Here is a 72,089-nt window from a genome sequence, read left to right as displayed (position 1 = left end):
ATGCACATAATGATTGTGAGATTCCCTAACTGTTTATGCAGCAAAATTGGATCAACTGTGCATTGTGACACTGGGCCTAGCATAGCCCGGTGATGCCTTCATGATTGATGAATCACCAATCTGTTCCTCTATATTAACCCTCCTTTTGTGAGCCCTGTTTCTGCATCTCCATTATGCCCCAGCATGGGACTCCCCATCTGTGACCGAGAGTTTTTATGCTCATTCAAAACCATGGTTGAATCTACCCTCTCAGTCCCTGGAAGTGCTTACTGTTACTTAGGTAGATCCAAGCCACCTTTGACAGCTTTACTTTACATGATATTTGTGTCTTCTATATCCATATGCTGTTGGGGGGGGGGGGGGTCATAGGCTGCAGATTTTATCAGTCTGGCTATGTTTCCTTTTCCAAAAGCTATATCCTTTTCCCGTGTGTGTGTGTGGATAGGGCTCAGGCACCAAATGATGCTGCCCCCACTACAGTACACAGTGCTAACAGGCAGCACTGTAGAGCAGTGCACCGGTTTTAATCTAACTTGCTCATTTGTGCAGCTCCATGTATAACCTCTCCCTTCCTTGTGAATGACACAACGCATATGTGGATGAAGCCCTGTACATTTCTGCATGAAGATAGAAGGTTTCTCTGCAAAACTCTACTATTCAATGTGTAGACATTAATCAACACAATTCAGTTTATTTCAACATCTGTTCATTTTCCATACTTTGAAAAGAATCCTAAAAATGCAAATTTTGTACTGCTGCATTTCAAATAAACTCTGCATTGAGTTTTAAGGGCGCAATTTTAGCAAGGATGGTGAAGGGGGATTCAGACTGAGTTCTTTCCATCTCTGCAATTATTTCTGAAGTTCTAAAAACTTCTTTGTGAGCAAGCAATTATTTTATTAACCTAGTCAGATGTATCTTTGATCCCTCGTCTACAAGAGATATGTTGTCTAGTGCTAACACATGAAGAGATGCTACTAAATAAAATAATCAAATTCCTAAACACGTATATTGGATGTCTGTGTGTTAGTATTCAATAGTCAAACTTATTTGCATTGTAGGCAGCTACAAAGTGCTACAATACAGACAGTGTAGTATATAAGTAATAGTAATTAAAATGTAAAAAGATAACAAGCAGTGACTTGGAGGTTTTAATGTGTTTTCTTTTTTTAACATACAGCCCATTTCCAGAATTTCACTAGACCATGTGGACAGGCCAACTGTCATAGCTGTCTGTCAAGGCTGAATTAGACAAAGGCAGACAATACAGGCTTTGTGGTTAAACTGAAGCAACAGTCTCAAAAGTTTCCATTTCTCATCCAAGGGCACTGTGGGAGCATTGTCTACCCCCTCTCTGAAAAGAGAGTGGAACAATTATGTTACTGAAATTCCTCCACAGTGGGTCTGAAGGACTGTTTATGTCCTGCTAGGGGAAACAGCAGCAGGAGTTTAATGACAGCAGGTGGGGAGAGTTGCAGGATACATCCTTCAGTGAGATGATGGGCTGATACGCACTTAGACCAATGTAAATTGGAAGGAGCAAGATCAGAGCCATGCCTGCTATTTCTGTGTAAGCATTCCACAGAACTCACTGAAAAAAATTAATTCATTTGTTGAGGTGAATTTTATAGCAGTTACTTCTCTTCTGTTTCCTGGAGATGCTGAAACATTTAGTAGTGAAGGAAAGAAGTCTGTAAGAACATCTCAAGATGTTAAACATACTAATAAAACAGTACCATCATCATAACTTCAAACCAATCCTATTGCTGTACCAAGCAGTGAGTTGCCCAGTCAGAACAACCGGAAAACTGCTGTGAATGTGGATGATATGAATGGTAACTGAAGAAATAGCATGGATTCAGGGGCCAACTGTGTGAAGTCAGTCATGGTAATCATTGTATGTGTGTTGAGCATATTGTGTACTTTGCAGAAAATGATAAGCATGTTGCAGGCTGAAGTCCAATTTTCAGGTCTATCTAATAGGCCCTGGTCCACACTAGGATGTTATTTCAAAATAACCCACCTTATTCTGAAATAAGAAGTGGAACATCCACACTACCTATGCCATTATTCTGATATAATAGGCTGGTCATTTCAAAATAATAACTCTTGCTTTCTTTGGGGAATAAGTTTATTTTGAAATGGTTATTTTGGGAGTTATTTTGAAATAAGTTATTTAAAAATGACTTCCTAGTGTAGACATACCCTAGGAAAATAATATTAATTATTATTTCTTTCTCAGTCATGGATCAGAATTCTATCATGCTAGATTCTGTACAAACATAATCATTTCAATGAATTGACCTGTATGGCTCTTCAATTCACCTGTCCAGAAATGGCTGGTGTGAATGTAATGAACTATTTCATTGTCTCTCATAAATAATCTTACTTTGCTGTTAAGAATACCATAGCTAACTACATAAAGTGTGACTGTTCCTCTGAGAATGTATTGGCTTTTAGGCAGAGCTCCCCCCTCTCTGGAGAGCCTCCATGGCAGCTACACCCTGGCAGCATGATTATGATATGGCTGTCCTGCCAAGATGCTAATGGCACAAAGGCATCCATATACTGTCTTCATGCTTCCAGGCCATTCCCCAATATCCTCACAACTCTCAAAGGATTCATATAGTTTGGGGACAAACCCAGTGGAAGGATGTGAAGTGACAGCCCTGATGGCAGTCTCACAGAGCTTTCCCTTTCCTGGCTCCCACCACAGAATGTGTCTTAGAATTTAAGCTCAAGTATTTATTCAGCACTCAGAATAATAGTGGCACCCACATGGTACATTCCATTGATGGGGGCAGGGCTGCCTAGTGGGAAGGAGGAGGGGAAGGAAAAAGCAGTTTGCCCAGGTCCCCCATTTGAACATGTCCCCACAGCAAGTGATGTTGTGCCCTGGTGCATCAGGCCACAATACTACTCTGTAAAATTCGGCCTGGTATCCCCTCCATCATGACAGAGGGAGAGTTAGGCCAAACCTGAATGGTGCCATGCTAAATTAAAGTGAGAGTGATTCAGTTGTGTGTACTGTGTGAAAAAAGTCAGTGGGGGGATGTTGCAATGAATCCCCTCTCCTCATTGATATTGTTGGCATAGTTTTTGAGAGGTCATTGGGCAGTCAGAACATAATCTATATATCAATGAAGTGAAAAAATCAGTAAGCCTTAGTTTACAAGTTCTGGACCACAGTTCTCAAAAACATCTGGAAACTCAGATTTCTAAGGCTCTATATTGGTAAACCCACGTTATGACACACTGACATATTCTCAATCTCAATTAGCACTAAACTAATTAACAAAACTGTTCTATACACTAGAGTGAGTAGAATCTCTCTTCTTTCTTGGCTAATCCCTCATGTGATGTAAGGGTGATTGAGAATCTAATTACTCTTTAATTGAATGCACACATGATACATTTTTCACTATTTCAAGCTTAATGCTTTTGGTCCAGAAATCAAAGTCAGTGAAATTAAGTTGAATTGGGATTTAGGCAGCTACTGTATTAAAGGAGGATTGTGGTAAGGAGCCTAGTTATGAATAAATGTGAGGATTTTGTATTGTGTTTATTATGCAAATATATGTAAAGTATAATGTGACAAAATGTTAATTTTGTTGATTAATATTGTTACAAGTTTACCTTTTATTCTTGATTAAGAATAATGTTACCACCATAGTATTTAAAAAATAGTAATATTCTATTAGATAAATCTTGAACTGCAGATAAATATTGTACAAAGATTTGTTTATCAGCCAAAACAACAGCTTTTTTATGTGTGTGGGGGAAAATGGGTGGCTGTAAACTGAGAAAATTTCCCAAATGAAATGTTTGTTTTCAGTTTATGCCCCTGATCATGGAGGATGGTTTCTATCTGTAGGACCTCTACCCATATGGAGTCCCATTGGAGGTACTATGCAAGTAGGTTCATAGATAGCGTCTTGCAAGACTATAAACATTTCACTAGGGAAATTTTGGGGGCCTATTATTAGAATACAAAGGTTTAAAACAATTTTAAAAGATATAAATGTTAACCTATTTAAAGACCCATAAAGATTCACTGACAATTCATTCCAAGTTCTGGAAAGCATTTTGTTTCCAAGACAATTCTGCTGATCTCTTATTGCAAAGATAATATTTTCCATTAAAGAATTTATTGCTTTGGATATTACAGAATGTTGTTCTTCAAAACTTTTTGAAATCACAATGCTCCACCTTGCGGGTGGGTTTCTTGGGGTTAGTTTGGTTGGTTGGTTTTTGTTTTTGTTGCCTTTGAGTTTTAAATGGAGGAATGACAAGTCAAGTAGAGTCAAGAGCATGCTCATGCTAATCCAGATGAGAGTAAGAAAATTCTGCTCCGTGTCTCAAGTTTCTCCCCAAACAAGGAGAATGTTAGTAACACTGCCATGATTTTAAATGTCTGTCCAGTGGCAAAGTAAATCTATCTAGATATTTAACTACAAATGATTTTGGGCCTCTTTGAAGAGAGGACAACTCCAGTGCCATCCCTGGAATGTAGATTTAGCAATGAGCTGAAGAGAAGAGTTCACTGAATCATCAACATACTTTTCTGAAATATCTTGAATGTTTCTTCCTTGCAAATATAATGATCAGCTTTCTCAGGGCCAGATTCTGATACTAGTTCTTGAACAGAATACTGGCGTCAATGGAACCATTCATGAGATTAGATGCTCCCCAACATAACAAGACTCTGGTGTCTCTATCTGGCCCTGTAGATCTTTGACAACATCTTAATGAATAAATGTATCTCTGATTCTCTTGTGTGAGAAATACATGCAGATGTATTAAATAAACCGCAAATAAGTCCTGCATTTTATCCCCTATTTCCTATCTAAAAACAATATTTATGAAATATTAGCAATAGTAAATATGCATGGTATTTTATTACTCTGAGATAAAGACAGAACAATACATTTTACATATATTCAAACATGCCAACAATTGGTTTTTAATGAATAGCTCTTTGCTTGTCGTGGGTTTATTTTTCTAGATTCAAATTATGAACTAAAGTTATTTAAGTATGTGAACGTGCAGGGTTTGGTTCAAGTTCCAAAGAGGTAATTATATTCAGCCTACCTAAAATTCCTCCCTCTAGTTTCAGCTAGCTAAAGCAAAGTATACTTCACTTCTCTACTGTGGTGTTTAAAAATTGCTGAGTACCATCTGAGAGGTGACTGCACTTTGAAGGATTTCTTTTGGTTTTCTTTCAGATTTCTACATATATGTGTAGATGCTTATGTAATTCTATGTCCACTGTTTCTAAAAAATGTTGGATCCTTGAGAACTAAGGTGCTTCATAAATATAATTCATTGTTATGGTTACTATTTTAAAGTCTTTGAAGTCTTCTGCTTATTTTACAGAACAGACAGTTTTGTCAGTAGCAATTTAAGCTTTCTGCTACTCTGCCCCAATCCTATTCTGCCAAGACTTTATCTAGATGTGAAAGATTACTGCAGCACAGTCTCAATGTCCATTTAGATCTTGGCTTCTCTGCTGAAATTGGCAATATATGTGCCAATTACTGCTCTCTGCAATGATGCTTTTTTTATATGGATTCTTGTCTATATGGAACTAAGTAGAATATGAGCAGGAATAAATAATATGTACTAGTGATCTAATGGTAACCAATTCCTTAAGCCATCTCCTGATTTTGTTTAGCTTTAAAAAGCAAAATATTTTGTTGTTGTTAATAGCCTAAAAGATTTTGACATGCTATGTATCTCCCTATCTATCTCTATTTAGGTATTTATGAAGCAGTTCAAAAACAGGTTAAGCAAAGATAATTCCAATAACATTCATTCTAAGGCTATGTCTAGACTTACAGGGATTGTCTTAACTTTCAGGGATTTTACAACTACTTAAGTTACTGCCAGTGCTTAACTACCCATATTGTTAGAAAGATATTCCTAATATTTAACCTAAACCTTTGTTGCAGACTAAGCCGATTACTTTTTTCATGCTCCCAGGAGAGATCTTGGAGAACAACCAATCAGGTCATCTTTCTAAAAACCTTTTGAATGCTTAAAGGCTAACCAGCCCCAGTTCTCTTAATCTTTCTTAAAGTGTGACAAACAAAACTGGGCACCGTTATCCAGCTGAGGCCTCATCAGAGCCAAGCAGAGCAGAAGAACAATTACCCATGCTGTACATAGGACATTCCTGTTAATACATCCGAGATTGCTATTTGCTTTTTTCACAATAGCATCACATTGTTGACTCATGTTCAATTTGTGATCCATTGTCACTGCCAGATCCTTTTCTGTGGTTGTTCTGCCCAGCTACTTATTTCCCATTCTGTACTTGTACATTTGATTTTTCCTTTGTAAGTGTAGAACTTTGTATTTGTCTTAATTAAATTTCATCTTATTGATTTCAGACCAATCCTTCATTATACAATGATCATTTTGTCATAATCCTGTCCACCAAAGTGCATGCAATCCCCTCCAGTTTGTTGGAATCTACAAATTTTATATACTCTCTCTGCTTTTCTAAGTCATTGATTAAAATATTAAGTAGTATTGTATTTAAGACATACTTACGTACACATTGTAAGCAGGTAGATATCCTATTGACTTCAATGGGACTAGTGCTATGCTCAAAGGTAAACATATGTTCAAGTATTTGCTGAACTAGGGCCAGATGCAGTAGCCTTTACAAAAGGAGGAAATACAAAACTAGATTTTGGCAACATGCAGTACATGCAGCCTTTTTTAAAACCTGAAATGTAACAGTAAAACTTAACCCTTTTTTTTTAAATACGTTGAACCTTAAACAGTTTGATACACATAAGAGGAACTGAGATTTCTGTGATGAAAAGCCATTAGTGGAAAAACAGAACAAGAATTAAATGTACAAATGTTCCTATTTCTTTACTTCTAAGAAATCAATCTGTACATTTCGAACAAACCCCATGTTGATAGTGTTTCTTAAAACTAGGGAGAAGATCAGAATGATAATAATACCAGAATGATAAGTGGCTGATGAAAGCTTGTTCTAGCTACTGTATCAACATAACAGGGAAGGATGGAAATCACAGAGTTGGCATTTCCCCAGGGCAGCTTCTTGTGTGAGCCTCAAGAACCACAAAAGTTTCTAGTAACTAGGAAAAAAGATACTTATGGATTGGCAATGTCAACATCCATGAAATGTCAAGTTTGCAAAAATCTGCCTGAGCTGTTTGCTGAGAAACAACAAACTAACAAAACCATAGTTTCCTTAATTCAGTCTCATAATGGCACTGCATTGCTATGTCTGGCTTTGCCTGGCTTTCCATTCATGCTCCGTAGCATGGCATACTTTGCAAACATTATGTGAACTGTACAGATGCACATCTTTTTAGACAATGCACACTTCTATGACCTACACTAATTCTTTCCACTGTATGAGGAGGTGCCTAGTTGCACCTTCCCATGCTCAAGGGTATCATTTGTACCACTTGTTTACTGGGGACAGACTATTAGGGTATGTCCACACAGCAGGGCTAACGTCTAATTAAGCTACACAACTTCAGCTACGTCAACTGTGTAGCTTATGTCGAAATAGCTTAACTCGACTTTAGGCACTGTCTACACAACAGGAGGTCAAAGTAAGAACACTCTTCCTTCGACTTCCCTTACTCCTCATGAAATGAGAGTTGCCATGAGTCAGAGTAAGAAGTCCTCCAGCTTGACATTATTTCAAAATAAAGGCTTACAGTGTAGACATGCACTATGTTGTTTCAGAATAACGTTATTCCAAAATATCGCTGCTGCATAGACGTCCCCTTAATGTCTATTCTCCTCATCCTGCTAATTCTACTGGATAATATGCTAGGGGGTGGCCACAAGCCTCCACAACTCTCTGCCCCTCATCAGTGGGGGAAATACCAGGCATGCAGCTCCTGCTCCTTCCCATACCAACTTACTCCACCCACCTCCCCTGCTCTCCTGTGCAGCAATCACTAGGCCAGGCGCAATTTCACCCAATTATATTTTTAACACCGATTTTTTATTTTTTCTATTACTTCCATTCCAGAGTTTGGAGCACTAGTGATTTTATTGAAAAAATTATTTATCATCAGAGTTATTTTCTATTACCTCAACGAAGCCTGGTGTACATTGGACAAACATTCAGTTATTAACACATTTAGTATTAGTTAAGACTGAATACTTCAGCAGTTTATTGTAAATCATATGTTTTCAGAACTTTTCAATCAGTCATCAAAAACAGCATAGGCTTGGGAAGATATGTTTCACTGCAAAAATATTTTCATCTGCATATGTTTTTCCCCCCAACAATTTTTTAGCACATGAACTTAGGGCCTGATCTCATTGCAGTCAATGAAAAGATTCTCCTTGATTTCAATGGCCTTTAGATCAAGCCCTGCTAGCCCCATCCTACGTCATCCAGGTCTATGGATGATTAACTACAATGTGCACAGGATCATAGGCCCCAGTTCCGCAAGGTACTTAAAAATGTGTCTCACTTTTCACTGAATTCAAAAGTTTAAAGTTGGAAACATGCTTAAAGACCTTGCCGATTCTTTTCTAGAAGGTTTAGCACCTTCAGAATCGGCAAGGAGTCTTGTGGCACCTTATAGACTAACTGAAGTGTAGGAGCATAAGCTTTCGTGGGCAAAGACCCACTTCGTCAGATGCATGTCTTCATCTTCAGTTAGTCTATAAGGTGCCACAGGACTCCTTGCCGCTTTTGCAGATTCAAACTAACACGGCTACCCCTCTGATACTTGACACCTTCCAAATGAAGAACAAAGGGTATGTCTACCCTGTAGCCCATGGTGGCATAGCTGGCAGCTCAGCCTAGCTGCCCAAATATGTACTCAGAATTCCGTTATGGGTTTATACTCAGGCAACTAGCCTGAGCTGTGGCTAATGTGAACCTCAGTTACTCTGCTATTTTTAGCATACTAGCTTAAATATAGCTAGCACATGTCTATCAACCCAAGTTGGAAAGCATGCTCTCAGCTGGAGTATGGATGTAACCTTAGTGAGTATTCAAAAAGAATCCATTGATATTACAGAGCAAAAGGCATGTCTAGCAAGTCATTTGCTGACAAGCTATCAAAGATTATAATGAAAATAGAGGGTAATAGATCCACAGGAAATTATATATGCTGCAACTTCCAGTCAAAAATACACTATTGAAAAAGGTACCTATCTTCACTTCAGATAAATGTTAGCCTGTTTCTGTGTTAGACCATTTGTGTGTGACTTACACATTCAAAAATCTTGAGTCAGGCCCCAAATGATTTTACAAAATCATGAGTATTGAAAAATAATACATTTGAGGTTTTTTTTATTTGCCTTGTAGTATTGTAGCATTTAAGGTTCATGATTAGTAGCTTTCTCAGCACTTATGGAGGCTGGTAACATACTTTTTTCTAAAGACAGCTGAGATCATCAGGTAACGATTGCATTCCAGCAGACGAGACGCTAGGGAAAATATCAGATTATTCCAAGATTTGCAATATAGGTCATAAAGGTTCACAACCATGCTCCTGTTTTTAATTGCTCAGAACTTCCTGAAATTAATTGCTATGGAACCGAAAACTGCTTGTGTAGTATTTGCTCCAATGTGATTTTTTTAAATGAAAGTTTTAACAGAATCAGTAGAATTTCTGCATGCCTAAGGACAAGTATATTACGATGAGCTTTTCCTGTACTAGCTCTGTTGCAGTTGTTGGGGGTGGTTTGAGCATTACTGAAATGGAAATGGAAACAAGTCTTCTGGGAGATGTGTGTGGTGGGGGAGGGACTACCTTTAATCACCAGCTCTAGGAGAGACAGATATTGTTGTGTGAGGGGATCTGGCTGTATTATGATTGTGTTGACAATATGGTTTCACCTCCATTATTTGAAAACCCCATGAGATAACACAGTTTCTTCTAGGAAACGGCAGTTCAAAGGTGGGGACACGAGTTTCAGCAACATCAGGTTAAACCCCTATCTCAGATATTAACACTGTCAGGTACTGGTGTTAGCTCTGCTAGAACTGAAAGATAAACACTATCTGGATAATTTTCACTTTGTAGAACTGCTAGTGAATTGTTGCAGACAGAAGGCAACTGCAAAAGAAATGACTCATTTGTTTAAAATGTAATGAAAAAACCTACCCAGAAATATGTTCTCTGTGTCATCTCTTCCTTAATTTTTTGTAGTTCATCCACTACCATATATTGTCACCAATATATAACATATCATTTGATGATAATTGCATAAAGCTTTCCTTGGCTCTGTAAAAATTTCAGTCAATGTTGAGGAGCAGATGTTCTGTAAAATTTATGAATGTGGCATACACAGAGCCCAAATCTTGATTCTCTAGCAAACAATGAAACCTTTCAAACACCCTCTTCTCTTCCTTTCTGCACAATACATTTGCTCGAATTGGTTCCTCTTCCCCTGATAGACTGGTGAAGTCATGAGGAACTCTGATGTTACTGGAGGGGACCTCAGTACTCAATGGCAGCAAGATGGCCGCCAAACCATATAACTTGAATAATGGGAGAAAAATAGGTCAGTTCACCTACTCACAGGAACACTGATGACCCTGAGTGAACAGGATCTGCTACGCTTTATAGAGATAATAGATAAGGCATAGTAAAACCAGAAATTTATATGAGAGTGAAAGTGCCTCTCCAAAAAGTATCAGAGGGGTAGCCGTCTTAGTCTGAATCTGCAAAAGCATCTGACGAAGTGGGTCTTTGACTACAAACGCTTATGCTCCAATAAATCTGTTAAGTCTATAAGGTGCCACAGGACTCCTCATTGCTTCTCCAGAAAGTATCCTTCCCAGTGAATCATGCCTCTCCATTATGTGGATGTCACTCTGTGAACTGTGGGTAGAGCTGAGTCCAAGAACTGGTGCAATACAAGAGATGGTGCTATCACTGGACACATGCACTAGTGAGAATTCTGTGTCCACCACATCTACTATTTGAGTAGATCTTGTCCAAAGATTTTGGCAAAACACTCTTTGGTTTGGAAAAGCTTTTTTCTGCAAAACTGATTTTTTTTTTTGCCAAAATATTTTGCCATCCTATTCTGACATTTTCAGAATGAACACTTTCATTTTTTTATTTCAAAATGTCTTTTTGTTTAGAAATGTATTTTATTTTGCATAAAAAGAAATAGAATATAAATAAAAAAGAAATATTTTGATTGATTTGAATTTTGAAATTTTGTCTTTTCATCCATTGGGTGTTTTTTCCCCAAATCTCTGATTTTTTTCATTGAGACAGAAAATCCATTTTCTGACAGGCTTTAATAAAATTCACTGGGGGGACCCAGCTAGTGTCCATACAATTCCTATTGACACTATGCTGTCACTGGGGAGAAGATGGCTCCTGGTTCTACACAGAGTTGGGTAGGTGACTTCCCCATGAATTCCTGAGGCTGCAATCTCTCAATTCCTCCCACCAGTAAGGACATGCAAAGAGCACTCTACAAAATGAGCACTCTTCCTTCTCCCCTCTTCTCACTGTTTTCTCTAGTCAGGGGTGATTACTGCTGGACTGTGAAGAAACAGTTTTTAGCCTTCATAAATCACACTTTGAGTTCCTCAGAGACAAACTTGACAGTGAGGATATACTCGTCCCTTTTGATTAGCTAGATGCTATCTGGATTAATGCATCCAAAACTAAAAATAAGATTGCCCTTAGCAAAGTGAGTTTCTGATAAATAACTCAATTGGGTAGCCAAGAGCCATGTCTTCTGTAGATACATAAAATGCCTTGAGCCACACATCTTTCTTGGTATTGTAGGGTTTTAAGTAGCATAGCCCGATAGCAAATACTAACATTTTACATATTTAAATCCATCATTTGGAAATGGAAACTGCAAGTTATTTTGTGAAGCAAGGCCAAGACAAATCTGATTATTTAAAACCATTTTTTGTAGGTGTTGACTAATACAATAAAATTTCACACAGAAAAGCAAAGAGGGACATTTTCACATTTCAGTTCCAATAGTTATAAAAGAAAGATTTTCATGGTTAAAATTCAAAGGCAGCATGTAAAGTAATTTCACTGTTTCAGAAACCTGAATTACCTGCAATAGCCTTAGGGCATTATTCACTCACAAAAGAAAAAAATGTAGTTAAATATTGCTGTGATTTTCCTAAGTAATTTTTCTGAAGGAGACAAGTTGATTGGAATCATCCATTTCAAGATTAAAGTGGTGACATTTTGTGACTGCAGCCACACAGGTAATTGAGGTTTGAGTGGGCTTAGGAATGTGTCCAAAAATTAAATATGGGAGAGGGGAGCATTGCTGACAGAGGGACCAGCATTGCATTTTCACTGTTCAAATCTGTGTAACTGATGCTTGGCACGGGTATGAAATCCATACTAAGTATTTACATTAAAAATGTTTTAAAGGCTTAATTAAAGACCTCCAATAGAATGCTTAGACCACTGCACTAGTCTATTGGACAGTCTATCATTCATGTTATCTCTATATAAATATATCTATATCTCTATATAAAAGATTACTACAATAAGAATATTTATAATCCATTGATTTTTAATGGCTCCATTTTCTAATAGTTTCAAGTAACCAAACTACCTGAGAGACCATCTTCTACCTGATCACTTGCTTTGCCCCTCAGGATTGGAAGCTGGAACCAAAAGTATAATCTCATAAAGATGAGTGACAAAATCTGGGTCCCACTGAAGTCTACTGGGAGTTTTGCCATTGACTTAATCAGGCTATGGTTTCACACTCAGGCAGGATTTCAAATTACTTTCCCCTCAAATGATGGCATTCTTCCAAGTGAGGTACAAGATGTGCTTCTTTTTAACCAATGGGGCTAAGGAAATTGTTGCTTTCATGTATTTGGATTCCTCCTGCAGGTCTGAGTATTGTATTGGATAACTGTGGTCTAATTGCTCTTTTGGTACTTAATTGCTCTTTTTGTACTTAGTTATTTTAGTACAACAGCCAGAAACTTCAGGCTAGAGAAGTTTTATAGATGCTCTACTCACACATTTGCCCAGGGTGATAACTTTTCTTAGTGGTTGAGCAGAATATAATTATTTTTTAAATTTTGCTTGCAGTGTTGTTGTAGCCCTGTTGGTCCCAGAATATTAGGGTATGTCTACACTAACACCCTAGTTCGAACTAGGGTGGCTAATGTAGGCAACCGAAGTTGCAAATGAAGCCCAGGATTTGAATTTCCCGGGCTTCATTTGCATCTTGCTGGGCGCCGCCATTTTTAAATCCCCACTAGTTCGGACTACATGCCCGCGGCTACACACAGCACGGAGTAGGTAGTTCCGTTACTCCTCCGCGGGCACGGAGTCCGAACTAGCGGGGATTTAAAAATGGTGGCGCCCGGCAAGATGCAAATGATGCCTGGGAAATTCAAATCCCGGGCTTCATTTGCAACTTCAGTTGCCTGCACTAACCACCCTAGTTCGAACTAGGATGGTAGTGTAGACATACCCTTAGAGAGGTAAGATGGGTGAGGTAATATCTTTTAGGGAACCAACTTCTGTTGGTGAAAGAACCAACTTCTGTTGAGTTTACACAGTGCTCTGCTTCAGGTATTGAAAAAGGTACTCACACCAGGTCTACAGCAGACATGGGAAGTTAGGTTAAGGTACGCAACTCTGGCTATGTAAAATATGTAGCTTGAGTTGGCTTACTTTAAGCCAAGGTTGGTGCCATCTTCACAAAAGGAAGGTGACAGGAGCAAATATTTCCATTGGCTTCCCTTACTCTTCATGAGTGCCAGAAGAACCAATGCTGGCCTGAACTGCCTTCAGCATTCGACTTAGGGGTCTTAATTAGACTCACTAAATCGAATGCCAGAAGAGCGATCTCCAGCAGGTCAAGTGAAGATGTGGCCTAGAGTGTCACAGCTAAATACAATGTGAAACAGACTGTTAATTCCATATGCTTAACACATGTTTTAAGAGACCATTCAAAGTGAAGGGGGCAGTTAACACCTCTCCCATCATAGGAAAAAAGAAGGTTAGAGGATTACAGATTGGTATAATAAACCATAAATCTGTCTTTACTGAGGGCTTGTCTATACCACACTTTAGTGTGCTGTAACTTTCTTGTTCGAGGGCGTAAAAAAACAAGACTCACCTTCCTCTGAGCTACATCAGTATAAGTAAGTTATAGCAGTGTAAAGTGCCTGTGTAAACAGACTTCCAGGGCTGTCAGTTACTCCCGGCACAGAGGTGGTTTCCCTACTGGGCTGGGAGAGCTCTCTCCCAGCACTGGTGCCATCACCACACTGCCGCAGCAACACTTTAAACTTAGCAGTGTAGACAAAGTCTGACTCCATGATTTTTAGTGTTTGAAGAGTTACAAATGTAAGTATCCAGACTCATCTTTTGAAGGTGTTGTGGAGGTTTCCTATATCGATGAGGACTCAGAGGTCAAAGATAGAGTGATCACTTTGTAAAAAGCATTTGGCCATGGGTGAATTGGTGGTTTGGGCTTTTATCATTGATCTGTGTGAGTTCATTCAAGAAACATAATGATTGTCTCATTTCACCCACATACTTGGGCATTTGATGTATTGAATGGGGTACACCATACATTGTGACAGGCCTGTGTATGACCCATGAATCCTGGAATGTATGCTTTAGGTGGTGTCAACTGTAGCAGTTGAGCTGTCTGCATGTTTTGTATTATTAGTCATTACAGAAAGCAACTGCATCTGGAATGATCTATTTTCTTGATAATGTTGGAGGGTTTTTAAATATTGTTAGTTACCAAGTTTGGGCCATTTCCATTCCAGATTCAATAATAAAAATACTGCTGTGGCTGATCCGATCCTACCAAGGCAACTATTTGTCTGGACAGCAAGTCCTCTTTCATTCAGTGTTAGTATATCCAATCCCCAGGTTCCCAGCACTGTCAGCTATTCTCCTCATGGAAATGGCGAGTGTATTAATGATCTATGATAATGATGTTGAGGGATTTTTAAACGTAAGGTCCAGGGAACTTGACTGGGAGTTTTGATTAACTGGCATGTGAGTAGTAAAGATTCAGATGTGAATTTGTGCTGATGCACTGGACCCCAAATAATCTTTTATGTCTTGTTCCTCAAGCCAGAGGATGCTGAAAACATCACAAACAATCACAGCTACTCTGATTAACGGAACAACAGATTAGCAAGAGCAATGAGAGAGGCCAATTATTTATCATCCTCTTCTCCATACATTGGCTGTACCCAAATGTGGAGCATTTGGAGTAAATTAATGCAATTTTAATAGAGGAAATCCAAATGAAACAACCGTCCTTGAGATGAAGTCATTTGCTTCCATCTTTATCAGTCTCAAGGAGCAGAGCTCTGTAATACTAAAACAACTCGTTGATGACTGGAGTCCTAAAAATACAAAATGGAAAAATCAACTAGTGCATCTATATCACTAAGCAAATCTATCACTCATCCTCAAATTTAGCACACTTATCACAGAAAACCAAATTGCTTTGACAGAGCACAAGCCAATGTTCACTGAAATCAATGAAAATTTGCGTATATCCATGGATATACACAAATTTTCAGGGTTCTAGATACAAAATTTATAACCACACCCATATCTGCAAAAATGAGCTGCAGATATCCACGTCCACACACGCAGATATAAAGCTATATCTGTGGATTTGAAGTCTCTACCTATAGAGAATCTAATTATGATAAGGTGTTACAAGAGCAGATAAAGGCAAAACATATTGTGGTGTCAGATGAAAAATTTAAAAAATGCAAATTTCAAAGTACAGCATTTGTCTAAAAGCATTGCTTCCTGAAACACGTCTTCCATGAAAATTATTTCAATATGCTTACTTTCCGTTGTTTGTTTTTCTGCTGAATTTTCACTTGCCTGAATAAAGATTTTTTTTCCACTGTTGTTTTTTCTTCTGCTACTGGAATGCAGCCCTGATGATTCTATCACTAAGTGGCTGAGTTGGTCTAAAGTTATCTCCTAATATTCCATCACAGCCTTCAAAAAGTTCTGCACCTTTTACGTGTGTCCTCAGTCTTCGAAACTCTTCTATCTGAAAAGGCAAAGAAATGACACACAATATTTTAGATTGTTCACTGTGGGGCCCATGATCAGAAGCAGCCTGAGCTCTAGTTGAATGTTTGGTTTTCAGTGTCTAAACATATAAGTTCTCATCATCAAGTAACTGTGTGTAAATTAATGTGTACACAAACTGCATTTGCACAGGCAAAATTAGTAATACAGTAAACTTCTGATAATCCGGCACTTTTAGGACCCTGGGGGTGCCGGTATACCAGACCCCTCATAGCCCCCCCTTCCAATAGTCCGGCTCTGCCCCAGGTGTCCCCGAGTCAGCTGCTGCTGGTCAGTTTCAGCAGCGGCTGAATCAGGGACGCCTGCGGCAGAGCATCTGGGGTCCTGCCTGCCCATGGCTACACGCGGCTCGAACTAGGTAGTTCGGATTAGGCTTCCTATTCCGAACTACCATTACTCCTCGTGAAACATGGAACTACCTAGTCCGTGCCGCGTGTAGCCGCGCAGCCCGGAATCCGCACTAGCGGACATTTAAAAATGGCGGCGCCCGGCAATATGCAAATGAAGCCTGGGAAATTCAAATCCCGGGCTTCATTTGCAACTCCGGTTGCCTACATTACCACCCTAGTTCGAACTAGGGTGGTAGTGTAGACATACCCAGGGATTGGGAATTGGGGCAACTGCCAACATTCAGGGGTACCAAATGCCTGGTGTGTTAATTTTTGAAGTTTTTGTGCATTTTGGATTCATGAGGGGGCACAGAAAATGTTTTCTGCCAATGGTGACAAATCACCTAATGCCTGCCCTGCAGATATTTCCCTATCTTGCATTTCATTCTAGATCACCCCCTATGTATGCAATAATACTACAGACAGGGGGCTTCATTCTGGTCTCACTTAGATGAGGGTAAACCAGGAATAACTCCTTTGATAGCAGCATAAGGACTCTGTGAGATTAGGAACAGTGCCAGAGTGTGAGTTCATAATAACATATCTTTATTTGGTAGCCATGAGACAAAAGGTAAGCAGCATCAGCATTGCTGAAATCTGTGCCCCTTGCTTCAATAGCACACTCTTTTTGACAGCTTGTTTTTAAAATAGGATTTTAAGAGAATGAAAATCACATGTATTCTAAATAGAAAAGAACATAATAGTAGAAGGAAAGCAACATCTCAGAGTTATCTGTTATATAATTAAACGTTGTAGAAGAACTATAAAGTGTGGGGTGTATGGGCATATATGGGGTTGCATGGTAGTACTTCAAATGGGGTAGTACCTCTAAAGAAGTGGCCCATCCTCTATTGATCTTTACCAGCACCCAACTCTCACCTGTGGCTCCATGTAGTTGCTTTGCATGCGGCAACAGCCACACCCCGGGCAACAGCTTTGACAGGGCAGCTAAACCAGGTGAGGGTAGCTGATGGATCTGAAATCCTCGGTGAGTTAGGGACTTGCTCATCCCAGCATGCAAAGACTGCTTCAATGGATCAGGTGGAGGAAATCCTTATGATTCAACAGCTGAGAAGGCGTTGCAGCAGCGTACTACGGAGTGCGTGGGGTATGTCAGAGCATTTAAGGTGATATGGCCATCCAATACAGCTGAGGTAGTCTCCAGAAGTAACGATTTTTCATGCCACTGGATTCCAACTTCTGAGGCCGAGAGAATGGGATCATCTCTGTGCAAAGGTTTTCCCACTAAAATATTCTTCACGCACAGGTTATGTTGTGCAAAAAAAAAAAGAAGTTGGTAATGGGAGCATGGAACATCCATACGCTCATGGACAGTGAGGACACAATAAGACCACTTTGGAGAACAGCCTTAGTCACTAAAGAGCTTTCACACTATGGTATTGATATCTCTGCCTTGAGTGAAACCAGGCTTGCTGAAGAAGGATTTCTCACTGAACTAGCCAGTGATTATACCTTCTTCTGGAAAGAGAAAGCGCAGAATGAGGATAGGATCCACAGCATCGGCCTGGCCGTCAAGACTAGTCTGATGAAACAACTTTTGGACCTGCCTGTCAGTATTAATGAGAGGCTCATGAAGCTACACCTACCCCTCAGTTACAAGCGGTATGCAATAGTCATCAGTGCATACGCTCCCACCATGAACAGCACAGAGGAGACAATTGAGCAGTTCTACATCGACCTCAGTTCCGTTCTGTACTCAGTGCTGGTCAACGACAAGTTGATCTTGTTGGGAGACTTCAATGCCTGAGTTGGCTGCGACCACAGTTGATGGGAGGGAGTGTTAGGAAAACATGGCATTGGCAAGATGAACAGTAACAACCTATTGCTTCTGAGCAAATGTGCAGAACATGACCTCCTCATCACGAACACTGTGTTCGGAATGGCAAACAAATACAAGACTACCTGGATGCACCCTAGATCGAAACAATGGCACATGATAGATTATGTCATTGTTCGTCAACATGATATTCGGGATGTCCTTATCACCAGAGCCATGCGAGAAGCAGAGTGCTGGACTGACCATAGGCTTGTCTGCACCATTTTCAAAATACACATCGCTCAGCATCACCCAAAGCACCCAAAGCTCATCCGTACAGCCTTTAACATTACCAGACTCCAGCAGCCTTCTCATCTGCGCAAGTTCCAGTCAAGCCTTGATGAAAAGCTGACAGCCAATGGACCATTGATTGGAGGTCCAACTCAGAAGTGGAGCCAGTTTAGAGAAATAGTGATGGAGACAGCGAAGTCAGTGCTTGGTCCCAAGAAACGCAATCATCAAGACTGGTTTGATGAGAACAACAGTGCTATTGAGGACCTGCTTGCCAAGAAGAACAAGGCATTTATGGAGTAGCAGAATGATCCAGGCTCCATCTCTAAGAAAGACAGGTTTAAGTTCCCCCAGGCCCAGGCTCAGCAAGAAATCCGCAAAATGCACGACCAGTGGTGGGAGAAGAAAGCTGAAGAGGTGCAACACTATGCTGAATTAAACAATCCAAGGGAGTTTTTCAGCTCCATCAAGTCAGTCTTTGGTCCTTCTAAGTCTGGCTCTGTCCCCTTGCTGTCTGCAGACGGAACCACATTGATCAGGGATAAGGCTGGCATCAATAACTAATGGAAAGAGTATTTCAGTCAGCTCCTGAATTGTCCAACATCAGTCAGCACTGGAACAAATCCTTCAGATGCCAACCCTTGAAGACCTGGGAGATCCTCTATTTATTGACGAAGTTAGAAAGGCCATCAGGCAGATGAGTTGTGGCAAGGCATCCGGCAAGGATGGAATTCCCGCAAAATTGTACAAAGCATTTAATGAGGAGTCACTTCAGGTTTTAATAATGTCTTGACCAGTATTTGGGAAGAGGAAGAAATGCCATCTGACCTCCTGATGACATGATAGTTGCTCTGTATGGGTATGTCTACACAGCAAAGTTATTTCGAAGTAACAGCCCTTATTCTGAAATAACTTTCCTAGGCTGTGTCTACATTGTCATCCCTTTCCGGAAAAGGGATTCTAATGAGACACTTCGGAATTGCAAATCCGCGGGGGATTTAAATATCCCGCACGGCATTTGCATTTACATGGCTGCCGCTTTTTTCCGGCTCGGGATTTTTGCCGGAGAAAAGCGCCAGCATAAAGAAGCGAAAATAAGCCCTTATGCAAGTAGGAATAAGGGATCTCCCGGAAAAGGGCTTATTTTCCGGAAAATCGCATCTACACTGGCGCTTTTCTCCGGCAAAAACCCCGAGCCGGAAAAAAGCGGCAGCCGTGTAAATGCAAATGCCGCAGGGGATATTTAAATCCCCCGCGGATTTGCAATTCCGAAGTGTCTCATTAGCATCCCTTTTCCGGAAAGGGATGCCAATGTAGACACAGCCCTAGTGTCTACACAGCCAAACCGCTATTTTGAAATAAATTCGGAATAGCAGACCACTTATTTCGAATTTGGTAAACCTCATTCTATGAGGAATAATGCCAAATTCAAAATATCTATTTCTAAATAAGTGTTGTGTAGACACTTATTTCTAAATAGGGGGCCTCCAGCCTTCCCAGGGTGCCCTGGTGACCACTCCGACCTCAACCAAGAACACTCCTCTCCCTCCTCTCTCCCCAGAGCCCTTAAAGGGGTAGACTCTGGCCACAGTGCCTGTGCCAGCTCCAAGCCTGCCATCCCAGAGCCAGCAGTGGCCACCGGGGCCCCTGACCCAGTGGCCCTAAAGCATGAGCCAGCAAGCCACTGGCAGCCAGCCCTCCACCGCTCCCCAGGAGCAGTCTGCCAGCTCCCAAGAGCACTGCCAGGGCCCAGAGAAGGCAGGCACCTTCGTGGTCCAGGGTGGAGATCATGGACCTTATTCAGGTTTGGGGGGGGATGCCCCCAACGTCCATGATCTCCGCACTAGAAGAAGGAATGTGGCCATCAATGGCAGGATAGCTGCCAGTCTGGCCACCAAAGGCCACATGCGAACCCAGGAGCAGCTTCATATGAAAATCAAGTTGGTGCAGCGAGACCCCCACCCATGAGCCCTGAGCTTCCCCTCCCCCTTCTTCCCCTTGCTTCCCCCTTCCAGCTCCCTCCCCCCAGGTTTTCCCCTCCCCTCTTCCACCCTCTCTCTGCCCCTCTCCCACCTCCTTTTCCCAGTCTCACCAGAGTTTCATTCCCCCCTCCAGTTTTGTTAAATAAAGACAGTTTGTGTTTATGAAAAAATATGAAATTTATTTTACATCAGGAAAGGGAGCTGGGGGGTGGTAAGTGGAAGGACGTGAGGGAGGAATGAGGCACAAGCCTCCAGTGGGGCAGACCAGGGAGGCTCTCAGTGCTCCTCAGGGTGGAAGCTCTCCCGCAGGGATCCTGGATACTGACACCCCCCCGATACACCTCCCGGATGGCAGCCTGCAGAAAGTGCAGTCAGGCTCGCATCAACGTGTCCAAGAGCAGCACCAGAGTGCCTAGGGGCAGCTCTGGCTCCATGTTGCAGAGTGCTGTGGTGTCCTGACTGAGGGCAAGCAGAGCACACAGAGACAAAATGCTTTGCTGTCCCTCATCGAGGTAGGTAAACAGGCAGGGAAAGCTGAGAACCGACTGTCCGAGGGGGAGGGGAGCCTTTAAACATAGGCCTCAGATAGCCTCAGGCAGCAGCCACACAAAGTAACTCCTGAGCTGATGTCCAGCCAGACCTGGTTCCAGCCGGCTTTAAATGTGATTCAGCGTCCACTCAGTGTGAACACGCTATTTCGAAATGCATTTTGTGTGTAGACGCATTATTTCAAAATAAGCTATTTCGAATTAACTATTTTGAAATAGCTTATTTCTAAATAACACAGTAGTGTAGACATACCCTCTAAGAATAAGGGTGCAAAAGCCGACTGAAGGAACTACAGAGGTATCTTGCTGCTTTCCATTGCCAGGAAAATCTTCGCCCGCATCATCCTGAACGGGCTGATTTCGACAATTTCAGAAGTGAGTCTCCCCGAGTCACAATGGGGCTTCTGCCCTAATCGCAGTACTGTCGAAATGATCTTCATAATGAGACAGGTGCAAGAGAAGTGCCTTGAGCAGAATATGAACTTCTACTCTGTCTTCATTGATCTGACGAAGGCATTCGGCATGGTCAACAGAGATGCATTGTGGATCATCCTCAGGAAGCTGGGTTGCCCACCGAAGTTCATCTCATTCATCAAGCTGTTTCACGACCACATGACAGGAGAACTACTTTCGGATTGTGTGCCATCTGAGGGTATGTCTACACTACCACCCTCATTCGAACTAGGGTGGTTAATGTAGTCATATGAATTTGCAAATGGAGCCCGGGATTTGAATTTCCCGGGCTTCATTTGCATGTTGCTGGGCGCCGCCATTTTTAAATGTCCGCTAGTGCGGACTCCGTGCCCGCGGCTACACGCGGCATGAACTAGATAGTTCGGAATAGGAAGCCTAATCCGAACTATCTAGTTCGTGTCGCGTGTAGCCGTGGGCACGGAGTCCGCACTAGCGGACATTTAAAAATGGCGGCGCCCGGCAACATGCAAATGAAGCCCGGGAAATTCAAATCCCGGGCTCCAATTGCAAATTCGTATGACTACATTAACCACCCTAGTTCGAAATAGGGTGGTAGTGTAGACATACCCTGAGAAATTTAACGTTTCCAGGGCTATGTACTCGCCCCAGTGCTTTTTAACCCATTCCTCACTCAAGTTCTCATGCATGCTGTCAGAGGCCTAGATCTTGGTATTTACATCAGATACCATTTGGATGCTTCACTGTTTGATTTGAGATGCCTTACTGCAAAGACCAAGACACTAGACAAGATTATCACTGAAGTGTTGTTTGCCGATGACTGCACCCTTATGGCCAGGGCTCAACAAATAATGCAATCTACTCGCCCTGGCAAGTAGATTGCAACCCGGAAGAGCCGGGTTCCGGCGATCTGCGCATGCACAGAACAATCTGCGCATGCGCAGATCACCAGACAGTGTGGCTGGTGAGCAGGGCTCGCCACGGTTCGGCGAGCCCTGCTTATGGCACACCAAGAGAACCACCTGCAGACCATCATTGACAGGTTCTCTGAAGTACCCAAACTGTTCTGTCTCACAATTAGCCTTGGAAAGACAGAAGTCCTCTTCCAGCCCACACCAAATAGTCCTCCTCCACAGCCATGCATCACTATCGATGGCACACAACTGAAGGTAGTGTACAGCTTTAAGTACCTGGGCAGCACAAGTGATGGATCCCTTGACAAAGAGATTACAGCGAGGATCCAGAAAGCCAGTCAGGCACTTGGGAGATTGTATATTGAAGTTCTCCAGTCCAAAGATATTTGCCTTTCAACTAAACTCAAGATATATAATCCCATGGTCCTCACCTCTCTCCTGTATGGCCGTGAAACATGGACCCTGTACTGTAGGCACATCAAATGGATGGAGTAGTTTCACATGCGCTCTCTACAATCAATCATGCAGGTACGCTGGCAGGACTGAATTACTAACCAAGAAGTGCTTGGTAGAGCTAGTTCCACAAGCATTGAAGCCAAGATCCTCCAGACCCAGCTTCGATGGGCTGGCCATGTTCTCCGCATGGATGAAAGCAGGATCCTGAGGTAGCTGTTCTACGGGGAGCTAGTACGTGGTAGTCACAAACAGGGACACCCGAGGAAGAAGTATAAGGACAATCTGAAGACCAACTTGCAGTGGACAGGCCTTCAACCTCGACAGCTTGAATTAGCTGCTGCAGACAGGACTTACTGGCATTCCCTTATGAGGAAAGCAGTGACAAAGTTTGAGGACGACTGCCGCCAACACCTTGCAGCTGCACATGAAAGACGACATACAGCTATGTTCCCTCCTGTCCTGACAACCAGCGTCCCATGCCCTATCTGTAACCGCATGTGTACTTTGACCTTTGGGCTCCGGAGCCAAATGTGTTTCCACAAATGAAATGCACAACATGTCTTCCTCGGCTCCCGAGAGACAAACAACAACAACAAAAGAACTACATTTTTGGCATAGTAACAAAATATAGAGGGCAGATTCTCCCCACTCAGAGTACTACATACTCAAAGGGGATTTTTGCATGAAAACCTTTTAAAAAGAGACTCTGTTGTGTGTAGTCTTTGCCATTTTACATTGAACCTCTGTATCTCTGCCCAGGCACCCAACTCACCACCACCCGAACTACACTGCCTCCTAAGACTGGTGCTCCACAGAAATAGTGATGGAGCGTGTGACTATGCCATCATTTCCATGTAACTTCTGAGAGATCAGCAGGTGGGGGGGGAGGGAGGAGGAGGAACTGGATGATGCGTATCCCCTACCAAGTCCATCTATTCATCTTCCTGCATGACTGCTTCCATTTTTTTCTACAGTAAAGATCTCAAACTACACAGAAAGGGTTCTTCCAGCCCCGAGGGGCAAAGGGTATCACAGAGGCCCCCTGTATGCATAAATAATATAAAGTGAGGGGTATGAAAATCTAACCCCAGATATTTAGGAGAGTGGAGTTCTTCAAGATAGCCAGTGGTATTTTCTATTGTCTTAGTAGCTGCTTTATTGGCAGGGAACACCGTTTCCTCCTGTAATTCAGAAGATAAACATGATCTCAGTTATTTACTGTAAAGCACTACAGAGTCACTTCTTTCCAGATGTATGTGTTTGATTTAGCAGCTAGCTCTTCCCTGTAGCTGAGATTCTCTTTCCTCAGAGAGCAGCAGGTTCTGAAATCACTTGTGTGGTGCCTCTCACAGATGAGATGTAAGGAGACAGCTGGGACTGAAAAGATGAAAGGAGGGCAGAGCAGTGAGGCTTAAGAATGCTTTTAAAGGCAGAGCTGTTGTATTAATTGAGCTGGAGTACAGGTGCCTGTTCTTGAAGATATTTTCCTTTTTATTTTATGATTATTTAACTCAAACTGAAAAGAAACACAGTACAGGCCTGGGGGACTTCAGAAGCCAAGTGCTAGTAGAGTGGCTTTTCTGAAGGTTGCCTCTCCCACCAGAATTGAACTGAATCAATACTGAAACAATCTGAAACCAGTGTGGTTTGGGAAGAAGCATTTCACAAGAGTTCAGCCTTCGATTGATGTCTGGAGGCTTGGAGACTTCAAATAAAAACCAATCAAGCAGGAAAAAGTCTTTATGTAAAGCCCAAATTTTGGAAATATCCACAGCTGCAACTTCTAATGTTCTGCAGTGTACTCTGGGCTGAATCACTCACCTCCTGGCAGCTTTCCTTACAGAGCAGCTCCCACACCATTCAGTCAGGAAACCAGGTTTCACCCTAGTCCCACAGACTGAGTTCTGCAACCCTATCACAAATCTTTGATCTGTAGAGGGTCAGGGCCATCACGCTCCAGCGCACTGCTTCTGTATCAGCTTTGGAGCCCTTTTCTCTGCCTGTCTAGTTCCTGGCAGCATGGTTTGAGGCCACACACACTGCATGAACTCTGCAAGCCTTGGCTATGGTCATGAGGATAGTTCCCACTAAGGTGCGTGCCTGCGCAGCCACACACAAAAAAATTCTTCCCCCACCCACCTCTTCTGGAAAGCCGGGCTGCAGCACTTGCTCAGAAGGTGGCTTCTCAGTGGGGCCGGCTGAGATGGTGTGGTGAAAGAGCCACTGAAGCGGGGAGCCGGGAGGGCGGAACATACCGCAGCCATGTGGTGGGAGGCCTGCTCCAGTGGTCGGAGACACCACGTGGCAGGGGAGACCAGGACCTGTTCTGGCATGTTGTGCTGGAAATGGGACCTGCTACATGGCCAGAGAGGGGGCAGGGTATTCTCCAGCAGCCTGATGTGTACATTCATAAATTGTGTACCATGGTGGCAAACATCCAGATCAGCAGACATGACCTCAATATTGGTGCACAAGTCAAAATTCACTCCACTCATAGCTGGAAAATCTTAGAGGGAATGCTGCTCATGACAACTGAAGAAATGGTTCTGTGGGAAAGATAAAACAGGCCCAGCCTATATTACCTTTCCCAGATAACTTCCACAAAGGAGAAAAGGGAAACAGTTACTCTCTTGCCCTACCCCACCCAGTGAGGAGTATTTTGCCATCCTGTCCCCCTTTCTATGCCTCCCTCCCCTCACAGACACTAACATTGCCAAACACCTCCGGGTGTGGGAGCAGAAGGATGTTTCAATAGAAGTGGATCCCTCTCCCAGCACATACCTATTCCACCTGGGAGTCCATTCATATTCAGATCCAGAATGCAGGAGATGATCTTTGGAGTGGAATAAGAAGGACCAAACCTCTTCTCTCTAAAATCCATCCTAAAATTCCCTTGGAATTCTATTGAGAATCAGTTCAAGCCCACAAAGTGAACTAAGTAGAATACACCTAAGCCAGAGCAAAGCTTTTTTTTCTGTATTCTAAACACTGTGTAGAAACAGCTTGTCATTTGTATCATAGCTGGTGACAAAACCACTGTTAGTTTCTGCTTTTCAGAATTTTGTATAAACATTTCAGTCACTTTTCCTTATTTCAGCATCTAAATTTTGCTTTATTCATGTTTCAATTAAATAGCTATTTTCTTCATAGCACAACAAACCTGAGAATATTCAAATTTCCTCTATGAAAATCATCTTTGCTTGGAAAATGGACCCATTATCATGTAGGTAGTTTTTTGTTTCCAATTTTTCTTGAAATTTTCATGTACCTTAGATCCACTTGCTAGGAAAACAGGCACTGTTTTGGATGAACAAAATGCTATGAATTACACATTGTTTTTTATTTTGCCGAAAATATTTCCACATTACTCCAGCCACAGCCAGTGAAAATATATTTTTACATTTTCTTTGAAAATCATTTTGTACGAATGACCTATACAAAGGGGCTAGAGATCTAGCCACTCAATTCAGAACCAGCTAAGTCTCACAGTGAGTATAGTGGAATGACAGCTGCTCACTGTATCACTGTTAGAAAGACACATTCTGACTGACTCAGAGGATGCAATTGTTCTGTGCTTCAGTGAACCACAAAGTAAATTCTTCATAAGTGTTCAGTTAGAAAAACAAATTGTCCAGGGACGTCTGAAAAAGCTTTTCCCTATTTTTTCTTTCCAGTTGGGAGCATAATATGAGGGAGAATACTATTACAACATATTTCTCTAGTGCATAGGAATATGCTCAGTGTCTCCCAAAGCAAATTAAGACATTCTCTTGAAATAAAGGTAATGTGAGACAAAGGAGGGTCATAAAGGACACAAGGAAAGTGAAGAAGAAGAAGGAAGCTGACAATAGGAAGGAGCAGTTATCTAATAAACGTTTGATCCTTTTCCTACTGTTATTAGTGACAAATCTCCATTGGACAGACTGTGAACCCTTTGTTCCCACTGATAAATAGTGACTAGCGCAAGACATCCAGACATCAATAGTACCGCTTGTGAAAGCAATTGCACAATAGGGCACCAACTGACTGTCATGGGAGTAGGATCAGGCACTAACACCCTGATGGTTCTGTCCCTTGTTTGTTCTTTGTTACTGAGGTAGTTAATAAGTTCTGATCTCAGCTAACAACCTGACAATTACGTTCTGGACCCGATTCTCCTATTACAATAATGCAATCAGGAGTAACTCCACAATAGTCAGTGGAATACAGCAGTATAAAATTATTGTCAGTAAGGCCGTGTCCAGACTCAGGGGTTTTTTCGGAAAAAGTAGCCTTTTCCCGAAAAAACTTCCCCTGCGTCCAGACTCAAGCCGCGTTCTTTCGAAATTATTTCGAAAGAACGCGGCTTTTCTTTCGATGGCGGTAAACCTCGTTTCACGAGGAAGAACGCCTTCTTTCGAAAGTTCCTCTTTCGAAAGAAGGCGTTCTTCAATGTAAAGAGGCCGTCTTCGAAAGAGAGCATCCAGACTCACTGGGTGCTCTCTTTCAAAAAAGTGGATTTCTCTTTCGAAAGATCCGCCTGCAGTCTAGACGCGATCTTTTGAAAGAGGCTCTTTCGAAAGATGCTTTCGAAAGAGCCTCTTTCGAAAGAAGCCTGCAGTCTAGACATAGCCTAAGAGAATCAGGTCAATTGGTTGGATCCTTAGCAGCCAATCATAATGAAATCTAGATCTAATCGGTTTATACAATAACTTTTCTACTAGCTTTATGCTCATATTAAGCAAAAATAAAATGTGTTGGAATGTATAGGAATGAGAGTTCTAAATCTATGTTACATAAGCTTTATAATCTTTTCCCATTTTTCCTTCATCACCATATTATGGTAAAATTATCTGTATGGTCAGGTTAATCATAGAACATAGGAATTGTTAAATCAACACAAACCAATGGTCTATCCAGTCCAGTATTCTGTCCATTGCCAGTCACCAAAAGCATCAGAGGAAAGTAAAAAGACCTACCTGGTTTTGTAATATTGTACTATTGAGGGATTTTTCTTTTCAATCCCATCCAAATGATCTTCTTAATCCTGAAGCATGAAGATAGATAACCCTATAATTTGTCTCTACCCTGGCATAATTGCAGGTGCTATTATTACTATGCATGTAAATACCTGAACTTGTTATGAAAATGTAGGAAGCGATATTCTTCAATAACATCCTTTAGAAAAAAGGTTCTAGAGATTAATGATTTTTTTTTTTTTGAAAAAGTGGTTTCTTTCAATCCATTTAAAATTTTCCACTTTTGGTTTTCATTGAATGCCTGAAAGTGGACTTGGTAATCAAGGTGTAACGATGAAGCTGAACCATTGATTAATAAAATAGCAGCACAATATGTTCCTCATTAAACTCTATCCCCTTCACAATACAGCCTAGCACCTAGTTTGTTTTTTTCAGCCATTGCTGTGAATTTGTGCCGCTTCGCTGTTGTAGCTCCATGACCACTTGATCTTTTTTTCTGTGCATTATGTAACTTGGAATCATCAATATGTAGGTAGCTTAAACTGTGCCAGACACTGCACTAATCGCCTATCATACACTGAATTACTGTATTGCTAGCTAACAGGACTCAGATGACCTAGTACATCATGCAAAACTGTCCACCTATTGAGGGGAATAAGGGACTCCCTAGACTTTTTTATTGCATGATGTGCATAGCCTCCCTTATATGGCTAGCAATATTTTTCCTACAAAATACCAGAGTCTCCAGGAATTTCTGTGATGAAAAAGAGAGATTTAATAAATGTCTCTCCACAATAGTCCACAAAATATTTTGTGCTTTGTGTTAATGGCTTTATGTTTACATACTACATTATTTTATTTCACTATATCAGAAAATACAGGATATAAGCTAAAAATACCTAAGTAGTGTAAAGCAGAATGTCATTCAAGGACTTAATCTGAGAGCCTTAGTATTATTTAGTTTACATTCCTATTTATGACCTTTTAACAATATCATAATTGGATGGTTCTATTAGTTGACACAGAAATAGTACAAGTATATTTTAACAGTTATTCTGAATCTACTGCTACCAAGAGATGTATTTTCTTTCAGTCTTTGCTAAACTGTCATGAGACCTGTTCTTTCAGCTAGAAAATAAGTGTCAGATTCATGATTAGATGAGGACACTTAATTTAAAAATAAGTTTGCTGGGAGCTAGTCCTTTTATCTTATGATCAATTAATTATATTTTTGAATTTGTCATATTAAAACAAATACTATCAACTTAAAATAAGTTGTGAATGAAAGCTTTTCTTTACTTGTGTTACAAATAACACCTTAGATTATTAAAGTGAAAGAAATTGTATAGCTCCAGTTTGTCACTGTTTATGCTCTTTTGTCTCTATTGTTTTGCCTTCTCTCAGCATGGACAATGAAAAATCAATGCATTCACATTCTATGTCATAGTTAGGTTCACCTTGCTTATTGCTGATGTTCCTACGATTGGGTTTAAGATACTGCAGGGGAATATTTATTTGTTCAGCACCAACAGTTTCCTTTGGGATTTTTTATTTCTGTTGTGCAGAAAGGCTCATAAGTACTATAAAAGCATATTTTTAAAAATGGACTAAATTGAGTGTTCATTTGCCATCTCTTATTATGTAAGATCAAGAAAAAGGAGTAAGATGAGTTAAATATAGTCCAAAGCAATAGAATTAGCCTGCACTGTTAACAATTTTCATTCTCCAGGACAGTGTCTCCTTGAGTGTCTTTGTTCCTTTAACATAAAAAAGAAGTGATATTTGAAAGCTTTTGCTTACAAAGGACTGAATTTCTTTTATTCATTGATTTCTTCCTTTCACTTTAGTAAAGAATTATTTTGAATGCAGATGATAAATGATAATATTTGTTTTCCATCTTTGACCTTTCTATGCATTCACTGACTTAAAAGGTTTAACCTTTACTTGAAAAGCCATGTACAGATCTAATGGGATCTTCAAGGAAAACCAGGTATAGTGTCCTGCTATATAGTTGCACACTGTAATCTTTAGTTCAGAGCCATATTCTAAGGTCACTTTAAGCACAGTTATTACCTGCATTTGGGATACAGTCAATGGATATCGAAATAATATCCAGGTAACACTTTCACTGCAAGGTGGAATGGTAAGGGAACCCTCATATACCCAATAATCACGTAGAAGAGGATCTGAAATTAAAAGGATTATTTAATGTTAAAGTCGTATTTAGGAGTTTCTATGCACAGCTTTTATTATACTAATTTAAACCCTACTCTACTCTGCTCAAGAATCTAAGCCTGCTAAAATCTATAAAAATGGTTATAGTTATCCCTGTATTACTGATGCGAAAAAAAAAGTTCAGAGAGCATACCTCTTTAGTCACACAGCAAATGTATAACGGAGTGGAAAATCAATCAGGGCCAACTGGGTCACCAGCCACTGGCCCGGGAAGAGCCAGGACAGCCTCCCTCCACTCTAGGTCCTGCCTCTCTCTGTTTCACCCCCTCCTTATACTTTCTCTGCTCCTACCCCCCCCCCCCAACAGATATGGCCCAGAGGGAACAGGGGTCTGGTGCTGGGAACAATGATCCAGCTCCCCCTGCATTCGCCAGCAGCAGGGGGAAGCAGAGCAAGGAAACCCCAGCTCACGCTGCTCCCCCAACCACATCACAGAGTGTGGTGAGTATGGGGACAGTCCAGGCCCCTTCTCTGAGCGCCGCACCAGGAGAGTAGAGTGCACTGGGCCCATATTGCTTCACTTTTGCTGCCAGTGAGTGCACAGTGGGCACCAGTCCCCCCTCCCTCCCTGCTAGCACCCCCAGATGTCCAGGGACTCTTACCCCACCAGCTGCTGGCTGGCCTCTTGCCCGTCCCACTCTCGGTGTTTGAGAGTCATGTGTCCCTTTTCCGCCCACTTGTCACGCCTGAAACAGTTTTCTAATCTTTTGATTCCCTGGTCCTCTGCTCTAAGCCTTAATAAGTTCTGAGGACTCCCTTAACTAGACTGTGCATAACCCTGATGTTTAAAAGGGGAAATGGGAGAATTAGTTCCTTTCTTGGGGTCGGGAAGGAATTTTCCTCCAGGATAGATTGGCAGAGGCCCTGGAGGTTTTTTGCCTTCCTCTGTAGCATGGGGTACAGATCACAGCTAGAGGATTCTCTGCATTTTGGGGTCTTCAAAGTATTTGAAGGCTTCAATATCTGAGATATAGGTGAGAGGAAAATTCTAGGAGGGGTGGGTGAGATTGTGGCCTGCACTGTGCAGGGGGTCAGACTAGATGATCATAATGGTCCCTTCTGACCTTAAAGTCTATGAGTCTTGTAGCCTGCTCAAAGGAGATCAGACACAGTTTCAGGCCCTGGTGCAGCAAGGAGCTCAGAACTCTTTGCTGGATTGGGGTTTAAATTACTGAGCTCCTGCACTGACAGGGCTAAGAGCGGGCCTACCGACTGGGGGAAGGGACAACTGTCCCAGGACCTAGCGATTTTAGGGCCCAGGGTTCCTGGGCACCACCACCGCTGGTGCAGCAGCTGCGGCAACCAGAGCCCCGGGCTCTTCAAACCACCACCAGAGTGCTGTGCTGTGCACTCTGTTAGGCTCTAAGGGCTGGGGGCTCCTTTCACCCGAGGTCCCACTCCGTGCAGGAGCATTGAGCCCAGCTCACCCTCCCCCACACCTGGCTGCCAGCTCCCCTGGCCAAAAGATGTAACAGAAACCCCATGAGGAGGAGCAGGCATGGTCAGGGCTGTACTATTCCCTCCATATCCACACGAGCATCTTGGCCATCATGAGGGAGAACACTTGCTGCACTCCGTGATGGTGCCAATGTTTGCATTCTCCGAGTTCTCTTCGGGCATTGTTCCACTGCAGACATCCTCACCTTCACGCCACCTGGGTATTGGCTTAAAGCCGCAATCTGTCCTTAATTTTAGGCAAAGCTGGTAGGCAAGGGTCTTGCGGAAAAAAATAGTATGTGAGTATGTAGTTAAAATCTGTATCATAATTCACATGCATCAAGGGACTGAATTAAGGTTGCATTTGCAGCCTTAATTCTGGCATTTCCTATTTTTGGAGTGCTTTACTTTCCAACCTTAGTTCTTTTAATGTCGTTTTCTGTCTGTGGTGTGGAAAGAGACTGTCATGATGGTATGGAACTTGGCATGGAGGCAGCCCTTATAATGGAGGCTTTGTTCAGGAGGAAGTGGTAGAACTGGTCAAAAAAGAGGTCAAATTTTCATGACACCCTGTAGTAAGGTTGATTACACTTAATTTGCTGTGTGACTCTGTTATCCATGTGTGTTACAGATAGAGCATGCTTTCCATTGACATCAAGTCCCAGGGATCTGTGGGAATTCTTTATCCAACTTCGTACAATAGTTGCTTAGAAATACAGCCATATATAAGGAATTACTAATGTCTACCTTCTGCAGTGTGGAAGAGTAGAGTGCACTGCACAAAGATAACACATAATTTTCCTTCCAAACTCCCCAAAGCCAGCAGGAATGGAAGATATTATGAAGCCAGTTGGCCAGAGAGTAGTGGATGCTGCACAATCTTAAAAGATGTACTGGCATCCACACTCCCCAAAGCACACTGGAATGCTCAGGTAAATACTCTACCTCTACATTATCCTTGGTTGGATGTGTGCCACTATGGCACTATAGAAGCCACGGGTGTGTGCTGTGACTTTCTGTGAGAATCACTAGTTGGCTATGTCTACGCTATGGAGTTTTTCCCGGGAAACTGGGAACGTGGCTGCTTTTTCAGAGCAGTTTCTGAAAAAGCGGGCACGTTCTTTTAGATGTTCTGTATAGATGGGACAAATGTCAGAAAAGCCTCTTCCAAAAAAACCCAGGAATAGTTACTCAAATTGCAGTTTGCAATTTGCATATCTTTTTCAAGAAAAAGAACCCAGTGTAGACATAGCTGTTGTCTGCTGCATGGCAGAGGCAGGAATTCTGAAAACAATGATTCAAGACTAGGAGAAATATAATGGATAATCGATGAGTAAGTTGCTGAAAGCCAGGTCCATGGAGCACCTATGCCAAATCTACAGAGTTTTGCTGGTAATTCAGTTGCCTTAATGCTGTTCTCCAGGAAAGAATAAGATGCAACAAGATTTTATAAAGTGGCACAAGGTGTTCAAATGTTCAGAATGCAACTTATGTTACAGTACATCTATGCAAGTAAGTAAAGGTTTGCTGTATATGAAACAACACCTACCTGGTAATAAAGAGTTGGGATTAAAACAGGGTATTGTTTTGGACTTCCCCTGAAAAATCAATACAAATCCATCTCATCTCCAGTTCTCATTAAAAAGACGTTGAATAGAAAAGAAGTAGCCTTTGAATGTTGTTATCACAGTAAACCTTGAATTTTTGGCCCTAACAACCGCTGTCAACAGCCTCCACTGAATTATTGTTACATTAGTCCTTGCAGCTATACAACCCTTTTCTTTATTTATTTTGTATTTTCTTCCAAGTCTACGCATCCCATTTCTGTGGAGCTCTGCTAGCTTAGTATCTCTCCTTTTGGCAAGACTTTGACTGAAGTTCACTGCATAAGCTTCAGTGGGGCTCCCTGTAAGTGAAGCAGCCTACCTGCAGTGAATTGAAGGAATAGTGCCTAAGCTCTGGCCTATTCTAGGGAGTTATTTCAGAATAACTTCCCTTATTTCGAAATAACAAGCAGAGCGTCCTCACTACCAAGCCCGTTATTTTGAAATAAGGAGCTGGTTATTTCGAAATAGCTATTTCAAAATAGTGGTAGTGTGGACATTCCACCGCTGCTATTTTGAAATCACTACAGTAAACTTCTGATAATCCCGATGCATCCCCCCCCCACCCCACCCCACCCCAGACCCCTCATAGCCCCCCCTTCCGATAGTCCGGCTCTGTCCCAGGCTTCCCTGATTCAGCCGCTGCTGGTCAGTTTCAGCAGAGGCTGAATGGGGGACGCCTGGGGCAGAGCAGCTGGAGTGCTGCAGGGTTGGGCCGGTAGCGCTGCTCCTCGGCGCTGTGGGACCAACCCGGTAGCCCCCCAGCTGCTCTGCCCCAGCTGTCCCCAAGTCAGCCGCTGCTGATACTGATCAGCGGCTGACTCCAGGAAGCCTGGGGCAGAGCAGCTGGGGCACTGCCGGGTTGGTCCCCACAATGCCACACCTCGGCGCTGCAAGGAGCAACCCGGCAGTACCCCAACTGCTCTGTCCAAGGTGTACCCAAGTCAGCTGCTGCTGAACCTGGTATGGGGCTGATTCCAGGAAGCCGGGGCAGAGCAGCTCTGCCGCGGGCTTCCTGGAGTCAGCCGCTGGTCAGTTTCAGCAGCGGCTGAATTGGGGACAGCTGGGGTGCTGCCGAGTTGGTCCCGCAGCCCCGAGGGGCAGCGCTACGGGACCTACCTGGCAGCACCCCAACTGCTCTGCCCCCGGCTTTCCCGATTCAGCCGCTGGTCAGTTTTAGCAGCGGCTGAATCGGGGAAGCTGGGGGCAGAGTGGCTCCAATGGTCCGGCTGCCCAGAGCACTTCTGGATTCCTGATGGTGCCGGACCATCAGATGCTGGACCATCAGATGCCGGACCATCGGAGTTTTACTGTACTTTCCAGAGTCATTCAGAGTAATTACTTCCCAGTGCTTCCTGGGGCTCTAAGTTGAGGTAGTGTGTCCACATTAAGGGAGCTTGCCTCAGACTAATTGAGGCTTTCCTGGACACGTTATTTTGAATTACTTATTTTGGGAGTTATTAAGTTATTTCGAAATAATTTCCTAGTGTAGACATGCCCTCAGTGAGCTAAATCCCACCCAGCCTGTTTACTCCAGAAGTTCTGAGGGCACATTCTGCCCACAGATGCCTAATTGTAGGTGCCCTTTGAGATCACGGATGGTAATGTGCAGAACCAAGACAGAGTTAACTGCACACTTGAAAATATCTTTGATTTTCAAAATTGAATTTAAAAACATTTTAAAAGGTGTTTTTCACCAACATTCCACGAGGAGTAATGGTAGTTCAGACTAGGAAGCCTAGTCCGAACTACCTAGTCCGTGCCGCGTGTAGCCGCGCGGCACGGGGTTCGAACGAGCCGGGATTTAAAAATGGCGGCGCCCGGCTTATGCAAATGAAGCCCGGGAAATTCAAATCCTGGGCTTCATTTGCAAGTGCGGTATGCCTACATTACCCTCCTAGTTCGAACTAGGAGGGTAGTGTAGACATACCCTTAGATGGTGAATGTAGGTTCGTATTTAGACTCAGATAACAGTGTCTCTTCAGTTGGTTGTTTTGCTCTGGGGATGGGGAAGCATTTTAAGGAAGATCCTTTAAAATTGTTCCTGGTTTATATTTTATTTCATTTTTATTTTAAATTGGAAGCACCTAGAGATTATGAACAGGTGCAGTAAAATGAATTACATAAAATGCTTTTTAAAAACAGAGCATTTGAAAATTAGCTCCCTCAGGACATGCCAAGTCCTGAGCTTCTGGATTTGAATTTCCCATATCAAAATGCCTAACACAAATCCAATCCAAAGCCCATTGACTTCCACTGACTTCAGTGGGTTTGGATCAGGCCTACGGAACGGGAAGTATGCTGCACTCCATGACTTGTTAAACTTGTTAGAAAAAGAGTGTAACATATCAATTCTACAAATTAACAAATATATTATCATCAACTTCTCACTAACCTCTTTTGGCAAAGTTGAGTTGAAATTGAAGATTTTTAGTATGACACTTTATAATAAGACTATGTTGATGTGCTTAATGCAAATAAAATATGAATATATACAAAGAATGTTTCATGCTGACCTTCTGATTGGGCATTCATGATCTTCCTATTTTTATCTGTGCTACCAATAGAGCATAAAGAGTTCTGTACAATTTATCTCTCACTCTCTCTCTCTCACACACACACACACACACACACACACACACACACACACACACACACACACACACACTTTTATAGACAATAATAGTTTGTAAAAATGAATACTACACCTGGGCTACATCTAGATTGCATCCCTTTTTCATAAAAGGGATGCAAATTAGACGTATCGCAATTGCTAATGAAGCAGGGATTTAAATCTCCCCCGCTTCATTAGCATAAAAATGGCTGCCGCTTTTTTTTGGCACGGAGCTTTGCCGGAAAAAAGCGCCAGTCTAGACAAGGATCTTTCGGAAAATAAAGCCTTTTCCAAAAGATCCCTTATCCCTCTTAAAATAAGGGATAAGGGATCTTTCGGAAAAGGCTTTATTTTCCGCAAGATCCGCGTCTAAACTGGCACTTTTTTCCGGCAAAGCTCTGTGCCGAAAAAAAGCGGCAGCCATTTTTATGCTAATGAAGCGGGGAAGATTTAAATCCCCGCTTCATTAGCAATTGCGATACGTCTAATTTGCATCCCTTTTATGAAAAAGGGATACAACCTAGACGTAACCCTGGAGTACATGCAATTTTGTTCAACTAAAAATTTAAAATTCAGATTAATAATACATAGCTCCTACAGCTCCTATGCTTTAGTCTTTTGGGAGTTATATAACAATCCCAAGCCCTTTATAATCATTATCCCCATTTTAAAAATAGGGACCGTGCGGAAGGGGCCATAAGTGTCTTGACCATTTTCACAGAATAAATCAGTGTCAGAGCTGGGAAGAAAGCTCACATCCCTGACTCTCATTTCTATGCCATATCCATTCATTGCTTCCCTTAACAAAATCCATTTAATGGAGTTCCACTATGCGATAGCAAGATTGCAGTTGTGATTTTGGCCAGGTGTTCAATCTGCATATTGTATTCTTATATAACTTGACATTGGACAGGTTGGGGAATATAGAGATTGGGGTTCTCTGATCATTCCATACAGATCTTTCCTGGTGTTTAGGTTCAGACTGACAAGTACTGGTATCATTTTTAAAAAATCATTTTCAAACAGTTACTGATATCTGACATTAAAACTTTCCCTGCAATCAGAATAGAAAATAACTGTACAAATTGTGTAGTATCTATTGGTAAATGTTGATTTTAAATGGTGATCACTGTATTCTACCTCCCACATGATAGCTAAGCACAAATATTTCTGACACTGTGCTCTCTGCTTCATTTTTTTTTCTTAGCCCTTCCAGTATTCAGTCTGTCTCTGCCAAGTATTTCTGTTTCCCCTCAGACAATTTCTCACCTTGTACTGGATGTCCTGGAGAATTTCTGTTACGGCCTTTAGGCCTAAATGTTCCTTTCCTATCTGAAACATAACAAACAAACAAGCAAACCCAAAAATGAACTTCACTGCTGTGTTGTTCCTGAAAATTAAGAAAAAGGTCAACAAGTCTGGCCAGTTCAGTGCTGGTTTGTAGCTAAGTTAAACAATCTTGGATTCACCAACTATTCTGTTACATGGCAACTTCAAACAAGAGGTATTAATTCACATAGAATAAAGACATTGGCCAGAATGAAACTATAATTAAGTAACTTTAAATCATTAACAGAAATTGACAGAATAACAAAAAATAAAAGTCAGAGTTAAGCCTGAACTCAGCTTGTATTGACTCACTAGTACCACACATGCTTCATGTAAGAGTCAAAGTCATTGTGAGATAGAAATGCCAAGGCTACAATTTGTCCTTACATGTTTTCATCAGAAAAGTACATAGAAAAGAACTGAGTACAAAGGCATGAAGAAACCTTCGAGTGTGTTTGGAGAGTACTGCATGGCTGAGGCTGTGTGTTCTACTCCTTACTGAGATTAACCTCTTGTTGATGCTAATGAGAGTTTGCTTGGAGGAAAAGTGCAGAATCATAGTTCACCCTTTTCGTCCCCATCCCACACACATACACACATATCCCTTTTACAGTCCAGGGGGTGAAATACTGGCTTCATTCAAATCAATGGCAAAATGTTCCCATTGACTTGAACAGTGCCAGGGTTTCACTCCACATCTTTATTAAATATCTTTGAGAAGAGGACAAAAGACATCTATAGAAAGAAACATTTAAAATGAGAGATCCTGATTATTTAATGCATGTAATGCAGGTAGCCAGGTTACTTTGTAGAATCAGGGCCTGATTCTAACCTGAGATATATACATATGCTCATATTATATATACATGCACACCTGCCACTGATGTTAGGAAGAGCTAACATCATGTACGGGGGCACAAATGCATTCAGATAGTTTACAAAATGACATTTAAATGCAGTATGTTTCTGAGTTAGGTATATAAGCACTAGTGGAGCAGCATGAGCTTACTTAAAAGAAAACCTACAGAAACAAAAAACTTCACTGCACATACAATTATCCCCCCAGGAGAGGATGAGAGAAAGAATAAACCACATGTGAGAGGTTACTCACATTGCTTAATGCATTATTGCAAGGTGCTCAGAGACTAAGTTTGTGAGAGGGCGTGAGAGACTTTATAGCACAGAATCATAGATTCACAGTTTTCTAGGAGTGAAAGAGACCATTATGACCATCTAGTCTTACCTACTGTATAACAAGGGCAATAGAATAAAATATGGGGAGCATTTTCAAAAACACATAAGTAACCTAGGAGTACAGGACCAATTGACTTTGATTTAGTAGGGTTCATGTTCTTAAGTAGGTATGTTGAAAAGCCCTCCTTAAAAATCAGGAACTCTTACAACTTCTTTGGCTTGTTTTTTATGTCACCTGATTTCAACCAAGCTGTTCCTGATTTACATCATTCATTGCAGAGCAGAACAAGATCCCCATATTTTTATATTCCTAAGAAAGCTGTCAAGATTAAAAGACCTAAAATTTGACTTTTTTCTAATCTGCCATATATTTATAAATGCCTGTCGGGGGGGACTGGAGTGCAGGGGGAATTTGAATCAAGACAGAAATGTGTGTGTGGGGGGGTTTAACACCCAACACTTCAACTGATTAGTATTGGAAGTGTTAGGGCATGTGCTTGTGCATATAGGTATTAAGAAAGGAAAAAGTTTCAGTAGGAGATAGATTTCATTTTGGAAACTCCATAAAGCAATTATGAATGACTTAAAAAATCATTATTTTGGCCTTTATTAGAAGCGAAAAGAAATGTGACTTAATTTGTTTTCTCGCTGGATCATTAATAAATAGCATAAAGCAAACTAGGATGTTTCTTTAGTCATTTTTTAATTATGTGGAGCTTTTTTGGCTACTAAGAAAACTCCATGGACTATTTAAAGTGAGACACAGAAGTAGAAAAAATATATAAGTTTCAAATATTTATTTAAGCATTGTACATAATTTTCGAAGTGACTACAAGGTTACCTCTAATGGAATTAGAAGGTAAGTTACATGATCAAGTTGGACTTGAACTTCTAGGATATAAAACTGAGAGAACTGAGAAATTATAGCATTACTGTTCAACAATTCTGTCTCAGTGATGAGATAGTACCAGTGCACCTTTACATCCAAATAGAGGTTAAATTCAGAGGTGCTCCGAAGCTTATTATGGAATATGACAAATTTATAGTGCAACAGTGAAAGAAAATGCATTTGAGCTAAATGTGAATTATAACTCTCTTCTTTGAACCTCCTTAAACAGAACAGCTTGCTGCTTTCATAGACTAGGGCTGTGTGAAATTGATGGTTTGGGTTCATGAGGGAAGTGAGGGTTGAAAATCAAAACTGGTAGGTTTTGTTCCTAGGTTCAGAGCCGTTGAAACCCCCATCAGTGTCACTTAGAATCTGGGAATCACAAGAACACACAATTAACTCCCGGGGACACCAACAGGCAACATGCCCCTTTATTTTTGACTTTTCAGGAAGGTCTGCCTTGTGATCACCAACCAGTGGTGGCATCTCCCAGTCCAATGTCCCTCCCCACCTTATCTTCCTGTGCAGAGGCCACACTACACTGGTGTCCTCCTGACTAACACAAATGTTCTACATGGTTACCCCTATTGGCAGCCCTGGTCTGTACTAGAGAGCCAGGGAGTAAGTGGAGACTTATCCACACAACGCTCCTCCCTCCCATCCTTCCCAGGACCTGAACAACAGGACTGGCCAAGAGTGAAAGGGAGCACACTTTAAGTAGACACAGTCTCTCAGAGCTTGAGGAGGTATTGTATCCCAGAAGCATACCACCTCCTTCTTGTCCCGCAGGTGCACTATGATTCCACACCTGTTCCATTTACAGGTAGCTCCATGCCTCAATACACAACAGTTGCGGGCAAGAACGTAAGAGTTTCCTTTTCCAATTGAAATTCCAGGGTGAATTGAAGTAAACAGGATGTAACTAGCCAAGAAGCTTGGCAGGAACATCAGCATTAACAGCCTATTTTTTAAAGGCTGCTCTCAGACTTTGAAGTCAGCACTTCAGTTCTTTTACAGCACCTGCAGCAGCACAGTGTCAGCTAACATGTTGGTCTTCAGTCCTGACTGAATGAGAAGGCAGCATGGCACCCAATCCGGATTGCCAGTACCACTTCCTGCCGCCACCTAAGTATTCTTTAAAGGTGAGTCCTCCAAGTACTGACCATGCCCATTGCTGTTTAGCTTATATGGCATGACAGGTTGTAGGACAAGACAGTTTGATGGTACATTTTCCATTCTTTAGTTACAATATTTTATATAGGTTGCTTTTAATCAACTATCATTTTAGTTACTGTATGCACTGAAGACATGTGTAAACAGGTAGCTATTGTAATAAAATACAAACAAGTTAGAGATTTCTCTTTTCTTCTCAAATCACTAACAGCAGTAGACAGTAGAAGGGCACTCTTTTATGGCAGCCAAAAGATAAAGGGCGATCACAATGGCAAAATATTTACCTGCACAAACAGAGCAATAATAGCTATCCCGTGCTTCTTCCCCACTGCCTCATCAATGCTGCTGTACAGGGTAGAGTTCCAGTGGATTAGATGGAGCTAAAACAAAATGACACAAACAATGTCATCAACAGGTAAATGTTGGACCTGATAGGCAGGAAGGTGATTTAGCTAACAAAGACAGTAGATATAAAACATGGACTCCCATGATGGTCATTATAAGTCCAGTGAGAAAGAAGATACTGTTCCTAACCTCCCCTCTTATTTTAACCACAGAAAGGATGCCTTGCATTCGGCTGTGAACAAGTATCTATGACAAAGGCATGGATCACTGTGTTACAAATTGTGTACTTACTCCCTCATTTTAAGGCACTGAAATAAACTCTGCAAACTCAGTTGCCTGAGGCATTACCAGCTCACTCTTTTCTAAGCTTCAGATTCATACATGCCATGTTGGAGCCTGGCAGTGGGCATGGATTTTCCTAAGTTTCATTTTGATTGCCTGGCAGTGCCTTTTTGATAGCACATATCTCATGAACTACCACTGCAATGGTGAACAGCTGAGATCCCATCACTGAAAAACAACGCCCCTCCATGCTCATTGAATGTAATGGGTGGAGGAAAGGTTGAATGAGGAAAAGGTAAACACAGGCAGAAAGACTGGGGAGAATGGAGACAGGCAGCATGCACATGCAAGGGATGAAGGTACTAGGGGATAATAAGTGTGTATTAAACTGCCTTCCCCCCCCCAAAAAAAAAATTTCAATAAATCCTGTGGATATGCGGCCACTTTTCAGCTTCTCTAAATTGGGGCTTGAATTCGTCAATGAACATGTGATTGGGAAGCAACAGTCACTGCTTATTCTGGCAAACTGGTACTGCTGCCTAGCAAGAGTTGAGAATCCCATTCCTAGAAGCAACCTGTTAATGAAAATAAAGAAAGGGAAAGGCTGACTGCTTTATATAGAGAATGGCTATATGCATTTCAAACAGCCGTTTCCAGCACTAATGATAAGTTATCTCCATGGCTGTAGCGAATAGCATTGCAGAGATTTCCCCCACTCAAGCATATCTGCTTTTAAGTTTATCTAGGAGCAGTTCTGGTGCATTCCAGTCAGATAAAACAGCTACAGAAAACGAAATTTAATTCCCTGTTGTAACAGTTCAAAACATTGATCATTCGATTTTACGTGTCTGAGGGGTGAAAATGTCACTTGCTTATCTAGCATTTTTCCCAGTTTCACAAAATTAGTGGGTTTTTTAAATAGAATTTTTCTCTGTCTGGCATCCCCAAGCAGTGATGACTGCCCTCCGCTCCCAGAGAATTCCTTTAGATTGATCAGCTTCTGACATGATTAGGCCCTGAGGCTGCTTCCTCAGGCCTGATTCTCGCTCAGATAGGAACCAGACATACAAATCTGATTATCGTTCTTTCACAAACATTCAATAAAGGATTTGAAATGTACTGTTGCAAATCAAATTAACGTATTAGATCAGTCTGTTCATTCTGAACCCAAATACTTGACATGATAAAGAAAACTCCAAGATCAGTTTCAGTTAGAAAGTCCACTTGCATCAACAGCAGTGAAAGTAACTCAAAATTTCTTACACATACTATCCTATTGTAACCGGGGGTCCCTGCCAGTTCTTTAAATAGCTCCTTGCTGGCTTTTGACACAGCTCAGTCAGCTCTTGTTGGAGCTGTACACCAGGGTGAACTTGTTTACTTTCACCTCCAGCAGTGCTAATATAAAAGGCACTTACCATAGCTGTAGAAGTTATAGGTAAATTACCAGTTAAAACAAGGCACAGAATTAAGTCACTAGTCTTGCTGACTGTGTTCATCTTTTCCCCATTTAGCCTTCCCCAATCCCAGTATTCCCTGTAAACTGAGTGCCTAGGCAGCCACTGAAGAGAGATTCACATGCCACCCAGCTGATTAGCAGAGTACCCACATGCCCACACCCAACAGCATAGCATGTGTTTCTACTGGTGGTGCATACCTGTATATACTTCAGAGCACATAACAAAATTTATTCCACACATGAATGGAAAAAATTAGAGAAAACATTGCCCAATCTATTACATTCAATGAGCGGGGCAGAGGAGGTATTGTTTTTCAGCGACGAGTTCCCAGCAGTTCACTACTACAGCGGTAGTTCATGATATATGTGTTATCAAAAAAACATTCCTAAAGCCTTAAAGCCATAAGTTATCAAAAGTTGTGCATTCATAAAGCCTTAATTAGGAGCAAAACAGTCTATTTAACATCTTTTGCAACTTTGCTTTTTTCAATACATTTGAAACTTTCACAAAATGACCTTTATTTCCATTTTCATTTTTAATATTAAATGATTCTTTAAAGAGTAAAACAAGATCAAATAAGGACAATTTAGTGACTAACACTGTCTCTTGGAAAATATTGAACTAATGTAATCCAATTCGTTTAGAAGACAAAGTAATACTTCAAGTCAAACTATTTGTCCAAAAATCTACATTATTTGCATAGGCTGGAATTTGCAGATATTACATTAGCCACTAGAGGGGGCTCATATCATCCTGTGAACATAACCCTGAAATTAATAAGGAAAAATCTGCTTCCTCCAAAGAGGTCTATTCAGACACCCAAAAAAGAATAACATTCTGGTGATGTAATTGTCATGGCAATGTCCTTGGTACTGCACAAAACAATGCCCCGTACCACTGCTATTAATTTTGTTTTAAATGTCAGTGTAAACTTTTCCTTCTGTGACCGTAACAATGGTCTTGAACATTAGAGAGCCCATTACTTTGACTAAGTCAACAGGCAGATCTGAGCTAAAGCCACCATGACACTGAGTGCGTTGTTATGTTCAAAGAGGTAACATTTGTAACCTGACATTTTTCTGCATCTGACAGCAATGTTACAGCAAGTTGTTTTCTGAAGTTCTAAAAGGAAAACACCTGACTTGATATTTTCTTCAATGAGAAGGGAGAATGTATAAGGCTCATACAAATTAAATAAATTACACATTATCAGCACCCTTTGCCTGTTAGGAGGCAGAGTACCCTAATACCAGGGCCCTAAACGAGGGAATAGTAGAAATGGGTCTTGTCTCTAAAGCTGACCCACTGAAGGTCAAATTGCTTCACTTCTCTGTGCTTTCCCCAGTTTGTCTCTCCTCTCTATTTAGATTTGAAGACTGTGATTGAGACTGTGTACTTAATATTGTGAGTTCCTATGTTGCCTAATACAGTGGGGATCCAACTCTGTGTGATGCTGCTGATAATTGTGGTTCCCTTATTAAGAAAATCATTAGTAGTCAAATTTTGCTGGGGACAGTCTAGAAAGAGAAGCAGAAATAGTGTGAGGTGTATTGTGTGCTACAAAAACTCTGGTGCGGATTTGGGCTGTAAATTGCAACTTTCTGATGCTCTGAACTGATGCTCTGACTACCTGTTTCGAGCTAGCACATGCTGCTAACCACAGGATGTATCAGCTAGTTAAAGAGCTTTCACATCCCTATGGCCCACTAACACGTGGAGATGTGGTGCTGTGATCTGGCATGCTAACTGCCCTAAAGTTTTCCAGAAGGGAAGACACTCCATATGCCTTTTCCTCACCTTGTCGATGTACCTTACACTGAGTTTGGCACTATCTCCACAGTAGGAGGTCGAAGGGAGAAATGTTTCCATCAACTTCCCATCAACTGCCAGTGAGATGTACTGGCACCGACAGGGGTGCCCGCAGTGTTCAATTTAGTAAGTCTTTACTTGACCTGCTAAATAAAATGCTGGCAGATTGACCACTGCAGCATTGATCTTCCCACAGGTGGAGACAGGGCCAGAGGTAGCAGTTACTATGAGGGAATAAAAATAGCTGCAGCAGGGAAATAAGAGAGTGGTAAAATAGGATTGAATGAATTAAAAGACTCCTCTCTTTAACAGTGATGAGAGATGGAAGCATATGAGCATTAGTTAGGAACAGACTGGACCTGTTTTTTTTTTTTTTTTTTTTGCATGCCCAAAGAGCCTTCCCTCCCTTATGCTCCCTCAGACAGGGGCCAGCTACAGTGAAAGGCTCTGCATTCTCCTGGGTGCATGTGCTGGTCTCTACTAGTAGCTCAGAGTAGCTGGAAAACTATAAGGGGGTAGACAGAATACAAGTTGAAAAAGTTGAAAAACAATTCTGCTCTTATGAAATAATTACTTTCAAACTCTTATTTATTTGTATCTCTTTGTGGGAGGATATTCTTTTGTTTGTTAGCTGCTTGATTTGGTTAGGTAATATGGTAATATGGTTAGGCATATAGAAGTCAGGTTACAGCATGAGATTCAAAAAATTAAAACATCTAAAAGAAAACCCTTTATCAACAAAGATTACACAGTCTGAACTTTAAGGACTATATCTCCAAATTGATAGAACATGTGACTCCTGTCAATATTCATGGGAGTTATATATCCACTTTGGGAGAAACGACCCCAACACTTATGCACTTTTTTATTACAAATATATGATGGATTTGTAAACTTTCCCACCCTACATGAAGCAACTGATATGCTCTATTCTGAGAGTGATGTTAACCTTTTTTCTCCTTATCAAACCAATGCACAATAGTCTGTGAACCTTAATTTTCACTGATGTGAGGCAGCCATATAAAGGGCACATAAAGGTGATATCAGACTGATAGAAATATAACCACAGATCTAGTAGAATAATAGGCAAAAACCACTAGACTGTACTGGCAGCTTGCCATTATGTGGTTTTAAAGCATTCCAAGCAGAAACAGTCTGAGCGTGTCAGTACAACAAGAAAGGTTCTGTTCAAGTTGCTCAGCTAAACTTTTGATTTTCAGTGGTTATGATGTTTTTATTGAGCCAAAATGAGTCAGCTACTCTACTACTGATTAACCTGGCAGGTTTATAGTGCCAGTCGAGTAGGAAGCATTTTCACAAACTATTTATAAAACTAGGAAAAGCTCCTTGTCTGTCAAAGAATAACGTCTTTGCCTTGTAGGAGAAAATAATAATTCAGATGACTTTATTGTAGCTGCATGAAAGGCAAGTTAGGAATGAGCTCCTTTCAAGGTGAACTGAGGTCTTTAAAAAGGTAAATAAATGACACAGCACTGATGAAATTGACTTTGTCTGCCATCAGAGAGTAGTTTCTTTTTAAGCATCACTAAGAAATTATTTCAGGTATTAGAATGATCCTAGAAGAAACACTTCTTTCTGTAGGGGCCATATCCCTAGGACTTTACTTAGTTTTTACTCTGTCCTTATTTAAGTTAAACAGGCATTGCTTTCAGTCCTTATGGCTTTACTCAGACAAAAGCCAAACAAAGGTCTACACTGGCAGAGAAAAATCGATGTAAGAGACGCAATTCCAGCTATGACAATTGTATATCTGGAGTCGACGTATCTTACATTGATGTTTTGGGGGTGGCTCCACAGCAGGAGGTCAACAGGTGAAAGTCTTTCATCAACTTCCTCATAACTGTGAGCAGTACCATGGTCAATGGGGTGCTCTCTAGTAAAGACCCACAAAATTGAATGCTGGAAGATCTGAATGCCAAAGCATTGCTCCTCCAGTAAGCACAGACAAGCCCAAAATCCCTGCTGACAATAACTGGAGGTTTGCATCAGTAAGGACTGCATATGAACTCATTAAGGACCTGAACTTTAGGCCTTATGTTAATAATGCACCTGTGGCTTTAGAATGAATGAATTGATCTGATTTAGAAACCCATGCCTTTCTGTGTCCAGGCCTCCAAAGCAAGACCTTTCATGTCTGAATGAAAAGATGGGGTCCTGCAATGCTGGAGTCTGACATGGACTCAGAAGCATTCTCTGTACTGCTCATAGATTTATTAGTTCTGGCAGTCAGCTTCTCTCCATAACAAACAAGAGTCACAGAATCTTGTACAAGTTTACTCCTGACTAGGGCAATGGCTGTTCTATGCAGCAAAAGGGGGCATTGAGTTCACAGAGAACAAAAATGATAAGCTAAGCTCTGATATCAGCCAGTCTTATTCTTACTCATCAAGAAACCCAGTCAGGGAGTACTATATCTGTTACCTGGCTGCAGACACACTGATTGGTGTAGGATCTTTGAGATCTGGATCCAGTAGTTATGGCAGGCAAATGGGTGAGTTGGCCTGTTTCCCTTCTGAGGAAGAGAAACAACTCAGGCTCAGGGAAAAGAGTCCATCTGGGAAGGGGAGACTGAACAAGCCATTTGTCTAAGGAGATAGGCACACAAAGGTTTGGTGGATCTAAACCCCATTTAGCCTTAATCCAACCCTGACTATAGGTATGTAAATACATTTACACATCAAGGACTACTTTGTCCAGTTTTTTCTACATTGAAAACCTTGTATATTCTTTTTTACTTCCTTAAACAGTTATTAGAAGAATCATGAAACTCTCATTTGGTATTTGGACAAACATAAAGAACTATTCCCCCTCAACAGTCAAATGATGGTTTTAATAGTAATCTAATCAGCTGGGACTGGAAAGGTAATTATGGGCCAGATCATGCTCCCTCAATGGCAAATTCCTCTTGACCTCAGTGGCAGCAGGACTGAGCCCTGGCAAAGAAAGTCAGCACATGCCAACAATGTATTGGCTTGGGAGAACAGGAAGCATCTGCACAACCTGGCTGCAGGCACTTCCCCAACCTATCTTGCAGCTACGGCTCAGGGCTCCCCTTCAACATGGTGATATGGGCCTGAGGATTCCCTCTAGTCATGAACCTACCAGTTGTGCTCTTGCCACATGGAGCTCCTCTCCACACTCCTGTGAAGAGTATGGCTGAAGATGTAATATAAACTTCACTGTATGCTGTGGATTCCCCCTGTATACCTTCCAGGGGTGGATGAGAGCGCCGCGGGGCCCAGGACAGTGTCGCGGGGCCCCGGGCAGCGAAATTTCGCAGGGGGCCCCCCTTTGACATGGCGCATGCACCATGGTGCCATAGCACATGCGCAGGGCCTCGGGAAGCGTGGGGCCCGGGGCAGCCGCCTCGCTCGCCCTGCCCTAAATCCGCCGCTGATACCTTCTCTACTACTTGTTCCCATGGGAAGGCAGAAATTTGACATTATTGGGTTTGGAGTGGTGAGGGTAAAGGATCTCTGACAATGTGGGACCAGAATGAGGGTCATAGCAAGCAGATATGTACAATGACGTGGTGCCGTTTGGGAAGAATCATTTTTCAAACCCATAGCTTGAACTGTATCAATTAGAAGAATGTTTAGTTGTTACTGTAACTTCACTATGATTACTTGAGCATGTGCTACTTCTGTAATCAGCTATTCAATTTCTTCCATTGCCTGAATTCTTACCCTCATTGAGGGGCTAGTTATTACAAAGACTCCCTTCTTTTATGCAAGTAATGTCAAATGCAAATTAATCTTTGGGAGCCTGTTTGTTTCTCTGTCAGAGCTAGGTTACACAGAAATTTCCCATTAGCTGTGCAGCTAGGTACTGTAATCTCTGGAACAGTTTGTTTAGGCCAGTATTGTTGTCAACTAAGCTTGTTTCTAAAGGTTCAAGACAAAGGCTGTCCCTGTTAGTTCTGTGTGTATCTCAATCTGAAAAGATTCCAAGGTTCTGTTTGGGTGAGCAAAGAATCACCAAGCCTATCCAGAATGGTATCCACATGTTGTTAGCCTGGAAACAGGGATGCAATATCCTGGTGGTTTCACTTTGGTTTTAAATATTGTAAGAATATTGTGGAATGGCCCTCTCAAACAATGACAAAGTACAATACAAGCATCCAGTAGAAGTTACAACTGCTAAGATCAACATTAACTTCCAGAAAGATATCTGCACAAATAGTTTGGCAGAAGTACAAGGTTATGGGGCTGGCTTTCAGCACCCACACCTTTACAAATGTTCCAGCACAACTGTAAAAACTACACACGACTATATACCAGTGCAGACATTTTGAAAACACAAATAGGTGACCTGGAAAGCCTGAGATTTGGTGAAGATCTCATAATAATTGGCTTTCATATACTGGTTAAATAAGAATGATTTGCATCATACCATAATTTCTGCAATTTATACCAGAAAGATGGTTTGTGTAAAAAAAGACAGAGAAGTTGCGCTGTATATTAAAAGAATCTATGGGATATAGAGAGAACTTCTTAGGAAGAATAAGTTTTCTGTGTAGAGAAGAATACATATGAAGAAGATTCAGTATGAATACAAATCTGAGTTTATTAAAATTTAGGATGCCCCTTAGGCTCTCAACCAGAACAAAGATGAAGAAGTCAAAGCCCACAACTGAGGGGGAAAGCAAAAGCAGTGATAAGCCTCTATCACCCTTGTCCTTGACTTTGGGGCTGAACATGTCCTTGACATAAATTAGTGCCTCCAAAAGACTGCTCTAAGTTATACTTGCCAGTAGAGTGCTCTACAGCCGTGTTTCTCAACAATCAGTATACGGGTACCAGTCCCTGAGATTTCTCTGACACAATGTAGGGAGGCAATAAGCCAGTCCCTGGTATCAAAAAGATTGAGGAATACTGCCCTACAGAATAAAAACATAAGAACGGCCATACTGGGTCACACCAAAGGTCCATCTAGCCCAGTATCTTGTCTTCCAACAGTGGCCAATGCTAGAACTATGCCAGAGGGAATGAACAGAACAGGTAAACATCGAGGCTGTATCTACATTGGCACCCCTTTCCAGAAAAGGGATGCTAATGTAGACTTCTGAATTGCAAATTCTGCGGGGGATTTAAATACCCCCGTGGCATTTGCATTTACATGGCTGCCGCTTTTTTCTGGCTTGGGGATAAGCCCTTTTCCGGAGGGCTTATTTTCCGGAGAATCACGGAAAAGAGCTTATTTTCCGGAGAATCACGTCTAGACTGGCGCTTTTCTCTGGCTTATCCCCAAGCCGGAAAAAAGCGGCAGCCATGTAAATGCAAATGCCGCGGGGGATATTTAAATCCCCCGCGGAATTTGCAATTCCGAAGTCTACATTAGCATCCCTTTTCTGGAAAGGGGTGCCAATGTAGACACAGCCTATGTGATCTGCCCCATTGTCGATTCCCACCCATTCTGCAAACACCATTCCTACCCATTCTGGCTAACACTTACTGATGGACCTATTGATGGATACTTAATACCTATTGATAGATACTTCATGAATTTATGTAGTTATTTTTTTAATCCTGTTAAAGTCCTGGTCTTCACAACATGCTCTGGCATGAAGTTCCACAGGTTAACTGCACTGTGTGAAGAAAGACTTCTTTTTGTTTGTTTTAATCCTGCTATTTATTAATTTCATTTGGTGAAACCTTTTACACATTTACTTTCTCCACAACAGTCATGATTTTATAGACCTCTATCATATCTCCCACTAGTCTTAAATTTTCTAAGCTGAAAAGTCCCAGTTTTATTAATCTCTCCTCATATGGCAGCCATTCCAAACTCCTTTTAATTTTTGTTGCCCTTTTCTGAATTCTCTCATACCAAGATATCTTTTTTCAGAAGATGTGATCACATCTGCATGAAGTATTCCAGATATGGGCATACGTACCATGGATTTATATAGAGGCAATAAAATATTTTCTGTCAAATTCTCTATTCCTTTTTTAATTATTCCTAATATTGCTTGCTTTTTTGACTGCTGCTGAGCACTGAATGGATGATTTCAGAGAACTGTCCACAATGACTCCAAGAACTGTCTCTTGAGTAGTAATAGCTAATTTAGTCCCTATCATTTTGTACATATAGTTGGGATTATGTTTTCCAATATGCATTGCTTTGCATTTATCATAATTAAAATTCATCTGTCATTTTGTTGCCCAGTCACATTAGCTATCTTCCATTCATTTGGTTGCTACAGAAGATGATTTAAAGAATTGGTTACAAACCACAGTTAGTAGTTCTTCAATTTCACATTTGAGTCCTTTCAGAACTCTTGGGTGAATGTCATCTCGTCCTTGTGACTTGTTATTGTTTATTGTATCAATTTGTTCCAAAACCTCCTCTATAACTCAATCTGAGACAGTTCCTCAGATTTGTCACCTAAGAATGGCTCAGGTTTGGGAATCTCCCTCACATCCCATCCGCGAAGACCGATGTTCCATGGGTTCAGGTTTGCCAGAGTGAGCCATGTTGTGGTTCCACATATAATGTGACACAAAAGTGGGGAAGAGTATGTGAAGTAAGGCAGGTGATGATTCCCCTATTTGGCACTAGTATCATGTTCCTTTTATAGCTTCTACAATGAAAAGAAACCTTAGTGAAAGCTAAAGATATGGTACAAAATGCATGTGACATTCAGAATGCACCAAAAGCTAGTAGCATGTTAATGTCTCATTTCAGCTACCCAAACACTGAGTAAAACAATGTCACATAAGGTCATGACTTGGCAAAACAATTTCTTACTACAATGACCAATAGTTCGTGTGTTTGTCAGAAGAGAAACTTGACTTACTGCTGAATTGTTTCAGAAAGCATTTGAGCACTTAAGACTGACCATCATATACAGTAATTAAGTTTCACATCTTCATTGGGAGATCATACCAAGGAATACTCTCATGGCACTCAGTTTCATAAAGGTGATTTTAAAAAATGGGAAGTTAGTTATTAACAGCCTGAAGGAGAAAGTGAGGATATTAAAATTCATAGAAGCAGCATGGAGGCTATATGAGAATATCTTAGTGGGGAGGCAGAAGATCTGCATGTTCCACAATACCAAATGGAAGCAAAAAAGTGAACTAGCAAAGCCTATGTGGTTAAATAACAAAATGTAAATGTTCAGTCAGGCTAAAAATATACCATTTAACTATGTAGATTCAGTCTGAGTGAAGCTAATTGATAACTGAGCAGAACATAAACACTGACCAAAACTTGCCTTCCCTCGCCTGTTCCTTCCATGGGTGCAGAAGACTTGTTCCTTGTATAGCACAATAGGGTCATAGTCTAGGACAGGGGAGTTTGGTGCTAATACAACATATATAGTTAAGTGCTATATATATGTATGCGAGAGAGAGTATCTGTTTGTGTGTCTGTATGTCCACCTGTGAGTCTGGTTGTTTAAGAACTCAGAAACAGTAAGAGCTAGGACCACCAAATTTGGTATGCAGCTTCCTCTTCTCCTAACTTAAAGCAAGGTCAGGGTTTGGTTATGCAAGGAAAATGGGTTATGCCTGGAATTTGATTGTTTTCCATAACATGGAGAGGGAGAGGTCTCATAGGAGAGGTCTCATAGAAGGAACAGTTATTCTCTGCAAAGACCATAGGGGGCAGTGAGCACAGGGACAGTTATATTGCAAAGTGACCACAGTGGGATGCCTTGGGCTCTCCATATTGCTTACTGCTGGCCAAGGTAAGTAGTTCCCAGTACCTACAAACCCCTTCCCCCTGGCCTTCAGCCACAGCACTGGATGATGGGGCTCCCCCCGGCCTACAGCCTCACACCACCCCTGAGGAGCTTCCAGCTGCTCCTTCTCCCTATCCCCTGTGCTCATTGACTCCACCACCACCCCCCAGTGAGGAGACACGGGGGGAGACATCCCAGCTCCAAACCTCCTCCTTCCACAAACTGCCATGGAGCCAGGCAGCCCATCACCAGCCTCCCCACCTCCCCCTTCACCTGCACGAAGACACCAGCTGGCCAGCTGGGCAACTCGGCCCAGGCCCTGGTCCCAGTCATAACCATGGCCCTGGCCCTAGCCCTGCCCTCTCCTGTGAGCAGCCCCAACCCCTGGGAGGAGCCGCTAGCCAGGGTGCGGGGAAATCCCCTGGGAGGAATTGCCAGGGCAGCGCAACCCCGGTTCTCCAGGAGCCACCATCTGAGCAGTGCCACTGTTGCCACCACTACAGGCAGCCCCAGTAATCTCCCCCAACCTCCCAACCCCCTACTCTGAGCCCCCTGAATCCTGCACCCTGCCTTGAACCCCTCACCCACTGCCCTCACTCCTGTACCCTCACCTCCTGCCCACATCCCCTCCTCTCCTCCCAGCTCCCTGCCCTGACTCCTGGAACACCCACACTCCTAGCCCCATGCCCTGCGCCTCCCACATCCCCAAGTCCCTGCCCTGACTTCTGCACTCCAAACACCCACAGTCCCCTGCCCTGAAGGACCCAAACAACACCAGATAAATATTCAAGTAAATACATAATAGTGAAATCAATGTGGCTCTATTCCCAGTGTGGCTCTGTGGAATAGAATACAAAGATCTTGATCTGAGCTTCCACATCCCCTGTACTGTTTTGACCCACGTGGGCAACTTGCAGGTTGCTGGGGATCACTCAGGGTGAATGGAGTTGCATCTGGGATGCTAACAATTGGGCTTTTCAAATAAGCCCCACCGAAATGTTGAAATCCTACTGAATTTCTACAGGAGTTGAGCACTTAACTGCCTTAGTCTCCTTTAAAATACAGACACAAATGACTGCTATATGGAGAAGTGACCATGTGACAGAGGGCTAGCAGCAGCACTGTGGAGAAGGATGCAGTCCCAGGTGAGGACTTTCTGGTGGGGGGATTTTGAGCATCAGCGTGATGGTTACTGGGTGAGCAAGGGAAGAACATAAGGGGAGGAACCAGGAAACAAAGGGCAGCTCAGAAGGAAGAAAACAGAAGTTTGCATGGACTGAGGTGAGAAGGTGAAGCCCACGGCATTGTGTGGCATTACTATGTCAGGGTATGTCTACACTACCCCCCTAGTTCGAACTAGGGGGGTAATGTATGCATACCGAACTTGCTAATGAAGCTCGGGATTCGAATTTCCCGGGCTTCATTAGCATAAAGCCGGCTCCGCCATTTTTAAAAGCCGGCTTGTTCGAACCCCATGCCGCGCGGCTACACGCGGCACGGGCTAGATAGTTCGAACTATGTAGCCATTCCGATCTATCTGTACACCTCATTCCACGAGGCGTACAGATAGTTCGGAATAACAACATAGTTCGAACTATCTAGCCCGTGCCGCGTGTAGCCGCGCAGCACGGGGTTCGAACAAGCCGGCTTTTAAAAATGGCGGAGCCGGCTTTATGCTAATGAAGCCCGGGAAATTCAAATCCCGGGCTTCATTAGCAAGTTCGGTATGCATATATTACCCCCCTAGTTCGAACTAGGGGGGAAGTGTAGACATACCCTCAGAGAGGAATAAAAACACATCTATAAGATAAGCAGTTAAATGGTGTTTGTGACTGTGAAACTATCTGAGCTAGCCAGGCAGTGGGGTCCATTGGACATCAACAGAGGCACCTGTGATAACCTATATTTGAAAACAGTGCTGAGGTGATCTTGAGATGTATGGATCAGAGAACAGCATATGCAGTGTGAGGATTAGCCCTCAACCGCTGATGAGTTCCATGAGTTGCTACTCATTTTCTTCTATTAAATATTCCCTAAATATGTCATTTCTTATCCAAAAGGGTAGCCTGATTTCTGATTTGCTGTAGTGGGGATCTTCCTTTTTTTAAATACATATCAGAATCCTTTGCATGGGCACTTCACTGGAAGTCTTGCATAAGCCACCAAAAAAGAGACTGAAGTGTATATGAGACTCAAAAGCATCTGCTGCATAATTAGCAAAATCTTTGGAAAGGAGAGCAGATTGGCAATGAGCAGTTTGAGTAACTGCTGGTAACTTTTCTCTTAAATGGGGATGGCTGTTTAGTATCTTGCATGTCTTCCCATTATCACCCCTGGATTAAATTACAGCTTTACCTCACAAAGAATGCCCCAAACACATTCGGCATAGGAACATGAATACCCCTTCTTTTAAACAGCTGGAAGAAGCATTTCTCCTACATCAAGCTGTATCAAAGCCAGGCCCACCTCCTAGCATATCAGTCATTAATGCACCTGGCATGCCTTATGAACCAACACTTCAATACCAAGTTCTTAGAAGTATTCTTTACAAAGTATAACCTATTAAGAACTGTGAGTGATCACTTGGATCAATTATCTGTCAGCAACAAATCTATTACTGAAAAATCTTAGCAACTAGTAACAAAGCTATTTCAGGAATCATGTGCTGCTCATATTACTTTTAAAATGCTGCTGATGTTTGTATTTCATTTTATCAGTTTTTCTTTGGTCTACTAAGAGGTGGAAGAGGGTTTCCAGTTTTGCACCAGTTTGGCCAAAAACAAACACAATTCAGTAAATAAGGGGGAAATCTGAAGTTTATACTAAGTGAAAAACCACTGAAAAATACTTTTTACAGAGCACCAGTTAGAATCAACCACCAGTGTAACTCCAGTAAGGACTGCAGTCTGATCCACAGTATGATATATAAGGGCTAGGTAGAGCAATATATAATTATAACTGCAGTCGATATAAGAGGAAAAGCAGTATACATCTCTTTAACCAGTGATGGTTTGAAACTGGACCTAGTTATGAATAAAAGAATAGTACAAACTAATGTTTGTACTAAAAAACGCTAGTTAAGCACTACTTAGAATCATAGAATCATAGAACTGGAAGAGACCTCAGAAGACTACTTACATTACTAGTCAACAATAATACTAGACTGAATAGTTTTTAGTTATTTGAATATTAAGTTAATAGTCTGTTATAAAACTTTCTTTATTAAAAATACTAGAAAACTTACCTGGGGTTGCCCAGGTCCTTCAGGGCAAGGGGCTCATGCTGTGGGAGTGCAGGAGTTGAGGCACAGCCTTGAGGATGTGGAGGGCTCAGGGCAGGAGGCCAGGAGTGTGGGGGGTTCAGGAGTCAGGGTGGGAGCGGTTGAGGAGGGCCTCACGGCAGGGAAGCAAGAATCAGGGCAGGTGGAGGAACTCGGGGGAAAGAGAAGAGGCTCAGCCAAGCAAGATGGCTGCTGGCTTCTCCCTGGGGTAGCAGAGACCAAGCACCCCACCTGCCAATTTGTCGCTGTGGTGGGAGAGGCCACACACCCTACCTGCTGGCTTGTCCCTGGGGTTTAGGGGAGGGAGCACACCTTGCCTGTCAGCTTGTCCCTGGGGGATCACGTTCTCCCAGGCCTGGGCTGAGCTGGGGGCCCGGGGCAACGAAGGACTCCCCACATGGTGCTGTGGCCAAAGGCCAGAGAGGAGAGATATGGGGTAGGAGGGCCATTTATCTGGTCAGCAAAATTGTGAGCCCCAGTGCCAGCTGGCCACCCTCTTTGTGGTGCAGATACTACCAATGATCACTCAGCAGAATAGCTTCTCCCCTACACTCACTGCCCTCAGTGGTCACCTCACAGTATCTCTGTCTCTCCAATCAGCCCAACCCTTTCCATGTTATGGGAAACAACCCCTTTCCAGGCAGATCCTGTTTTCCTAGCACAACCAAACACTGACCTTGATTTAAGTTAAGAGAAAAGGAAGTTGAATACCGAATTTGGTGGTCCTAACTCTTACTATTTAGGTAGAGTTCTTGAACAAATGGACTCACGGATAGATGGATTGACAGAACACAGATACACATATCTCTATAGATAGATTACTTAACAATTCTGAGCAGCAAAACTTAAAATTTACATTTAAAATAAAAGAATTAAGTTTTATTAAAGCATTTGAACTCAGTTCCTGTTTTTAAAGAGTGAAACTTATTTTGAGATGCTATATGAATCTTAAGCACTTCATAAGCTTTGTGCTGCACCACCGCTAAGAGTGAAAGCCACTTTTTACAAGCAGAAAATCAATGAGATCATTGAAGGGAATGAGATCTTAGGCCTGTATTTAAAACATTCCCATTCAAGTTCATGACCCAGATCATAGTCAAATTAAAGTTAATAGCATAACTCCGACTGATTTCAGTGGTGCAGGATTTGTACTTAATCTTGGAAACAAGTAGTGGTAGTAGGAACCTGCTTGCCTTACTCCTCTCACCAGCCTCACTGAAATCAGTGGGAGTACTTGTGTGAGGTAAAGGAAGCAGGATTTGCCTGCAAATGGAGGCAAATAGAGATTGCCAATCTTGTGTTACAATTACATGTTTTATGTTTGCTTTGTTTTATCAAGAAAATTTACAAATAAGGTAATAAATAATTGAATAAAATAAACAGCACAAAGGCTACTTTCATAAATGCAAAATAAAGGGTGAACTTCACTCAGGGTCACTCAGGGTCACAACTGACTTGGGCTTACTGGGTATCAGACATGGCTCAACAAAAACTACAGTATAGACATTTGGCGCTCAAACTGGAGATCAGGCTCTGAGATCCTCCTCTCTCAGAATCTCAGACCCCAGGTTCCTGCCTGAGCACAAACATCTAGGCTGTGTCTACACTGGCACCCTTTTCCGGAAAAGGGATGCTAATGAGACAAGTTGGAATTGCAAATGCCGTGGGGGATTTAAATATCCCCCGCGTATTTGCATGAACATGGCTGCCGCTTTTTTCTGGCTCAGGGCTTTTCCGGAGAAAAGCGCCAGTCTAGACGGAATCTTTCGGAAAATAAAGCCTTTTCCGGAAGATCCCTTATTCCTGATGTGAAAGGGCTGTGCTCATTAAATAAATTCAAAGAACTAAATATGTGGATTGTTAAACAGATGGTGAAGATGCTTGACGGTATAGAAATGTAATGTTATAATTTAAGTCTGAAGCCATAAAATGGTACTTTGTCTCAATTAAATACTTAAGATGCCATCATTTCAGATGAGGAAAGGGAAATCTAAATGTTTCATTTAGACAGGGTGAGTTTTATGTATTTATTACAGCATTTTTAGTGATAGTTATTATGGTATTGAAAAATACTACGGAACAAATTAATTTGTTTTTGCAAGAGACTTTTTTATTTTGTTGGTTTTGCTGTTCAAAACTCATTCCAACTGCATAGGCAAGTGAGAGTTTTAATTTTATTTATTTTTTTATTTGAATATTTATATGGCAGCAAAAGGCAAGGGTTTTCTCTTCCTCTACATCTTGGAAAGGCTTGAAAATGATTTGCAGCTTATTTCCTTCCACTGACAGTTTATACAATTTTTGGAAAAAAGCAAGCTGCAGCTGGCTACTGATGTGCATGCAAACAAGCTAACATCAGCCAATATTTTAAAGGGATAGCTTCTACAGAATTCTCCACTCTCCTCCCAGTCGAGTTGCTAACATTGCGGGAAACCATTTTTAAGCAGTGCTGGTTTTACTTAACAGCAGCTTCCTGAGTTTGACTCTAAAAATTAATGGTTCTTTTAGGGTTAAATTGTGCTGATTGGCCCCATCCTGAATAAACTTACTATGACTTTTAGAAGCTTCAGAGGGTAGCCAAGTTAGTCTGTAACAAGAAAAATTCAAAAAACAACAAATAGTCCAGAAGTACTTTAAAGACTAACAAAACATGTAGATGGTATCGTGAGCTTTTGTGGGCACAACCACGAAAGAAGAAGTGGTTCGTCTCCATGAAAGCTCATGATACCATCTACATTTTTTTTAGTCTTTAAAGTGCTACTGGACTATTTGTTGTTTTTTTAGTTTTTCCTATGACTTTTAGAGACACCTCTCTGAGGCACAATTCCCTTGCTATTGGCCACTTGCTATTGGCCTATATTAGCAGTAAATTGCTAAGTCCCACCTCTGAACTGGGAAGCGGAGAATCAAGGTTCCACACATTTGCCACCCCTTCCTTTTCATTCCAAACCCACCTTCTGGTAGGGGAGTGAAGAGCAGGAGACTGCAGCATCCACTTATTCATTCACCTCCAGGCTTGGGTAGTTCATGCACAGGTAGAAGAGTAAGTCTCACATTCCTTTCTCCCTTGTACAGCTGTATGCTCCAAGTCACAATCTAGCTTTTGTATCTTTCAGGGAAATGGAACTAGACACTAATCTTCTACTGTTGAATTCTTTATCAATCATGTAACAGCAGCAGCAGCTAGAGAATATAGCATCCCTGAGTATGCTCAGCAGAATACTGCATATGATTTCTGAGGAAGGCTGCATGAAATATCTCCTCCCAGTCTTTGGCTGCAAGGCAAGTTTGAGCATTGTATTTCTTTCCAGGAACAAAGGGAGGAGGACTGTGAACAACACGTACAGTACATGCTAAAAAAGGCGTTACAATGTTTGTAGCAGACTGAAGTTTGCCACTTTGTCTGGCTTTTCTCAGTTATTATGACTACAAGTGTTTCAATTAAAATGACGACATATATATTAAAGTCAACATTTTGATTTCTTCCAGTATAGGAAAGCTGAAAAAACAAGATTTGAATGAATTTCTGATAATAATAAAAACAACAGTGAACTTAGTCTCTGAATCACATGAGCAGAAGTTTTATTAAAACAAGATGGTAAATATCTCATATGTTTGACCCAGAGGTCACAGTACAAGTCTAATTTGCTAATCTATTTAGCCATGAATCTGAATGTCCTAATCCTGTACAAAATTCCAAGACATCTAGTTAGAAAATAATAGATGGTTACACTTTGAGATACAGGATGTTGTTTAATTCCTATCTAATAGTTATGGTATCAAGGCTAAAGAACTACAGAAGGAACTAAGTAGTAATCCCCTTCCTTTCTAAAGGCATACTTTACAAGTTTTGTTACACTGATATTACATAATTGTTCTGTAATAGCTGGCCCAGTGAGGATGTGGAGGACGGTTAATGTATCTTAGAGTCAGAATTCAAAATCACACTGCTGCTGTGATCAATAAATACACAGAGCCAGATACTCATGGCAGATATGCCAGTTGAAATCCAAAGTAATTTCATTGGCTCCAGTGGAATTTTTTTGTTTTTTAATGAAATAATAGAGATTATAATCTGGTCTCAGTTTGGTGTGTTGCTAATAGATTTAGTAAAAACCAGGCAGTCCTGTTTATCATCTCAATGTTCATCCACTTAGTTTGTGTCCTTCTCAAAATCTTATCATCCAACATTTCTCTTATCAGTGACAGAAATGTATTACAGGTTTCTAAAGCAAAAAATCAGTAGTTAGGGCAGACATCCCCTTTTAGTAGAAAAGCCAGGCATGGTTATCAAGGGCCTGATTCTCAAGGCTTGCTTTTGTGTGTGCACATTTATACATACACAATACAGGAAGAGAACACACACTCCACGGATGGGTACGCAGCTGGATAGGCACCTATCCACTAGTGTACACATTAAGTTACTGTTACCCACGAGCGTACTGACAATCAAAATAGGCCCGGGAAATGGGTTGAGAACGGCCCTCCCCATGACATCACCCCTGCATGCCCCTTGAGCCCCGCCCTCTGCGTCATGTCCGGCACGCGGTGCAGGCAGCGGTGCAGGCAGGCTCTGTGTGCCACATACAGCATGGACGTGGAGCCGCTCAGAGTGAGGGGTAACAGCATGTGGACACGATGGCCCACCGGACCAACGGCCCACCAGGAAATTCCCGGTATCCCGACAGGCCAGTCCACCTCCTGCTGTTACCTACCTACCTACCTGCTGAAAATGAGTCCCTAAAATATATACTATTATAGCCAGCACCTGCACAAAAAGATCCCAGTAAAATAGGCAAGAAAACAGTTTTACTGATCACATTGACTGTTTTTGATAAAAGTAATGTGTGGAAATCCCCAGAATGAAGACAGCAGTTAGAATCCAATGTTCTGAAAGCTGTGACATAGATTGTACTATTGAAAGCACATATATATTTGTCATGAGCACCTACTTTCAGCCAACTCAAGTTTTACAGTATTGAATTTGGATCAAAACTTAGTCACCCTGTATGCATAAGAGTAGACAAGGTAGAGGTGGAATATGAGGCAGAAGTTTTCTTTTAAGCATGGTTCCTCCACCATTTTAATCTCCCCAAAACACATGCGAAGAGGTCAATCTCCAGGCTGTCCAAGCATGATAATGTGTGAATAAGGGACATCAGGTTATAGTCTGCATATCTATCTATATATGACTTCTAACCCGAGAGTAGTAACATCCTTCAAGAGAAGAATAATTTGCTTGGGGACGTGTACGTAAAACTTCACATTTATGTTGCTTTTGCAATGCATTTTAAATAAATAAATACATTTTAACTTCCAACCATTAGACCTATCCCACTGTCACCAGTTGCCAAAATTCTAGGATCAGAACTTAGCCAAAAATGGCTCTGATTCAAAGAGATGAGATGGATGCCAACTTGCTCTTCTATAGTTCTATGTACACATTGTAATGACATTTGGGTTTGGCGTCCTTCACTTTGTCAGGAATTTTTAGCACACATGTCATACAGACCTTAAAGGAGGCTCAATCATGATCTGTTGGCTAATCTCTGGACTTTTTTTCATGACTTACCTCCATGCTGACCCCTTTTACATACTGACTTCTTTAGTTAAATGGATGTTAACTTACTGGGGGCAGGTGTGCATCAGATGCCCATTGTCATAAAGGCAACTGAAACTGCTTTGGCAGGCAGATACATCTATAGAGAGCCCAGTAAAAGGTGGAGTAGAAGCTGTTGCTCCACACCTATGTTACCTAGTGAGTCTCCCAGGTAGAATTACTTTTTTTAAGCCAATTCTTCTGATTTAGGTGTTCTTTGTCTGAGTGGACTGCTGCAAAGCAGTCTCAACAAGGCCAAGACGAGACCAGTGTTCCTAACCCAGTTATTTAAATCTGTATGGACTTTTATATTTATTTTTAAAATAAATGCTGATTTTTATTCTTTTTCTATTTAAAAATAACTCTGCTCCAGCAGACTGAGATCCCTGGGTAATCAGCCAGTAACAAATGGCCAAACACTTGAAGAGGAGAGCATAAATGGAGAGGAAATTCTGTTTCGAAAGTCTAGGAATTATAAGAAATGGAAAAAAAGGCAAAAATAATTTTAAATTCTCTGTAAAAAGCATAAAAGCCTCCTTATGATGCAAAAGATGAAGTGTACAGTAAAAGAAAATAGTGGAATGATCTTCTGCAGCACTGTTGCAATTGAAGAACATCAAGTGAGTATCTGTGGAACAGCTCAAATTTTAAGATTGCAGTACTCTTTTACCCTTCTTTCAAAAGTGGAGCTTCACTCCATGCTATGACTATATATAAGAATTTCATATATTCTCCAGTTTTCAGATGTCTAAAGCTTTGTATGAACAATTTATTTATGCTTTTTTACAACTAGTTTACCCCCAAAGTGTTACTTACCTTAGAAAGACTTCCAGTAGCTATTTCCCTTCAACTATAGCTATTAGTCAAGGTGACGTAGGAAGTGTTGAAATAGCAGATCTCGTTAGAATGCTAATATTATTAAGACAGAAGTTAATAGTTCTGCAAGTTAGCTTTATGGCCAATTAATCATGCAATATGATGTATGCTAGAGGCACATTACTAAAGACACAAATCTCAATTTATTGGCACTAAACCACACTTTGGCAGATGGGGGTTTTTTGTATGAAAAATGCTCAGCTACAATAAAAGCCGTTTTGAACTACCAACTTATCATGCAATGATTTAACATCTTGTGCATAGCACAGGGGTTTTGCAATGCAATGTCAATCTTACCTCCATGGGAAAAGCTTTAAAATTAACAGTGTGTTCAGAACCACGCTGGTTTTCTCTCCCCCAGTGAAACTGAACATCATGTAGTTCAAATTCATGGCCCCGAGGTAATGGCCCACCTACTAACACTGGAAAAGAACACAAATAAAGACACATTTAGTTTTCCAAGCAAACAAGCTGCTGAGTACATTGTCCACAAACAACTGGGAGATTGTTGCAAACTTCTTTATAATAATCTATCTAACAGAGAATGGGAGCAAAACTAATATATCTACTTCCTTTTCTCCTGTATTATTACCCATGTGCAGAATCCCAGTTCATTCTCAGCTATGAAAATGGTATTATCCTGCATTCTGAGTTCTACAAGGCAGAACAGCTAAGCATATAGCAAGATAAAAGCATTGTATGCTTATCACTTCAAAGAGGGAATAAATGAGTTTATAGACTGATAGCCAAACAGTAGCTCTATGTTCTAACCAGATGATACAGTTCCCTTCTGGTGTCAAACTGTATAATTGCCTTGTAGCTGTACAAATGCCTCACCTGTAACACCTATGTTTGTTGTGCGGAAATTGGTCATGAAAAGCTGGGCAGAAACTCTGGCATTCTTGGCTGCCAATGCTTTGTTAGATAATAATATTTTGATAGACACCACCTGCCAGCCTTGTGAGATACAAGTTGCCCTTGTGTTCATTGAGCTTGTAATAAATAATCTTAAAATTCAGTATCAGCAATATGCTGTATTTACTTAAAGTACTTAAAGTAAACCACTAGGAACCTAGACCTCCAGAATATTCTTACTAATGTTTTCAAAACCTTCAGTTGCGAATGTGGGCTAGTGCCTTAAAATAAAACAATAAAAAGACCCATCCTCCAGTCAAAGGAGATGGAAAGCAGTATGAATGAGTATGTCTACACTAGCTCATTAGTTCGAGGTAGGTAGGCAAATGAGGGCAACCAGAGTTGCAAATGAAGCCCGGGATTTAAATATCCTGGGCTTCATTTGCATGTTCCCGGGCGCCATCATTTTTAAATCCCTCTTAGTCCGAACTAACTGCCCGTGGCTAGACGCGGCAGTTAAACGTTAATTTGAACTAACTCCTTAGTTCAAATTAACTGTTACTCTTCTTTCCACGAGTAACAGTTAATTCGAACTAAGGAGTTAGTTCAAACTAACGATTAACTGCTGCGTCTAGCCACGGGCAGTTAGTTCGGACTAAGGGGGATTTTAAAATGGCGGCGCCAATGAACATGCAAATGAAGCCCGGGATATTTAAATCCCGGGCTTCATTTGCAACTCCGGTTGCCCTCATTTGCCTATCTAGCTCGAACTAACGAGCTAGTGTAGACATACCCAATTATAAGTTGAACAGTTGACATTAATCTATCTTTCTTCAAGTGCAAATGGTATATAAGCATAGATGTACATATGTGAACCCAAACTTTGGCCCTCACTTCCATCCATGCCAGAGTTTAGTCCAATGAGTCCTGAAACTGCTTAGGACCAAATATTGCCCTCAGGTATATACTTGAAACTCTTCACTGAAGTCAATAGAAGTCATATGCTCCTATATAAAGGCAGATTTTGAGCTTAGAGTGCTTACAGGTCTTCCCCAAAGCCCATCAAACTCTAGTCTCTCGCTGTCTACAGAAGACTTTGCATCAGACCCTCTGTGACAAATAAAGTAATGAAAATTAAATTGTTTTCTGTTACATTATGTTGGGCTTTATGCAGTAAAGGATCCACAATCTTCAGTCACTTTATCTGTTTAACTAGATATAATCTCTATGGTGAAATACTACAAACACAAAATTCAGTCATATTGTATTGTTTGCCAAAAGAGAGCAAAAAATATTACAAGTAGGGTGGAGAATTGTAACGTCCCAGAGATAAAACTCATCAATTAAGATTTCTATTATAAGTTACAACAACGGACAAAGTGACTCATACCAATTAGAATGTCTTCCATACTAACAGAACATAAAACTTTAATGGTCTTTGATAAGCATCATCACAATTATAAAGTATTTCATTTGTAAGATAGCAGGACTAAACTACACTGCATAAATTTGCATCTTATATTCCTCTTAAATATGTCACTATAGACAAAGTGCAACAATGGTAAAGTAATAAACATTGTGTAAACCATAGTGTCCAGCATATTTCAAAATAACAATGCGAGCATCTGCACATCCATTCCGTTATTTAGAAATAATTTCAAAATAACAGACGGCTTATTCTGAAATCTGTAAAGCTCATTCTATGAGGAATAATGCCCATTCCAAAATAGCTATTTTGAAATAAGGTGTGTGTAGACGCTCTGCTGCTGCTATTTTGAAATAACTTAAAATGGCCCTGGTGAGGGGTTATTCCTCCCCAGTGTCTCCTGAGGCTGTAAATTGAGAAAGCACTTCTACATTAGGGAAGCCTGCCTCAGACCAATTTTGAGGCTTCCCTGCAGTGTAGACATTCTATTTCGAAATAAACTATTTCAGAATAACTATTCCAGAATAGCTTATTTTGAAATAAGCGTGCAGAGCAGACGTACCCTGAAATTGAAACTGTCAGTTCTTGTAGATTACATTTGGCCTGCATTATTGTCAGTAGAAAACTCTCTAAAATATCTCTGAAATATTCAAATCCATCATAACTATTCTACTTCTCTCTCCAGTTATTCATGCTTTCTCCAATTTATATATCATAGATGCACAGTGTCCAAACTGCATGCAGCTTGTAAAATATTTACAAATTTAAATGAAGAGCCTGAATGTCTGTTCTGAATTGAGGATCAAAAGGACCATCGTTAATGATAGCTCTATAGAGGACAACAATATGTATACCGTGCAATGATATAACCGAAGAATATATAGTTTGCAGTGGAATAGCCATTGATTTAAATATATATTTTAGTCATTCTTATATATTTGTAGGTTTTTCTATGGCTGCTATGGCATGTTTATGGGAACCGCTCATATATTAATTGGGCACATTTTCAAAAAGTGCTCAGTGCTCAGTAGCTCCCATTTAGAAAATCTGGCTAAATGGATTTGTCTTCATGGCTCTCCATGAGGTGACAACCTGTGAGAGTCCCAGAAGGATCCTGGGTTCAGCCAACTTAGGGAACTGGACATAGAGAAATTCTGTTGTTGGTCTTTAAGCTTAACTCCTTACTTCCCATCAGGGAAGTCATATCCCTGAAATGAAAGATCTAGCCTGCTTTTACAGTTGGAGAATGGAGGCACAGAGAGATTAAGCAATAGGAAATCTGTGGCAGAGCTAGGAACAGAATCAAGAGCTCCTAAAATGTGCCATGAACAATACCAACAAGGAAGCTAAAGGAGACTGCCTGCTTATTTCCCAAGTGTTCCCAAAGAGTCATCAGACAGTAACAGTCAGGCACTACCATGCTGAAGTCACATTGCTGACCTACAGGTGACTATACTGCTTTTCAAGAACTTCACTTCCAGACACATATTACTTTTTAACTATGTGAAAATCCCCCAAACAATGCTGCTTTACACAGGTGCCCAAACTATGGCCCATGTACCACTGGCGATCTTCAGAACTCTTGCTTTACTGAATTGAGTGGTCACATGGTGCTAGCTTTCATCCTTGTTTTTGGCAGCTAAGCTGCATTAAAAGACAGCTAAAATATGTTAACTATACTTTCTGAACATTAATATTAGTTCCTAGTGCTTGACACACAAAAGCTCATCTCAGAAATATACATTGCATGCCTGTTTCTCCTTTCACTATACAAATTTGCCATCTGTATTATTGGATTGGTGACAATAAACATCAGAGGCCAGATCCTGGGCCCCTGCTCTGACCTTTTTGCATCCACAGAGCAGGTGGGGATTTCCCCAGCAGAAGTGAATAAGAGCTGGCTCTGCAGAATCCTGCCCAGCCTGCTTTGAGTCAGAAGGAAGCACATCTGGAATGCCTTGAGTTTTAGCAGTCTTCTCCTGCATAATACCCTCTACAAGACTTGTTACCAGACAGCACAGTTCTGAGATTCCTCTAATTTTATACAGGGTCTGAACTGGCCTGTGGCTACTACAGAACTGAATGGCCATCAAGGATTGCCTCTCCTCACTTTTCCTCCCTGACATTTAAGTCCTGCATTGAGCATAGGTCATCCAGACCTTCTACATCCAAGATTTCACCTGTCAGTTAATCTGGAAATGGTGTTTATTGCTTTCTAGTTATTATGTGGTAAATATTGAGGCAATACTCTTTAAAACTGAAAGCCTGTCAACATCTTAAGTATAATTCAAGCATCTTATCCTAAATGAACCATCAATGCCTAAAGTTTATCTATATAAAGCATCAGAAGAAGAAATGGAAGTCAATAGAAAACTATTAATTTCCATAGACTTCGTATCAGGTCCACAGTTTCTGTCAGCCATAAATATAAAAGATAAAATAAAATATTTTGACTTGAGCAGAATCTGAATGAAATGCCAATCATTAATTACTTCACAGTCATGGCAAACATCTTAGTTATATTCTGGACAATTTTTTAACTGCAGACACTATTGGCTCAAGGGAATTAGGTTACACTATCATAAGAGGCAATTTTGAACCATCCTGAATCCTGGAAAGCAGGCTGTAAACTTTCTCAACATAAGGCTTAATTACAGTATTAGATTTCTAACAGCTTCACAAAAATGAATGTCCAGTTTTGGATCATAATTCAGTTATTCACAAAGCTCACCCCTGCTTCCACTAACAGCAGTGGCAAAACTCTTATTGATTAAAATTATGCAGGATCTGGCTATAGCTCAATTATAGACCTGGATGCTTTTTCTTAGTTCAGTTACTGAGTAAAGGATATTCTTCGAGACAATCTACCTTACCATCCATATATGTGCATGGGGGAAAATGTAAACAATGATTTAACATACCTGATTTTGACTTGAGGAGGATCTGAATGGAATGCCCATCATTAATTACTTCACAGTCACGGCAAACAACATAGTTTGGTGATAAACGTATTTCCAGTAGTGAGGGGTCATATTTGGCTTCTCTTGAATTTAAATTAATAGGAGACTGGTATTCTCCGTTAGCATCAGGAAATATCAGCCCCCACTCGACTCCTAAAAATAAAACAAAAAGCTATCATATGAAAATAAAATATGATAGTTTTTCATGAAAAGCATGCAGCTTTAACCCATGCAGGCAAAAGTACATCACTGAGTAGAACCCTTCACTTAAAGGGATACTATTTAAAATGCTGTAAACAAACATTCCTTTACCCCATTACTGACAACAATATAGTTAGATATGAACACATTTTTGAAATCCCACTGGCTACTCATAATTTAGTATCAGTTTTCCTTTTTGTGCATTTCTCTGAAGGTGAACAATGAAATCAGCAAAATCAGTTCCACTTAGTTTTAAGTCGGTTTCACTATTAGGTTCTTAGTGCTGCCCTGCTTGGCATTTAAAAGCAGCAAAGGAATATTTATTTATTTTAAAACACCTGATTTCGCTTGCTAGGGTTTTGTTTGTTTGCTGGGGGGGGGGTGGGGGGAGCATTTCTATTGGTCTTAGTTTGCATCCAAGGGTGTTTGTAGCCCATCTGGATTTGGGGACAAACTGAGGTTGGCAGTGCCCCTTGACACCACGATCTCGACGTCAATCTGCCCCCGACAGTTCAGCTGCTGAAGAGGAGCCCACGGCAGCGTTGCCGCGCTGCAATGCTGGTGACCTGCCTGTCACCGCACTTCGCCTTTCCAGAGGTGAAACGTCCCTTTCTCCCCCGCACAATGAAACTTCTCCCTCCTTCAGAGCCGCCGCTTTCCCGCCGCCTCCTTCCTTACCTTCCTCGTAGCCCCACTCCAAAGCCGCCTCCTTCTGCGGGGAGGACTCGGGCTCCTCGATGAAGCTCTTGTCAGCCATTGGCAGCGTCTCCCGCCCTCCAGTGTCCTTCGGAGCGTGCCGGGGTCCCCCTCTGTGAGCCTTGCGGAAGCCTGGTCCCTTCTGACGGGAGAGGGGGGTTAGTCTGCAGCGCTCTGAGCATGTGTCTCCAATCGCTCTCTCTCTCTCTCTCCCTCTCTCTGTTGTGTGGGTCAAGCAGCGGCTGGAGGCTTGGTTTGCAGAGCAGCCGGTGTGTATCTTTCCGTGGCATACACAGGGGGAGGGAGGGGACATTCATTCTCTGTGTAACTCTCAGAGGTGATTAGCCAGATTAGATCTCTGGATGCTCTGCGCAGAGGCGTCCCGAGACACAGCTGTGAGGAGATCAGTGAGAGAAAGTCAAGGGGATGGGAAAGACTAATAGGCTGAGTTCTGTCGGGGAAATCTCGTTCCCCTGGGGTACAGAGTCCCCAGAAGGGTCCGAGGCTGCAGGTCAAAGCAGAGAGGCAGGAGAGAGGTCTAAAAGGAAAACTTCATTCTTCATGACTGCAGGCTGCCAGCTACAAGAGTGAAAGCAGCCCTGAGAGACAATTTCAGGGGTCCTTTATACAATATGTTGACACAGTTTAGTTGTTGATTGTTTTTCTTTAACATATCTAAGTCTCAGCAGAAGTACTCTGAGATGTTTCTGTTCGCACCACGTGTGCTAGAAGTCAGTTTTCCAGTACAAAGGCACATCATAACCTGAGTGAGGAGTCTACAAGACAAACTGTGACAAGATAAGAGTTTACATGACAAATTGTGACAGACTAGGAGTCTCCATGAAGTTGAGATAGGAGGCATTGTAAGGGTCTTGATTAGAGTTAAGATGATTTCTCTTTGTTACAGAGAGAGAGGCCTGGAAAACTTTTTCCAGTTTTCTTTTAGAGAGTTTTGATTTCCTCCACAGTTCCCCCTTAGACACAATTGGAGTTATTTAATTTTTCTCCCACAGTATCCCGACAGGTAGATACCCTGGTGTCCAACAAGTTCTGAAGCAATAGCCACTGTGCGTCTACACTGCACCATAACTCAAAATAAGATACGCTAAGCAAGTTGCGTGTCTCATTTCCATGCTATTTCAAAATTGTTTGTTTTGTCACAGCGCCAAATTTCGAAATAGCCTGCTATTCTGAAATGTCCCTTACGTCTCATAGAATGAGATTTACGGGGAAATCAGAATAGCTGGCCCAAAATAATGGGCTTGCTGTGAAGATACAGGATAGCTATTTCAGGATAATCTGGTATCACAAAGTAGCATTGCAGTGTAGACGTACCCTAAAGTGGCTAGTGCTATAGTGAACTAGACGCACTCAACTGGCCAAATAGCCACATTATTCAAGCTAACTAGCCACACTTAACCAGCCAAATAGATACATGTGGCTAGTGGCTAGTGTGTTGGACACCATGGGACTACACAGACATGCAGCTGTGGTACATGAAGTGGGATGATACTGTTGATACTATCTGTCTGTCTGCGGATATTGAAAGGATGACAGTGTAGGCGGATTTAGTTAATGCAGAGACTCCAGGGCGTGTGTACTGGGAGCAGTACTGAAGCCATCCCATTGACAGCAGCGCATAGGCAGTGAATGAAGTGAACTATTGCAACAAGAAGTGGGCTTAAATTGTAGCAAGAGCAGGTTAGGTTGGACATCAGGTTAGTTAAGGACTGAAATAAATTGCCTTGGGAAACTATGGAATCTCTGTGCCTTGCATGATGACAGGTTTCAGAGCATGTTGGTCTGTTTTAGCAAAAACAACCAGGAGTCTGGTGGCACTTTAAAAATTAACAAATGTATTAGGGCATAAACTTTCATGAGATACAACTAATTGAAGAAGTGACCTTATACCCTAATACATTTGTTAGTCTTTAAAGTGCCATTGGATGCCTTGGGTTTTTTTGTGGAATCTCCTCCTTGAGTGTTTTTAAGAACACACTAAACACCTGACAGGAATGGTCTAGTTATTTGTAGGCCTGCCTTGAGTGCAGTGGGCTGGACTAGATAACTTCTGGAGGTCCCCTCCAGTCCTACACTGCCTATTCTTATCTTACTCTTATTAGGGGTCTGGTCTTCTCCCTGTAGCCCCCCTTCTCTGTTCCTCTTATCATCTGTTTCCTCCTAACTTTTTCTCCCTCCTCCTACCTGTAAATATTATGACAATCCCAACTGTCCCTAACCAGAACTGGATGAAGGAGTAAAAGATTCTACACACCCCCACTGAGAGAAACCCAGAGATGGCCCCACTCCATTCCACGTGACCCACTTAGATTGTAAATTCCTTGGGTGTGTCGAGACTACATGGCTCTGTTGACGGAGCCATGTAGATGAGTTTACTAAACATAGCAAAATGAAGCAGCGATTTAAATAATCGCCTCTTCATTTACATCAAAATGGCCGCTGCGCTGTGCCGATCAGCTGATTGTCAACACAGCGCGGTAGTCTAGACAGGGATCAGCCAACCCCAGAACCCTTTGTTGTCAGATCCTTTAAGCCTCCTTTACGTAAAACGAGGCTTAAAGGATCTGACAACAAAGGGTTCTGAGGTTGGCTGATCCCTGTCTAGACTACCACGCTGTGTTGACAATCAGCTTATCAGCATAGCGCAGCAGCCATTTTGATGTAAATGAAGAGGCAATTATTTAAATCGCTGCTTCATTTTGCTATGTCTAGTAAACTCATCTACATGGCTCCGTCGACCGAGCCATGTAGTCTTGACACACCCGAGGAGTTTACAATCTAAGTAGGGGCTGGGTCACGTGGAATGGAGTGGGGCCATTCCACGTGAGTGGGGCCGTCAACGGAGCCATGTAGTCTAGACACACCCCTTGGGATGATGTCTTTTTGTTCTGTGTCCAGCACCTAGAACAATAGGGTTCTGCTCCCTGACTGGGTCCTGCTCCTAGCTGCTACAATAATACAAACAATAAGTAATCATAATATTTGTGTTGATAATTAAAGGGGCTTTCAAAGTACCCTGTACCAGAGCAACTCACAGCTCTGTGGGGAAAAAGGGGCGAGTGAACCAATCTCATTACAGGGCTCCCTGCTTCACAGGATGTAAAGATGAAAAGTAATCCAGGCAGCTGCAAAAGCTGCACTAGTTGTGTAGGAGGGAGCACAACAGTAGCAATAAGGATGCCCAGCTCTACCCAGAATTGGCAAGAGCAATTAGGAAGTTCCCCCAGACACCTCAAGAAGTAGATTTGACTGCTGAGATCTCCCACTCCCATACATATACTCCATTTTTGGCCACTCAAAGGAGACTGTAGCTCCTGCCCACACGGTAATGTTACTGATGTCATCATATGACTCCTGGAGTCAGTTGTGTCTCTTGGTGAACCTGGCCCTTCCCCAAATCACATGGGGTATGTCTACACTAGCTCATTAGTTCAAGGTAGGTAGGAAAATGAGGGTAACCGGATTTGCAAATGAAGCCCGGGATTTAAATATCCCGGGCTTCATTTGCATGTTCCAGGGTGCCGCCATTTTTAAATCCCCCTTAGTCCAAACTCCGTGCCCGTGGCTACACGCGGCACGGAGTAGGTAGTTCAAATTAGAGATCCTAATTCGAACTACCGTTACTCCTTGTTTGAACTAAAGAGCTAGTGTAGACATACCCATATAATGCTTGTGAATACTGGGCAGGAGGGTAACAAGAATAAAAGTTAATGTCAGTCTTAGATTGCTATTGCAGGAGAGGAAGGAGTGGGTTGGAAAAGGGATCCAGAAATACAACAATAAACCAAGAGCTAATGAGTATCTCATTTATGAAATATATACAGTTACACAAGATTGAAAAAGGATGTGGCAAATTGGGAAGAGCGTACTCAGGTCTTCTTTCCATTCTTGGAAAGAAACGCAAATACCGGTTTCTTCTTTATTTTATTGATTTCATCAAGGGAATGAAACTGCACTAATGAGCTGTGTCCAAGGGCAGCAGTTGGATCCTTTCTAAACCAACATGTTATTTTCCTTCCTAAGTTTATTTCAGGGTCACTTGCCTTGTACAGCTGGGCTACGTCTACACTGGCCCCTTTTCCGGAAGGGGCATGTAAATTTCACCAGTCGTCGTAGGGAAATCCGCAGGGGATTTAAATATCCCCCGCGGCATTTAAATAAAAATGTCCGCCGCTTTTTTCCGGCTTTTAAAAAAGCCGGAAAAGAGCGTCTACACTGGCCCCGATCCTCCGGAAAAAGTGCCCTTTTCCGGAGGGTCTTATTCCTACTTCAAAGGGCA

At 41.6% G+C, this 72,089-nt stretch overlaps 1 protein-coding gene across 2 annotated transcripts; it reads right to left on the bottom strand.

Moving 5' to 3' along the window:
* Window positions 1–13,229: 13,229 nt before the first annotated feature.
* On the bottom strand, window positions 13,230–68,169 carry CA8 (carbonic anhydrase 8 (inactive)). Of its 2 annotated transcripts, XM_006113631.5 has the most exons (9): window positions 67,772–68,169; window positions 66,854–67,045; window positions 61,949–62,073; window positions 40,577–40,672; window positions 36,977–37,039; window positions 33,039–33,087; window positions 29,891–30,003; window positions 15,855–16,029; window positions 13,231–15,358 (listed from the first exon to the last, which is right to left on the bottom strand). In XM_006113631.5, exons 1-8 carry the CDS (start codon window positions 68,100–68,102, stop codon window positions 15,895–15,897), a joined length of 1,104 nt encoding a protein of 367 aa, XP_006113693.3. In that variant the 5' UTR covers window positions 68,103–68,169; the 3' UTR covers window positions 13,231–15,358; window positions 15,855–15,894. The 2 variants fall into 2 exon arrangements, with proteins under 2 accessions (XP_089632375.1, XP_006113693.3); XM_089776249.1 differs by lacking the exons at window positions 29,891–30,003; window positions 33,039–33,087 and having other exon boundaries at window positions 13,230–15,358.
* Between the last annotated feature and the right edge of the window lie 3,920 nt (window positions 68,170–72,089).

The sequence above is a fragment of the Pelodiscus sinensis genome, chromosome 2 (assembly GCF_052426305.1).
Source record: "Pelodiscus sinensis isolate ZL-2025 chromosome 2, ASM5242630v1, whole genome shotgun sequence".
NCBI lineage: Eukaryota > Metazoa > Chordata > Testudines > Trionychidae > Pelodiscus > Pelodiscus sinensis.
Note: the sequence above shows the minus strand (reverse complement) of the source record. Positions and strands in the feature narration are given on the sequence as shown.

Excerpts from the sequence above, each read along its gene's own strand:
- CA8 (XM_006113631.5), bottom strand. The coding sequence starts at position 68,102 with ATGTCCCCTCCCTCCCCCTGTGTATGCCACGGAAAGATACACACCGGC. Across the intron at positions 40,673-61,948 it reads TTAAAGCTTTTCCCATGGAG|CTCCATCTAATCCACTGGAA; the intron begins GTAAGATTGACA and ends ATTTTGTTTTAG. Across the intron at positions 33,088-36,976 it reads TCCAGGACATCCAGTACAAG|GGGAAGTCCAAAACAATACC; the intron begins GTGAGAAATTGT and ends TTGATTTTTCAG.